The sequence below is a fragment of the Rana temporaria genome, chromosome 4, assembly GCF_905171775.1.
Source record: "Rana temporaria chromosome 4, aRanTem1.1, whole genome shotgun sequence".
NCBI classification, from domain to species: Eukaryota; Metazoa; Chordata; class Amphibia; order Anura; family Ranidae; genus Rana; species Rana temporaria.
In genome coordinates, this window is record NC_053492.1 from 159,979,538 (window position 1) to 160,051,626 (window position 72,089).

Consider the following 72,089-nt stretch of genomic DNA (forward strand, 5'->3'; position numbering starts at 1 on the left):
AGTTCTACTTTAAGTTCAGCTGAGTAGCTCACTAAAGCTTTTACTAGCTTGCAAATATATTTGGTCACACCAGTCCTTTTAGCAAATGTCAGAATTGACAGATTACCAGTCCAGGCCCAGGAACTCTTAACCTACTGCTATGTGAGTGTACAGGTGATATCTTTTCTGACTAAAGTTATACTTTATACATGTACCTGACATATGAAACAAGCTTTTCAATTCATCTCCATTACGTTGGGCCTTTACATAAAGGAAGGGATTGTAAGATGCTTTATAGTATTGGATTCCTTCCTCTGCCTTTAATTGAAACATCTTACCCTCTCTTTTGTACTATTGCTAGCGAACAGTAGCTAAAGGCAGGTTGTAATTACAAGAAACAGTAGATTAAGCAGCTGATTGTGTGGCTCTTGAACAATCTATTTCCTGTACTGGCCATTAAAATCTCAGGATGAACAAAAGCATGATTCATTCCCCATGAATACAAGTCTTGTCTTCTGCATTTCCATAACTTTGTTGTGGCAGAGTCAGAACTCTCTGGGAGTGTGGGGGGCAGACTGTGGAACAGTGGGCACTGGGCACACACATATCTGTTACCTGCGCAACTTCTCCTCTAGTGTTTTAGGAAAAATATTAACTTGCAACTTTTAGATGAAAGGAGGAAATTAAATACTATTTTGCATAACAAGTTACTTGATTGCAAATGGTATTTAGAAGAAACCTAATGACAGTGGTTGAAAATGTTATACAAACCATGCACAAGTACATTGCTATGTTTTAATAATACACTTGGCAGCAGACATGCCTCTGTTATTGAACTTGGGCCCCATCAAAGCGGAATTAAACCCCAAACCAAAAATGTAATCTATTGCAGTTTACCATTCATTAGATGTGTTGGCTGCATTTGTATTCTTTTTTAGGCTTTTTCTCTACAGTTTTTTTCACTGTTTTTATTGAAACAATTGAAGAAATGTAGACCAGTGTTTCTCAACCTTTTTTTCAGTCAAGGCACCCTTTAAATTATGGACACTCCTGAGGCACCCTTCAAAATTATGGACATTCTTGAAGCGCCCCATTCTAAAATATAAAAACTGTTCTAATAGTTTTTCATAATGCAGCAACATGAACACAATGTTAGAGGTAATTTATTCTACCAAAGCAAATACACGTTTGCAGTCATTAGGAGGGTGGCAGCTTGAAGATTGTAATGGTGTACAATGAAAACTTTGTGGCTTTGTGCATTGCCGGGACAAGGTCATCCAGCGCCCAGGACAGAGATGCCAAACTGCTCCCCCCTTTCCCTTAGGGTTAGGGTGCCCCCATCCCTGCAATAAACCATTGCACCAGGGGCAACCGTCCCTCCTGCCCACCCCTTGTCCCGGCCCTGGCTTTGTGTAACTAAAAGGCAGGTTTCATCCACCCATTGGCTTGTATACAGTTGTGGGGATTGTTTTGGGGATTGTTTTGGGGCATTTTGCCAAGGCACCCATGAAGAAGCCTCAAGGCACCCTGGTTGAAGTAGGCTGATGTAGACAATGTACAAAATTGGTACAGGTGCAATTCTATGGGTACTTAAAAACAGGACACACAGATGAGGTGTCTCGCCATCTACAACAAGGTATAAAGATCAGCAGTGACTTTAAGGCCTCTTACAGACGACCAGACATGTCCGATCAAAACGGTCGGCGGACCGTTTTCATCCGACATGTCCGCTGGGATCATTTGGTCTGATGTGTGTACACACCATCAGACCAAATTCCCCGCAGACAGAATACGCGGTGATGTGGCGGCGACGATGACGCCGCGACGTGCGCGCACCAGGAAGTTCAATGCTTCCACGCATGCGTCGAATCACTTCAACGCATGCGTGGGATTTCGGGCCAGCGGACATGTCCGATGAGTCGTACTGACCATCGGACATGTCCGACGAACAGGCTTCCACCGGACAAGTTTCTTAGCATGCTAAGAAACTTTTGTCTGCTGGAAACCTGTCCGCTAAGCCGGGAAACTGTCCGGTCGGCCCTACACGACCGAACATGTCCGCGGAAACTGGTCCGATGGACCAGTTTCAGCGGACATGTTCGGTCGTGTGTACAAGGCCTAAAAGATACAGTAAACATTATCCTCTGTTACCAATGGCAGAGGAGGCAGCCAGTATTGTGGAATATAAAAAAAAACACACACAACTTAAAAGCTGTGTATCAAAAGGTAGAACCAGGTCAAAATCCAGAGAGGTTTACATTGACATCAATGGGAGCGTATGGGGAGCTGCAAAGCCTTGCAAATGATACCTCAGGTAAATTTGACAAGACACAACATTATGCCAATAAAACCATGGGAACAACACTGGGCGCTGCAATGCACACACTTTTGACAGGAGTACATAAAGCATAAAAAAATGAAATGCCTACTTTTGAAGCTAGTGGCTGGTCACATCACCAGTTGAAGATAGAAGAAAGAAAGCCTAAAAAAAACGATTGCAGCCATCTCATGTAAGAATTGGTAATCTGCAATATAAAGTTTTGCTTTTGGGGTTTAAAACTTCTTTTCACCCTCCTTATTACTCATTAGAAATGAAAGTAAAAAGAAAATCTCAAATGTGAGTTGCCCCCAGAAAAATAATAAAGGGGAAATCTTCCAATGGCGACACTAGCTCTGGTAACCTGAGGGGTCCCCAAGGGATTCCCTTAATATGCAGGGATTATCCTCTCACTTCTTCTTTTTGACAGGAATTGAAGGTAAATCTTCCTAATAGACACAGGTGGCCAAAAAAAAAAAAAAAACTGACAGAGATTAGAATGCTCCCTAACTCTATCCAAAGAAGAAAAAAAAGTTTTGCCTATAGTTCTTCTTTTGGTCCTAGATTCTTCAATAGCAGTGATATTTGAATATAATACCTATAGTTGAAAAGAAAAGAAATCTGAACTGTGTGATACATTTAGCCAGTCCTGCTCAAATTTGACAAGTGCGAGTATGGACAGGGCTGTGCTGTCCCGGGAATGTATAGCCAGTGCCTCCCCCACTGCACACAGGCTCACAGCATGGGCATTTTAATAGCAACTGTACAGTTGTCTGGGACCGCTCATCCCCATCCCCCACACAGGCTCACAGCGTGGGCATTTTAATAGCAACTGTACAGTTGTCTGGGGCACTGGTGAGGCTGAACTGATGGGCACTGATGAGGTGACACTAATGGGCACTGATAAGCTGCACTGATATGTGGCACTGATAGGCTGCATTAATGGGTACTGATGAGGCTGCACTGATGGACACCGATCAAGTTGTTGTTAATATTTATTTTTGTAACTTAAAGCGTGGTTCCAACCACAATTAGCATTTTTTAAATGTATGTCCTTTCATCATGCGTTTTTATAATATAAATCCGGTCACTTACTATTTTACAATCCGCCGTTGTCATTTTGCTTGTGGGCATTGTGAAGCCCACAAGCACTTAAATAAAGACACACATTTCCCAGGAGCATTAGAGGGAGATGATGTCAGAATCCTAGGTGATTTCAAAGGCAGATTTCGTGGGACCGCATTGCAACAGGCATTTCCAGATGAGTAAAACATATTTTTTTTCTTTTTTAGGTCTAATGAGCACAATAATGAAAAAAACAAAATGTTGGGATGGAAACTCCACTTTAATTCTACATAAATAATTTAACAGTGTAATTTCATGAGATAATTTATGAGGGTGTGTTTAGGAGCGGAATTAGGGGCGAGGCAGGGTAGGGGTTTGGTGGGGCAACTGGTGGCTAGTAACCTTTAAGGCCTGGCTAGTAGCTCAGGACTTGAAATGTTGAGCTTACTGATTAAGCTATGCATTTTTTATACTATTGTGCGATTGGATTTTAAAACATGACTTGATTTCCATCTAAGATGTGCCCGGGTGACAGATTCCTAGCCCTCATCTTCATCATTAGATGCAACCTGTCAGGAAAGAAATATGGCAACTGCCATTGCTGAGTTACTTTTGAAGATAAAGCCTGAAGATTTGTCATCATAATTCCTATGTCCTTACCTGGTAAGTCACTGACCTAGAACAAGAATAAACAGATCGGGTGTTAGGGCACCTAGTACACTAGTCTATTAACCTCCCGAGATAATCATTTTGCCACAAAAAAAGAGAATAGGGCAGAGTAGTGAGCGGTGAAAAAAAGCTCTATCCTTAAAGGGTCACTAAAGGAATTTTTTTTTAGCTAAATAGCTTCCTTTACCTTACTGCAGTACTGGTTTCATGTCTTCACTGTTCGTTTTTGCTTTGAAGTAGCTGTAATTCTGCTGTGATCTCCACACTTCCTGCTCGTCTGTTTCCTTATAACCACAGTACTGGGAGATTTTCACGGTGGTCTAAGCTGTCATTACTGTGTGTCTAAAACTCCTCAGAACCCATCAGATTCATTTTAAAAACAAAACACTGCCCTGGATTTGTTTGTTTTTGTTCTGTGAGTCTTCCCGACTCACCTCTCACCCGGAACTTCATGTATGTACCTATAAAACCGAACGTGAAACTAGAGGCACATTATATGATAGATTAAATTCAAATTTTAATCATTTTTAAAAGCAATCAGTTAACTTTTATGTCTCTATACCCAATAAACAGTCATTTCAGCAAAACATTTTTTTTCCTTTAGTGACCCTTTAACCATGAAGATCATTATGGTCTGTCTCCACAGAGCCTTCTAACTAGCAATAAAGCATGATACATATTTAGAAGCAGAACTAAGAACTAAATAGTAGACCCAAATACCATATCCTTCTTGTAATGGCTGATGAATGTCCTGATTAAATGGTAGCTTGGCTTCAACTTTGGGGAAAGAAATTTAGGATGAAACCATGCCATATGTATGCCTCAACATAGCCTATTGGACACCTAGGAGGAGGGGAGAAGCTGCACGCTGGAAGCTGCCGATGGAGGAAAGAGCACGGAGCTGGTGCCCTCTACCCACTATCTGCCTAGATGGGGTAAGTGCCAGACCGAACGCCAGACAGTGGGGAGGAAGGTCCTGCTGGTCACTCGGCGGGGTGGGGGGATATAGATACAGTTAAATAAGGGGAAAGGATCCGCGCTTAGGAATACTATTAAGCTGCTGCCTCCCTGACAAGCCTCAAGGAGACCTGGAATTAGCAAAGGAATGGGGTTTAGGGATGTTGGCGCTGCTTAGGTTGGTTGGTGAATATCCACGAGATGTCCTGTGTATTGTAAATTAATTGTAGGGAAACTTCAGAATACTAGGAGAGACCAATGAGGATGAGTCTCCTAGACCTGTGCGTTATTATGGCCAAACGTCCAGGTACTGTCCCCTGTTAATGCTTGTATTCAGCACTGGTGACCCAATGATCTGTTGGTTCTTCCAGTGGGAATATTACATTTATATCCAAAGGGTGGGAAGGTAGCCAATAATATTAAATCTCTGAGCTAGCAACACTATATAATTGATTCCAATGTGTAGCCTCTACTTATGATGTGCGATGAGTGCACAGATCCAAATAATGGGTACAAGATGTGAGACCTCCGCAATTGTTTATAAAATAAAAAGAGATTATTTTTTGTAATAAATGTGTAAGATGGTTAGGTGTTCCCCGTGACACCGTGCGTTAAGTGATATTGCAATACTTCACTGTGGTTTAGATGAATAATCAAAAAATGATAGTAAATGAAAATAATTAAAGATGCATAGTCCAGGACCCTGTGCAGGTAAGCAAGGTACGTTGTGTTATAAAAGCTCCCGTGTGAGTCTGCTCTGACAAAGGGCGTGTATATAAAGGTAGGTATCTGGACAAAATATAATATAGAGTTAAATAACACCAAAAATTGAGACCGACAGTAAAAATCGTCGGGTAATAAACAGAATTATGTGCAAAACATCAAAAAAATTGTTAAATGTATGTGTGAAAAAATGTGTATATCTTATTGATATATATTAACTATATAGTGAAATTCCAAATAATTTTGGAGAGAAGCATCAAAAAATAAATAAGTATAAAAATAAGAAATGATATACACCGTCCAAGCTAGACCATATATGAATGAAAAATAAATAAATAAGTGGAAATAAACATTCTGGGAACCCTCATTGGGTGGTTGCTACAAGTTCTCTTAGTTAGTCAATGTCTCATGAGCTAATCAGAAAAAAGGAAACCAATATGGAAACAATGTAGCACTGATGGCAGAGTATATGTAAGAAAAATAGTGACTTCTTGTGATTTTCTTCCTGATGCTTTTTGGCGTGACTTTTGTGCTCCCCCTGTTGTGTCCCCACTCACCAGATGTTGGCACCCCTCAGGGCAAAAGGCAATGGTGGTGGTACCTCGTCGTCAGTTGATGCGCTGGTTTTTAATTGTATAGCATAGGAGAAATCCTTCTCACCTCTCCAGACGGGGGGGGGGGGTTAAATCCAATCAGCTTCCAGGTGTCCAGAGGATGGCAATCACAAAAGAAAAAAAGAAAGGATCCACATAGTGTGACACCGTAATTTGCTGAAAAAAGACCACTGTCTTTATTTAAAAAATATGTATCTATAAGTATCTTCTCTGCTGATTACAGATGGTTTAAACAAACCAAGCATCAATCCCAAACAGCATGGGTTAACTGCATGTATCAACAGGGCATGGTTTTTGTAACCGGATCCCAACGAAGATAAATTAGAAAAAAAAAAAGAAAAAAAAAAAAAAAAAATTAAAAAAAGGAGGACCGTTCAAGAGACAAAATTACATAAATAAAAAAGGTTAAAAAAATAGGTTAAAAAAATATATATAATGAGCCACAAAGGCACAGTTAGCCCTTTTATCCGTTTATGCTCACGAGCTAAGAGCGATGCCTGTGTCTCACAGTAGCCGCCTTGCAACAGCAAAGGCGTCCGTGGCTTTCCGTACAGGTGATTCGCGGCTCGGAGGATAACGCTGCTGTCAGCTAGGAGGGCGTGCGTACGTGCGTGCTTGTCTAGGTCACCTGACGCGTTTCGTCGTATGACGTTATCAAAGGTGATTCAAGCAACAGACGTACGGTGTTGATTTTTATGCACGGCATTGGATGTGTCCCGCCTTCAAAGGGGATGTTTAGTTCTGGCTGTACAATTACTTGCAGCCCATAAGCCTCCCATCCTTTAACCCTTGGTTGGATCCAATTATAATAAGGGGATTGACACAGCCGGTGCCGGAGATAAGAAATGCTCTACCTGTTGAAAGTTGTAATGGCATAACAAACCACCTCATCTTAACAGCATGGTGGATTGATACTACCGCAATGTAACAGATACATATCGCAAATGCCAGAATATATACATATGCAACAACGTTTGTAAAAAGTTAGAATAGAATCTTTTACCTATTAGATTATTGGTGCTACAGCACTACAATTATGTGTCCTAAGTAATATAATTCATTAAAGTGTAGGATATATACATATGCACAAAAATTAATAAAAAAGTGTAATATATAAATATATATGTATAGATAGAAGTATTGGTAGTGTGTATTCCTTGATTTTAAGACTTTCAAAGAAGATTTTTTGTTATATGATGCAAAAATATTTTCCAATTACAGAACGTGTGAAAGAGTGATTTCTAATTAACTTGTGTGACGAGAGTCAGAGTGTAAAAGAAAGGATACTGTGTCTCGTTTCATATATATAAAATGCTGTGAATCCTTATATACCCACGGAGGGCATAGGTTTGTTATGCCATTACAACTTTCAACAGGTAGAGCATTTCTTATCTCCGGCACCGGCTGTGTCAATCCCCTTATTATAATTGGATCCAACCAAGGGTTAAAGGATGGGAGGCTTATGGGCTGCAAGTAATTGTACAGCCAGAACTAAACATCCCCTTTGAAGGCGGGACACATCCAATGCCGTGCATAAAAATCAACACCGTACGTCTGTTGCTTGAATCACCTTTGATAACGTCATACGACGAAACGCGTCAGGTGACCTAGACAAGCACGCACGTACGCACGCCCTCCTAGCTGACAGCAGCGTTATCCTCCGAGCCGCGAATCACCTGTACGGAAAGCCACGGACGCCTTTGCTGTTGCAAGGCGGCTACTGTGAGACACAGGCATCGCTCTTAGCTCGTGAGCATAAACGGATAAAAGGGCTAACTGTGCCTTTGTGGCTCATTATATATATTTTTTTAACCTTTTTTATTTATGTAATTTTGTCTCTTGAACGGTCCTCCTTTTTTTTACTTTTTTTCTTTTTTATTTTTCTAATTTATCTTCGTTGGGATCCGGTTACAAAAACCATGCCCTGTTGATACATGCAGTTAACCCATGCTGTTTGGGATTGATGCTTGGTTTGTTTAAACCATCTGTAATCAGCAGAGAAGATACTTATAGATACATATTTTTTAAATAAAGACAGTGGTCTTTTTTCAGCAAATTACGGTGTCACACTATGTGGATCCTTTCTTTTTTTCTTTTGTGATTGCCATCCTCTGGACACCTGGAAGCTGATTGGATTTAACCCCCCCCCCGTCTGGAGAGGTGAGAAGGATTTCTCCTATGCTATACAATTAAAAACCAGCGCATCAACTGACGACGAGGTACCACCACCATTGCCTTTTGCCCTGAGGGGTGCCAACATCTGGTGAGTGGGGACACAACAGGGGGAGCACAAAAGTCACGCCAAAAAGCATCAGGAAGAAAATCACAAGAAGTCACTATTTTTCTTACATATACTCTGCCATCAGTGCTACATTGTTTCCATATTGGTTTCCTTTTTTCTGATTAGCTCATGAGACATTGACTAACTAAGAGAACTTGTAGCAACCACCCAATGAGGGTTCCCAGAATGTTTATTTCCACTTATTTATTTATTTTTCATTCATATATGGTCTAGCTTGGACGGTGTATATCATTTCTTATTTTTATACTTATTTATTTTTTGATGCTTCTCTCCAAAATTATTTGGAATTTCACTATATAGTTAATATATATCAATAAGATATACACATTTTTTCACACATACATTTAACAATTTTTTGATGTTTTGCACATAATTCTGTTTATTACCCGACGATTTTTACTGTCGGTCCTCAATTTTTGGTGTTATTTAACTCTATATTATATTTTGTCCAGATACCTACCTTTATATACACGCCCTTTGTCAGAGCAGACTCACACGGGAGCTTTTATAACACAACGTACCTTGCTTACCTGCACAGGGTCCTGGACTATGCATCTTTAATTATTTTCATTTACTATCATTTTTTGATTATTCATCTAAACCACAGTGAAGTATTGCAATATCACTTAACGCACGGTGTCACGGGGAACACCTAACCATCTTACACATTTATTACAAAAAAATAATCTCTTTTTATTTTATAAACAATTGCGGAGGTCTCACATCTTGTACCCATTATTTGGATCTGTGCACTCATCGCACATCATAAGTAGAGGCTACACATTGGAATCAATTATATAGTGTTGCTAGCTCAGAGATTTAATATTATTGGCTACCTTCCCACCCTTTGGATATAAATGTAATATTCCCACTGGAAGAACCAACAGATCATTGGGTCACCAGTGCTGAATACAAGCATTAACAGGGGACAGTACCTGGACGTTTGGCCATAATAACGCACAGGTCTAGGAGACTCATCCTCATTGGTCTCTCCTAGTATTCTGAAGTTTACCTACAATTAATTTACAATACACAGGACATCTCGTGGATATTCACCAACCAACCTAAGCAGCGCCAACATCCCTAAACCCCATTCCATAGATACAGTTAAAGTAAGGGTCCGCTTTTGAGGCTGCAGCATGTGTCTGAGTTGGATATATGAATAGCATTAATAGCATTGTTTAGGGCAGTGGTTCTGAAATTCAATCCTCAAGTACCCACAATGGGATAGATAAAATATCTGTCCAAAATGCCAAGCCATTGACTCTGACTCTGATTTAAAGCACCTGGGCAAGATAAAGGAAAACCTGCAAACATGGCCTGTTGGGGGTACTTGAGGACTAAGGTTGAGCACCAATGGTTTAGGGGATGTTGAAAACTCTGCACACAGGTGAGCATATGTCTAGAGTATCACCAGTATATAATTGATGAAATAACTAAACACCTTTCTGCCTCCATGAGGAAAATCCCTGTAACTCACATAGCTCAGATTAATTAGGATTGTTCATGAGGGGACTAAACTCCAGACGGCCAGTGATGGATAACACTACCTTAGATGCTCGCCATACTCATACTCTCCAAAGCAGAACTGACGTTGGGAAGGAAGGGGGAATATTCGGGAGATCCATCTCCAGATGGGAGCTGGCTGTTATTGTAGGGTTAGACAAAGACACCGACTGAGCTATAGGATGCATAGTTTCACCTTGCCCCCAGCCTGTGAATTTCTATAATTGAGATGCCAAAAAATAAATTTTAGAATGTGGGACCGCAAGCCCTTCCTATTCTTACTATATATACAAGCTAATACATACTAATACAGGCCTTTTTTCATTTTCCATATAAGATCCCAAAACTGTGAGTCAATACGTTTAAACCATTTATTAGAGATCCACATTAGGGAGTTATGGAAGATGTATAACAGCTGTGGGGCCCGAAGCATCTTTATTAGATTTATAAGAATAATGGTAGGTGTAAGGCGCTAAAAACACTAAAAAACTTAAATACAATAAATAATCCTCATCACTAGACCCAATAAATAATTAAGAAAGTTTCGTGGTGAATCCTCCAATGGATGTGAATAAATGTTGTTCCACTCTGGGTCAATCCTGGAATACCATCCGACATCAACAAAAATTTGGAGGGTATTAGTAGTGGTAGATAATAATACGTAACTAATGCTTAGTGAACAGCTGTGCCCAAACCACTGCCACAATGTTGCATCAATACAATCAAAAATGAATACTTGGTAGCATATGTGACATAGATGATAGTGAAAAACAAATCCAGTATAATAAAATCACCAAAAGCAGTAGTCCATTAAAGTGCAGCGTGCCAATGATTAAAGTGCAAAAATTACAAAGTGATCCGAAGTAATTTAAATGACATGCACCAATGAGCATGAAAATGAAATCTATATGTGAAAAAATGTCCAGTGAAAAAACAATATTGAGATGGTAACAATGTCTCAAATAATCCACCAATTGAGGTTAAAGTAAAAACAAGGTGATATTGGTAAAGTGTCCCAGTGCATATAATAATGAAAAATAAACAATCATGAATGAATGTTCAGTGAAAAAAATGTGCTCCAAATCACAGATCCTTATATCCAAAGCGTTCAGTGATCAATGCTGGATGTGCATGCATGCTTATACTTCCACCATCAGGCTTCCCAGAAGTGTCCGACAGACTAGGTGTTCCAGCCCCTTACCTCAGAGCGGCTTGTAATCAAGCCTAAATGGATATCTCACAGGCAGTCTGCTGCTCATCCACTCCCTCAATCCCACGACTCGGTCACAGATGATTGCAGTCTCTCAGAGGAAATATAAAGCAAGGGGAGCCTCCATAGTGTAGCAACATTAAAACATTTTATTTATGAAACAAGTAGTCACTCACATTTCAAGTAGTAAAAAGTCGGCGTGTACGATCTTTGTGTCCCCCGCTCTGCGGCCGCGAGCGGGTGACGTCACCAGCAGCTCCTCCACGTCCTCACGCGTATCGCAACTGTTTCACGTTGCTTACTCATAGGATGGAGAGCGGCTGGCATGGAGGTGACTTATATAGCGCCGGGCGGCACCCTAATACATACAAACTTCAGTAATTTAATAATCCAGTTCCTGATGTGAAGTACAAGGACTTATAAAGTGTTTATATAACTGAAAAGAATTAAAAATTAATAAAATGAATGCTAATATAACCGCGCTCAGAGTGCTCCCTCTGGTGGTCAATACAGAGTATTGCGAGATATATTCAACAAAGGCAGAAGGTAAAAACACCTTCTGATTGAGCTGGAAATTAACAATTCACATCTGTAGCCTCTAATAAAAGCAGAAGAAGAGGAGCAAAGTGTTTGACCAATATGTCCAAATAACTCAATGAACATCCTATCTAATCGAATCCAGGTCAGTCAGAACAATAACCACGCATAATAGTTACTAAAACTAATGCTTGTGGACCAACAATCTAGCACAGTAAAAAGGATAAATAATATACTGATATAGACATATTCCAAATAAAACCAGATATTAAAAGCATGAAGAATGGGGGTCAGAATCTGTAATGCTAAAATGTATGTCAAATACTTCATTAAAATCATTAAAATGATAAAAAGATCTATAAAAAGTGGAGATGGAGATAAAATTCTAATAATTGGATATAAAGCAATTCAAATCAAATTCCACATTATGTCCATGAGGCGTTAAAGTGCATAGTTCGTGTATCCAGCGAGATTCTGCCTGGCTGATTTTTTGCACTTTATTGTCCCCTCTCCAGTGTGGTTTATATTTCTCAATGCCCCATACCATTAATGAGGAGGGGTCTTTATTATGGTAACGTTCATAGTGGCGGGACAAACTGTGTTTGGGGTACCCATTTTTTATGTTTTGTGTATGTTCACGTAATCTTTTCCATAAATTTCTTTTAGTTCTGCCAACATACTGTATTTTGCATGGACATTCAAGGAGGTACACTACCCCTTCCGTATCACAGGAAATAAAATCTTTAATTTTGTATTCTTTACCTGTGACACTGGATTTAAAGCCTTCCTTTTTCTTTTTACTCTCTTTCGTGTGTTTGCATGTATAGCATCTCTTGCAGGGGTAGTATCCTTTTTCATTAAAAAATGAGAAGCTCTTTTTCTCCGGAGGATCCAGTACATTCTTAGCTATCATGTCTCTTAGAGTGGGGGCCCTCCTGTATGTGAATATTGTTTTTTCTGGTAAAATTGATGACAAATGTCGATCAGCTTTCACGATATGCCAATATTTTTTACAAATTGCTTCAAGCTGCTTATGCTGGACACTATAGTCCATTATCAGTGGTACTTTTCCAGCAAAGGCGTTATTCTTTACAGAGTCCTCGATAAGCGTAACTCTGCATAGGGCGGCGACATCTTTAATTTTTTTCTCAATATAGTCCTCTTTATAGCCTTTTTCAACAAATCTTTTGCCGATAAAGTCAGCTTGTTCCAGAAATACCTCAGTCTTTGTGCAATTTCTCCTTAGTCTTAAAAACTGCCCCTTGGGAATGTTCTCCAACCAGGGGGTGTGGTGACAGCTATCCAAGGGTAAGTAGCTATTTCTGTCCACAGTTTTAAAATGCGTTTTGGTTACTAGCTTACTCCCTTCTCTGGCAATTTCCAAGTCCAGAAAGCTAATTTTCTCGTCACTAATCTCCCATTATTTGAGACATTGTTACCATCTCAATATTGTTTTTTCACTGGACATTTTTTCACATATAGATTTCATTTTCATGCTCATTGGTGCATGTCATTTAAATTACTTTGGATCACTTTGTAATTTTTGCACTTTAATCATTGCACGCTGCACTTTAATGGACTACTGCTTTTGGTGATTTTAATTATACTGGATTTGTTTTTCACTATCATCTATGTTCACTATGCTACCAAGTATTCATTTTTGATTGTATTGATGCAACATTGTGCAGTGGTTTGGCACAGCTGTTCACTAATCATTAGTTACGTATTATTATCTACCACTACTAATACCCTCCACATTTTTTGTTGATGTCGGATGGTATTCCAGGATTGACCCAGAGTGGAACACATTTTATTCACATCCATTGGAGGATTCACCACGAAACTTTCTTAATTATTTTATGGGTCTAGTGATGAGGATTATTTATTGTTTTAATTTTTTTAGTGTTTTTAGCGCCATTACACCTACCATTATTCTTATCTATCTTGAGTGTGAGAACACTTTCGTCGTGGCTGCTATTTATTAATTTTAGTTCCTTTTAGTTTAGAAATACCTTGATTAGGTGGATTTGCGCATTGGTTCCCCCTCTTATCATACTTGTTTTTAGATCTACATTACCTGTGCAGCAATCATGGAGGTTTTTAGTTTTCTTGAGGATAGAGAAATCAACCTGGAAAATATTTTTGAGAAACCTGAAGAGAATCCAATAGGGAACATTGAACATTCTTTTAGAAAAATGGGACATCTAATGGAGAAAAAGATCAATGCCTGGTGGGATATTGCTACCCACGAAAAGTATATAAGGATAGATTGATCCCTAGGAGACTCAGGTGGGATGTACCCATCAATGATGGCCTAACAGATAAAGAAGCCACTGATGAGTGGTTCAAGTTTTTTAACGATAAAGGGCTTGAGCTATAGGATTATTGATAAAAAGAAAACAGCGCAAAATCAGAGCAATAGATGCACGCTACTTGAGATAAAAAATAACTTAAAGGGTAGCGAGGAAAAACCAGAGTTTATAGCTCTGTCAAAACAACTGCAGCGCGACATGGAACAAAAAGATAAGGAGACAGTAGCTAGGAAAAAAAGAAAATACCAAAGGGACATGAAAGACTATGAGGACGACCTAGTATTCAAATGGCAAAATAAATTGGATGAATCTGGGACTGTTTCAAATAGAAGCACACCCGAGCAGGATACAGGAGAGAATCCAATAGTAGAAAAGAAACTAATCAGAAGGATAAAACCGTGGAGATAAATCAAGGGACCAACACCCCGAATCAGAAACCCCAAAAAAATGGGAATAATGGTTGGAAACCCTTCTGGAAGAAGAATGGGCAAAATCAAAACGCCTATAATGCCCCAAGACCTTTCCAACATTTACCAAATAGGGGAAGATCACGGACACCTCCGTGGAGAAACCAAATACATCAAGATGGTAATATTATGGAAACCAGAGACGGGAAGGAAATTATTACCAATATGATGACAGAAGAGGGTATGATTATTCATATAATGTACCTGTGCAGAACTATTATGACCAGCTCAGAAGGGATGATGGGGGAGGAGGAAGAACTCCAAGACAGTACGAAAATAGGAGATCACCTAATCGGCATTTCTCCTATGGGAGAGAAAATAGAAATGCTTCCCCCCGGCGTTTTTTAGAGCAGAGACGCCAAGAATCCCCGAGGCGTCACCGAGAGAATGGGGTACAGAGATCCAGGAATTGGAGTCCAGAACCGAGATCATGGGAAATGAGGAAAGGAGATCCCAGGAATCAGGATACCCAGAAGAATCGGGACAGAGAGGAGAAAACGAGGAGAACACACAAAGAACCCAGGAAAATCAATCTGGAAGGCACGGAAACCAAGGAGAGGATGCAGAGCGGGAAAGAAGAAGCAGAAGAAGATGAAACCAATAGGAGAAGGAATTATCAACATCAGCGGAGTAGAACTTACCAAAGAGGAAATTAAAGTACTGGATAAAGGCCTAAAATATGCTCCAAAGAAAAACTTTAATAAGTTCGATGCATATGTGGACATCAACAAATTTGCTAGGAACCTACATATAAGAAGTATATGATGAACAAACCAGGAGATGGGATAACAAGAATAACTACTGAAGAGAATGACATTGTGTATAGTAATCTAAGAAATAAATCGGTGTTCAATCCACCTATTAGTAATGATGGACACATTGAAGCGTTCAGGCGAATGGTACTGAAAGATTTACATGATCTTAAGATAAGAAAATATCTGATCCAGGAGATTTTAAGAATGGGATACGTAAATTAGAAGAAAGGAAAGATGTGGTGGTCAGGCAAGCTGACAAGGGAGGGGCCATTGTCATTCAATCGAAAGTGGCCTACAAGAAGGAAATTGAGCGCCAACTTAATGACACCACCACTTACCTAAAACTTCCAGGAAACCCATTGTACGCTATAAGGAAGATCTAGCAAGCCTGGTCAAAAGGGGTACGAAAAAAGGACTTTTAAACAAAAAGGAAGCAAATATCTACAACCAGTAGGATGTAAAATCCCAGTTCTATATACACTTCCTAAAATTCACAAGTCTAGAGAGGACCCACCGGGTAGGCCGATTGTTAATGGCATAACTCCGTGGGTGCGAGAATAGGTGAATATATAGACTGGTTTCTGCAACCCCTAGTGAAGAAAACGGAATCGTACCTAGGGATACAAAACACCTGATCCAACTCTTGACACTATCTCTGTTGACGGAAGTTCTATTTATATGGCTACAGCTGATGTTTCATCTCTGTACACCATCATCAACCATGAAGAAGCAATCCAAGCCACAATTGGGCGCTAAATGGTCTTAGTGATCTAAAAAATACACAAAAGAGTTTTATACTTAAGTGCTTGGAATATAGTCTTGATCACAATTATTTTTGGTACTGTGATGATTATTTTAAGCAAATTTGCGGATAGCGATGGGAGCCAAGTATGCTCCCAGTGTGGCAAACCTATATATGGCGGAGTGGGAAGCAGAAGTTTTATATAACAGAAAACCACAACAACTACTTTTATATCGGCGTTTTATTGATGATATTTTAATTATTTGGTCAGGAGATAGGGAGAGCCTTTTAGATTTCGGTTTTTATTTGAACTCCAATGACAAAATATTAAATTAACCTGGGAGATTAGTGACGAGAAAATTAGCTTTCTGGACTTGGAAATTGCCAGAGAAGGGAGTAAGCTAGTAACAAAACGCATTTTAAAACTGTGGACAGAAATAGCTACTTACCCTTGGATAGCTGTCACCACACCCCCTGGTTGGAGAACATTCCCAAGGGGCAGTTTTTAAGACTAAGGAGAAATTGCACAAAGACTGAGGTATTTCTGGAACAAGCTGACTTTATGGCAAAAGATTTGTTGAAAAGGGCTATAAAGAGGACTATATTGAGAAAAAAATTAAAGATGTCGCGCAACACTTATTTATATTCAAAATTATAAAAAAACTATAAAGATGGACTATATTAAAAAAAATACCACTGATAATGGACTATAGTGTCCAGCATAAGCAGCTTGAAGCAATTTGTAAAAAATATTGGCATATGTGAAAGCCGATCGACATTTGTCATCAATTTTACCAGAAAAACCAATATTTACATACAGAAGGGCCCCCACTCTAAGAGACATGATAGCTAAGAATGTATTGGATCCTCCGGAGAAAAAGAGCTTCTCATTTTTTAATGAAAAAGGATACTACCCCTGCAAGAGATGTTTTACATGCAAACACACGAAAGAGAGTAAAAAGAAAAAGGAAGGCTTTAAATCCAGTGTCACAGGTAAGAATAAATTAAAGATTTTATTTCCTGTGACACGGAAGGGGTAGTGTACCTCCTTGAATGTCCATGTAAAATACAGTATGTTGGCAGAACTAAAAGAAATTTATGGAAAAGATTACGTGAACATACACAAAACATAAAAAATGGGTACCCCAAACACAGTTTGTCCCGCCACTATGAACGTTACCATAATAAAGACCCCTCCTCATTAATGGTATGGGGCATTGAGAAATATAAACCACACTGGAGAGGGGACAATAAAGTGCAAAAAATCAGCCAGGCAGAATCCGCTGGATACACGAATTATGCACTTTAACCTCATGGACACAATGTGGAATTTGACTTGAATTGTTTTATATCCAATTATTAGAATTTTATCTCCATCTCCATTTTTTAGATCTTTTTATCATTTTAATGATTTTAATGAAGTAGTTGATACATTTTAGCATTACAGATTCTGACCCCCATTTCATTTTTAATATCTGTTTTATTTGGATTGTCTATATCAGTATATTATTTATCCTTTTATGTGCTATTGTTGGTCCACAAGCATTAGTTTTCAGTAACTTTATGCGTGGTTATTGTTCTGACTGACCTGGATTGATTAGATAGGATGTTCATTGATTATTTGGACATATTGGTCAAACACTTTGCTCCTCTTCTTCTGCTTTTATTAGAGGCTACAGATGTGAATTGTTATTTCCAGCTCAATCAGAGGTGTTTTACCTTCTGCCTTTGTTGAATATATCTCGCAATACTCTGTATTGACCACCAGAGGGAGCACTCTGAGCGCGGTTTATTAGCATTCATTTTATTAATTTTTAATTCTTTTCAGTTATATAAACACTTTTAAGTCCTTGTACTTCACATCAGGAACTGGATTATTAAATTACTGAAGTTTGTATGTATTAGGGTGCCGCCCGGCGCTATATAAGTCACCTCCATGCCAGCCGCTCTCCATCCTATGAGTAAGCAACGTGAAACAGTTGCGATACGCGTGAGGACGTGAGGAGCTGCTGGTGACGTCACCCGCTCGCGGCCGCAGAGCGGGGACACAAAGATCGTACACGCCGACTTTTTACTACTTGAAATGTGAGTGACTACTTGTTTCTTAAATAAAATGTTTTAATGTTGCTACACTATGGAGGCTCCCCTTGCTTTATATTTCCTCTGAGAGACTGCAATCATCTGTGACCGAGTCGTGGGATTGAGGGAGTGGATGAGCAGCAGACTGCCTGTGAGATATCCATTTAGGCTTGATTACAAGCCGCTCTGAGGTAAGGGGCTGGAACACCTAGTCTGTCGGACACTTCTGGGAAGCCTGATGGTGGAAGTATAAGCATGCATGCACATCCAGCATTGATCACTGAACGCTGTGGATATAAGGATCTGTGATTTGGAGCACATTTTTTTCACTGAACATTCATTCATGATTGTTTATTTTTCATTATTATATGCACTGGACACTTTACCATTATCACCTTGTTTTTACTTTAACCTCAATTGGTGGATTATTTGAGACATTGTTACCATCTCAATATTGTTTTTTCACTGGACATTTTTTCACATATAGATTTATTTTCATGCTCATTTGCATGTCATTTAAATTACTTCGGATCACTTTGTAATTTTTGCACTTTAATCATTGCACGCTGCACTTTAATGGACTATGCTTTTGGTGATTTTAATTATACTGGATTTGTTTTTCACTATCATCTATGTTCACTATGCTACCAAGTATTCATTTTTGATTGTATTGATGCAACATTGTGCAGTGGTTTGGCACAGCTGTTCACTAATCATTAGTTACGTATTTATTATCTACCTACTAATACCCTCCACATTTTTTGTTGATGTCGGATGGTATTCCAGGATTGACCCAGAGTGGAACACATTTTATTCACATCCATTGGAGGATTCACCACTAAACTTTCTTAATTATTTTATGGGTCTAGTGATGAGGATTATTTATTGTATTTAAGTTTTTTAGTGTTTTTAGCGCCATTACACCTACCATTATTCTTATCTATCTTGAGTGTGAGAACACTTTCCGTCGTGGCTGCTATTTATTAATTTTAGCTTCCTTTTAGTTTAGAAATACCCTTGATTAGGTGGATTTGCGCATTGGTTCCCCCTCTTATCATACTTGTTTATTAGATTTACCCGTCCCGCTACCGATAGGGGTAATTTGCACCAACTTTGGCATTTTAGCCATTACCTATCTAATATAGGATTTTAAGTCAGTCTGAGGTCTGGGGACATCGCCACTCCTAGATATTTAAAGGAAGTGGCAATGGTAATTTGGGTGGCACCTGCAGGAAGAGGTAGTACCAGTGGATCAAAAAGCATAAAAATGAATTTAGACCTATTCATGGTAAATCCAGAGAATTCACCAAATTTTAGTAATAGTTCCCTTTAAAAAGCCATCGGTATCTCCCAGGTATAGTAGTGCATTATCCGTATAAAGGGATACCTTTTCTTCTAAAGGGGGAGCATGCTTAAAATAATTGCAATCTGAGGCAGCAGTTTTTGCTGTCCCTACTCTGGTTGCCACCACTACCACTTTCCCCAGATATCACCCCAGTTTTGCTTTCCCCTTTGGTTTTTAGGATGCTGACTCAGAATCCTAACAATAAATGATGTGTTAGCATAATTGATTGCTAGGGTGCAGATGTCTAGGCTGTACAGACCACCAGGGAATAAAGGAACACTTTTTCAGTAGACACAGGGAATATAGGGTCTTCACAACTAATGGTGGGTTGAGACTACTTATGGAGGTGGAGCTACTCACCACTAACTGTAAGGTGGTTACTGACCACCTGAAATGGGGAGTACTTACAACTAATGTGGAGTTGGGACCACCACTGGTGGAGGTGGGAGCTACTCACCACTAATGCTGTAAGGGTGGTACTGACCACCATTACTGAAAGGGAGTAACTTACAACTAATGCTGGAGTTGGGACTACTGACCACCACTGGTGGAGTGTGGAGCTACTCACCACTAATTGCTGTAAGGGTGGTTACTGACCACCATTACTGAAAGGGGGAGTAACTTACAACTAATGCTGAGTTGGGACTACTGACCACCACTGGTGGAGGTGGAGCTTACTCACCACTAATGCTGTAAGGGTGGTTACTGACCACCATTACTGAAAGGGGAGTAACTTACAACTAATGCTGGAGTTGGGACTATGACCACTCACTGAGAGGAGGGGGAGCTACTCACCACTAATGCTGTAAGGGTGGTTACTGACCACCATTACTGAAAGGGGAGTAACTTACAACTAATGCTGAGTTGGACTACTGAACACCACTGGTGGAGGTGGGAGCTACTCACCACTAATGCTGTAAGGGTGGTTACTGACCAGTGACCACCCTTACTGAAGGGGAGTTACTTACAATTAATGTTGGAGTGGAGGAGCTACTGACCACAAATGCTGTAGGATGGGGAGAAGTTACTTTACTATGCACCAAAATCTGTCAATAGTAAAATTTGGCTTTTTTCCAGCAAATGTTTTTTTCAAGGCAAATCTTTATAGGTAAATGTGCTTTTATTCTCCTGTACTTTTTATATTTTTTTCAGAGATGCAATAAGCTTGGCATAGGCAATGTGGTTATTGCTATAGAGATTTTCTTATGGCCAATTTCAATCCCACAACGAGTTTGACTAAACCATTATAACAAATCTAATGGTGCTGCAATTACAGCCAAATTATGCAGTAGTTCATAAAAAATTAAGACATTCTATTTTAAGAAATCATTAACATGTAAAATGTAGTTAGAAACGGCAACCAAATGAGACGTACACAATGATGTGTGACAGGTAAGATGAGCCTATTGGTGTGTTTAGGTTTAGTCCATTGATCTCTTGTAGTATTTCCCAGTGCAAAGGTTAACCTTAAAATTCCAGCTGGTAATGCAGGAGTAATGAAACAATAGAAGCATAGCGCTTTGCAAATTCTCATAAACATTAAAAGTCTTGTTTTATACTTAGGTTGAGCCAATTTACTTTAGTACACCATCTAAACAGAATGAACGTTATTGCTTTTAAAGAGTAGATAAGCTACACAACTAACATATATTTTTTTTATTGTAATCTACTGGAAAATAGATATTTTTTTATTTTAAGCAGACTACAGTAAAGCAGAGTCTAATGCAAAAAGGTGAAAAAAACAACTTCGCTAAGATACAATGGAGGAAACGAGCAACGTACTGACGTCATCACCCCATCTGCTTGGGCGGAACGAGCGGCGTACTGACGTCATCACCCCCATCTTCTTGGGCGGAACGAGCGGCGTACTGACGTCATCACTCCCATCTTCTTGGGCGGAACGAGCGGCGTACTGACGTCATCACCCCCATCTGCTTGGGCGGAACGAGCGGCGTACTGACGTCATCACCCCATCTGCTTGATGGGCGGAAACGAGCGGCGTACTGACGTCATCTGCTTGATCTTCACATGAACGGGTTTGCCTGTAGCGTCCAGCCGGCGCTACAGGCTTAAGGCTGTTATTTTCTTAACTAACTGCATTTGTTTCCTTACATGGTACAACGAATAATGACAGTGGCGAACTACCGCCATAGCCAACCCAGGCGGCGCTATGGGGCCCGCAGCCGAGTGAGATCAGGGGGGCCCGGTGAAGGAAGAGAGAGGAGAAAAAGAGGCGAGCTGAGGGCCCCATGGCCACTAGGGGCCCCATCAGGGTTGCCAGCCTTGGTAAAAGCAGGACAGTTTGTTGGTATCAGTGTTTTATGACATCTATCACTGAATTGGCACTACGACATCCATTTTGATGTACAAATCTCGAGATTGTAGCTGCCCTGCCTCTTCACTGCCTTCTCTGCCAATGGAGCACAGTGTACACTCCCCCTTCTCCAGCGCGGCTTTTTTGACATACGAGCAGGAGATGCTGACCTGCTGGAGAGATGAGAGGGAGGAGGGGACAGCCTGCAGTGTGGGTGGATTGCTGCCTGAAAAAGGTAAGCTGGCTGAGCTGAGAAGAATTGTATTATCGGTGCTTACCTATCCTGGTGAGGAGGGGGAGGGGGGAGGCTGTGTAGCAGCAGGGTTTACCTCTTGCTGTTAATCGTTTTTCTGTGTGTGAGAAGTGCCATGCTTCTGGGAGAAGGATGTGCTGAACTTCTCCAATCTCTGCTACATCTCCCTACTCATCACCTGCCCACCAATACACAGGCACAGCCCCTCCTCTCCTGTATTACCACATGTGAGCTGCTGGGGCACTACAAGTACCAGCATGGCAGAAGGGGCAGGAGCAGTGTGTTCTATCAGGATGATTTGTGGAAAAAAATGCTGGTGTGTGTATATATCGATAAATATATATCTATAATACACACACCAGCACTTTTTTTCCAAAAATCATCCTGATAGAACACACTGCTCCTGCCCCTTCTGCCATGCTGGTACTTGTAGTGCCCCAGCAGCTCACATGTGGTAATACTGGAGAGGAGGCTGTGCCTGTGTATTGGTGGGCAGGTGATGAGTAGGGAGATGTAGCAGAGATTGGAGAAGTTCAGCACATCCTTCTCCCAGAAGCATGGCACTTCTCACTATATATATAATATATGCGGTCATCCATTAAGGGCACCACCCCCTCTATGTAGAATGTATAGATTCATGCATTGCATGAATCTATCCATGGCCACCCCCAATTCAGGTGTCCATCCCTTTTAGGACGCTGGGTGCCTAATTGCGGGGGGGGGGGGGTTGAAGCATCTGATTAGAGCCCTAGGCTCTAATAGGCTTCACATTAGGGTGGCTTGGAGCACAGAGCACTCAGAGCCCAATCCAGGTGGGTTTAGAAAAGCAAATTGATGTTTGCTTTTCTAACAATGAACCGGCTCTCCGCCAATCAGGAAGTGCGGGTCTGATACCCATCATGTGATTGGCTGAAAGGACAGGCGCTCTATTGGACGCCTAGCAGGAGAAAAGAAAAGAGTGCAGGGAGTAAGCAGCTCGCCGCTGCCCGTCCCACATCTCACCGCCGTCACCCAACTGCCTGACTGCCACCAAGATGGGGCAAGTGTTGGTCAGACAACAGGGGTGGGGGGTGCTGAGGGTCACAGTGGCTGCATTTAATGGCACGGTGGCTGCATCTGTGCCCCCATCAAATGCAGCCAACTGTGCCCCATGTGGGGGGCTGAGGTTCACAATGGCTGCATTTGATGGGGCACAGTTGGCGCATTTGATGGGGCACAGTTGGCGGCATTTGATGGGGCACAGTTGGCGGCATTTTATGGGGCACAGTTGGCTGCATTTGATGGGGCACAGTTGGCTGGCATTTGATGGAACACAGTTGGCTGCATTTGATGGAACACAGTTGGCTGCATTGATGGGGTACAGTTGGCTGCATTTGATGGGGCACAGTTGCTGCATTTGATGGGGCACAGTTGGGCTGCATTTGAGGGGCACAGTTGGCTGCATTTGATGGAGCACAGTTGGCTGCATTTGATGGGGCACAGTTGGCTGCATTTGATGGGGCCATAGTTAGCTGCATTTGATGGAACACAGTTGGCTGCATTTGATGGAGTACAGTTGGCTGCTTTGATGGGGCACAGTGGGCTGCATTTGATGGGGCCACAGTTGGCTGCATTTGATGGGGCACAGTTGGCTGCATTTGATGGGGCACAGTTTGGCTGCATTTGATTGGGCACTGTGGCTGCATTTGATGGGGCACAGTGGCTGCATTTAATGGGGCACAGTGAGGCTGCAATCGTTTGCCCTTGAGAGGCTTCTGGTGAATTTAGTGGTCACCAACTCTAAGCCACTCAGCATGTCACGGAGCTTGGTGCCTCTCCGCATGGGTTTGCCCACATTCATGTTGCATAAAAAAAAAAGATGGTGGCCATCTCTAAGCCTGGGGGCCCCATAATCTCCTATTGCCCGGGGGCCCCATGAGTTGTCAGTCCGCCCCTGGCTGTCCGTATCAGCAGAGAGCGGAATTGCCCGCTGTAATAGCTTTCATTAGAACTTCCAGTGTTCCCGGGGCTCATGTCACATAGCTCCACCTCTTGGTCCGGCACCTTTGATCGACAGAACGCCGGTCCAGTGTCGGACATGTGACGTCATCAAAGGCGTTGGGCTAAGAGGTGGGGCTATGTGACGATGAGCCCCGTGAAGTCGGGAAATTCAAATGAAAGCTATTACAGCGGGCAATCCCGCTCTCTGCTGATCCGGCCGGCTTGCCTCTTCCTCTGCACAGGTGAGGCTGTATTGGGCACAGGCAATGCTGTATTGGGCACAGGTCACGCTATATGGGGCACAGGCAGTTCAGACTGTATTGGGCACAGGCAGGCCAGGCTGTATTGGGCACAGGTCACGCTATATGGGGCACAGGTCACGCTGTATAGGGCACAGGTCACGCTGTATGGGGCACAGGTCACGCTGCATTGACATTAGGGCGGCTCTGGGGGGCCCCATACAACATTTTGCCTATGGGGCCCTGTTGATTTTCTAGTTACGCCCCTGAATAATGAGTATGAAAGCTGTGGAATCTGAGGTCTTCTATACTACGGATTGGTTTGCTATCAGTGGCTCGCTGGATAATACAAATCATGCTGGATTAGGTCCTATGGACCATTGGCTCTGGTAAGCAGTTTTACCTCTTCATGGTGGTGGATATCACTTTGGCTTCAAAATCTCGTCACAGAGTTTAGCTGTTTAACATACACGGGTGTCTTTTGTATTACACATATGGATGGACTCCTTCACTGTTTGTTTTGGACTTTCTTCACATGGTCATTTCAATGCTGACCCCTAGGATTTTCAATTTTGTTTGTTTTTCACATATTTATTAATTTTTGTTTATGGTTTGTTGGTCACTCATGTCAAAGTGTACTTAGAGTGTAATTTATATGTGCACATTGAATGCTCCCTGCTCTGGTACCATTCAAAACAATTCCTTAAGGTCTGTAAAACTTAGCGCAACTATATATATATTCTTTCAGAGTCTAATGCAACCATTTTCAGGTTACGGTTTCAGAAAAAGTATGTATGTGCTTGAATTGACACAAACAAAAATGAATTCTAACTCAAAAAAAAGTAACTTCTATTGCTCTAACTTCTAGAGTTTGCTATGTTTGTTCTTCACGATCCCACTGTATGTAGGAACATAACCACCCTCCTTTGCTTGCTCCAAAGATGGACCTTGGGGCCAATGGTGTATCCTGGCCTAGGCCAACAAGGCCCAGGCTAGGGCAGCCACGTTGCAGGGGGGGCAGATGGAGAGAGTCCCTTCGGCTTGCACTACACTGTTAGTGTAGCGCCAGTCTTATGGGGGTTTACTGGGCTGAGAGGCAAATTAGTCTAGCACCCCCATAAAGTGCCCGCAACTGTGGGGGGGCTGCTTCCAATTTTGACTGTCTATCATCCTGGACCACAAACCTTCCTCACTGTGCTATATGTTTTTCTGCTGCATCATTGGCATGGTTATATCTTCTTAGTCCTCTCCATAAAATTATCAGAAATTTGTGCTTAAAGTAGAACTTTTTCATTTTGGATAGTGTAAGGGAGGGTTATAGCCCCTGTCGGTTTACTTTTACCAACCCTGTCCCATTTCAGAGATTTCCCTTCACCTTCCTGCCCCATAGCCAAACAGGAAGTGAGAGGAAATCTATGCAAATTAAGGGAATCCATTGCCCCCCCTCAGAAACTAGGGTCCCCACTTGAAAATTTCAGGGTGGTCTTAAACAGAAATGGGTGTGGACCTTGACATGAAGGGGTCATATTTAAATTAGGGGGTGCAGGAGTTAAGTCAGGCCTAGGGCAGCACAAAACCTAAATACACTACTTCTTGAGGCTATGGATTTGGGTACTTTTAGTGTCCATAGAGCCAGTGCACACGACCAAAACTAAAGTGCCCTGCTTGCTTCCCTAAAATAAATAAGAAAGAAAAGGAGAGGTTTATGAGTTCAATACAAGGAGGCAGAAAAATACAATAAGAAACAGTTTTATGAAAATAGATTAAAAGACAATTAAAGGGGTTGTTTTTCTTTCTGTAACTCCACACAGTAATGCAAGGCTTTCTCCCTGGTGTGGAGTGTCGTGCCGGCCCCCTCCCTTGGACTTACGGGAGAGTCAGGATCGCCCACTAACACACAGCTCCTTTCTCTATCTGCAAAATAGAGAGTGTCCTGACTCTCCCGTAGTCCAAGGGAGGGGGGCGAGCATGACACTCCACACCAGGGAGAAAGTGTCGCATTACTGTGTGGAGTTACAGACAGAAGAACAGGAAGTGAGGATTTTCAGAAGAAATAAGGACATTTAAAAGCAAAATGGAAGGATGAGGTAAGTGAAGGAGTACCTTTAAAACCCCCTTTAATATGGTTTTAAGAGCTTATGGTTTTTAACCTTATTGCATTCTTTGCATTAAGGTGAAAAACCTTCTGTGCGGAAAGATCCCCCCTGGCCCCCCTAAATTTTTACTTGGGGCCTGATCTCGATTCAGTGCGATTTCTTGAGAGCAGTGGCTCTCAAACGCTCTCTGTCTCCTCACAGGCAAACAGAAGTCGTTGGGGAACCATTGGCTCCTGCTGCTGTCTATCAAATCCGTGACAAGGATTGGTGGGCGGGGCCAAACACAATGTTTGTTTCAATGGGATGCTGGCAACTCAGCTTGGCATAGAGCCTGCATGGAGTCCCCCATAGAAGCTGCTTCCTATAGGGCACTAGCCAAAGAGAAGGAGCCATGACTGCCAGTGGGGGAGGATTGGGGCTTCTCCGTGCCCAGCCATTGCAAAGAGCATGGCAAATATAACATGTTTATATTTAAATAAATGTTTAGAATCATTTTAGCAGATGTGTATTAATTATTTTATTTTTGGAGAATAAGGATACCATTTAGTGCCATATTAAAGTCACCCTGCACATGTGGGGCAAAGCAACAGGTTTATTTAATGCCAGCCCCATCTCCTTCATTTACTTTCCTTCCTATCACTTTTCCACAGCTTCTCCATTCTGTGTTGAGGAGTGAAAACAATTAGCCATGTGTAAGCTAACAGTACTGGTTGACTGAGTTCCAGTCACTAAGTGCAAAGTGCAGTCACATAGGAAGAAGGGGAATAAGTCACAAACTCCCCGATGGTAAACTGGCTACAGGGGCGGGCCTGCCATTTAAAGGCTTCCACGCATACGTCGAAGTCATTCGACGCATGCGAGGGACGGCGGGCGCTGGACATGTACGGTAGGTCTGTACTGACGACCGTACATGTCCGAGCGGGCAGGATTCCAGCGGACGGTTTTTAAAACACGTCCAGGAATATTTGTCCGCTGGGAAAAGGCCCGGCGGGCAAATATTTGCTGGAATTCGGCCGCTCGCGCAAGTTTCAGCATACATGTTTGGTCGTGTGTACGGGGGGCCTAAATCACTCCTGAAGGATTTTAACTCTATAATGACTTCATTCAAGGAAAACAATACTTTTTTTGTCACAGAATACTGGAACACGCATACACACACACACATATAAAAAATATAAAATACATTATATATATATATATATATATATATATATATATATATATATATATATATATATATATATATAATGTATCGAGAAATAAAACAATATAAGAAAGGAAAGCAATATTTGAGTGGTTAGGAGAAAAAAAAAAATCTAAATCCTCCTCGTACAACATGCCACATAGTTTAGACCGATCGCATACCATCTCCATATTGGGAGATTGCAAATAGGACTTGTTACTGTACGTACCTCAGGTTGAGGTGCTTTAGTCATTTTCCATGCTGCCCATCACTACCTCTGGACCCTCCCCGTCACCAAGTTTAAAAGCCCCTCTATATTTTAGGTCATCTTCACTCACAGCAGATCTGCACCCTCCTTATTTTTTTAGGTGGAGTCCATCCATTCTATAGAGCTGGTAACTGACTGAGAAGTTGGCCCAGTTCTCCAGAAACCCAAACCCCCTCCTTTCTACAACAGCTCCTCAGCCACTTGTTTACTTCCCTAACCTCTGCTTTTCTGGTGTGGCTCGAAGTACCGGTAGTATTTCTGAGAAAACAACTTTTGAGGTCCTTTTCCTCAATTTTGCTCCCAAGTCCCTAAATTCGTTTTTTAGGACACTTCATCTACCTCTGACTTTGTCATTGGTGCCAGCATGCACCATAACAGTGGGGTCTTCCCCAGCCCCCTCCCAGTAATCTCTCCACCAGATCCGTGTTGTGCTGAAACCAAGTGCCTAGTAGACAGCATACAGCTTTGCACTTCAGGTCTTTGTGACAGATTGCTCTCTCTGTCCTAAGAATTGAGTCCCCCTTGCTTTTCTCCCACCCTCAATGGAGGAGGTATGCCCCTGGAAGCTAGGGGAGTCACTCAGCTCAGCAGTGCTGGTCCCTGACTGGTTTCACCAATGTCATTTTTTTTTTACTAAAAGCAAATGATTCAGTAGCTTAAACCAGGAAAATTAAAAATATATATTAGGTTGATGGAATGTTAGCTAAAAATTGTAGAGAAAGTAGTGATTACCCTTACTTTACTACTCCGTGTGCTTTTTTTCTGCACAAAATGCATGCACAGTGTTTTCCATGTATTCCAATGGCTCTTGTTCACACCATGCAGTCGGTTTCTGCACGGGAAACTGACTGCATGGTGTGAACTAGAGCCAATAGGCATTGGAATACATGGAAAAACACTGTGCATGCATTTTTAGTGCAGAAAAAATGCACACAAAACTGTACGGAACTGCGTCTGGTGTGAACTGGCCCTAAAAGTGGCACATTGGGACAAAAAAAAAAAGGAGGAAGAAGAGGGGGGTGGGGGGGGGGGGGGGAGGAGATGAACCTGAACCAATCTATAAAACATATAAAAGACAACAAGAAGCTACATGGAGTGCACCATGTATTTTATTTGAAGTATGCAAGACACGTTTCTTATATACTTTTTTTTTTAATTCATAAATTTTGCAATATAAAAAAGTAAAACAATCACACCACACACACACGTACACTTTATTACATATTCTTGTAGATCCTGATGTGCAGCCAACAGGAAATAGTGAAAACTTACAAGTCTCTGCATATTACATTATAATATATTGTGCTCTTTAGAGTAAACACACACACCCGGGATTTGCAATAAGCAAGTGTGTTTAGGAGCCGTGTGGTGTTTTACTGCGTGCTCTCTGCGTCACAGGCTGCTTTCATTGGAATTTATTGCATCTTTTGTGGTTTTTACAGGTTTATTGTTTCCAACAGCTGTATGCTAAACTATATCCATGACTGACCCTTAGGCCTCATACACACGATTGGTTAACCTGGAGGACAACGGTCTAAAGGACCGTTTTCATCGGTCCAAACCGATCGTGTGTAGGCCCCATAGGTTATTTAACCTTAGGTTAAAAAAATGGCAACTTGCTTTAAAATGTAACCGATGGATTGCTAAGCGTTAGTACGCACGTCCATCGGTTAAAAAATCCACGCATGCTCAGAATCAAGTCGGCGCATGCTTGAAGCATTGAACTTTGTTTTTTCAGCATGTCGTCGTGTTTTACGGCACCGCGTTCTGACACAATTTTTAACCGATGGTGTGTACGCACGACGGACCATCAGTCAGCAGACACACACACACACACACAAACAAAATGATGGTATGGATGCAGAATACATAAAAGTTAAGATGTATTGCTAGAAACTGAGAAGTGAGAACTAGTTAATCTTGAAACTGAATGATTCCAGTTTACATAATTTAAGTTGAAATAGTATTATGTTTAAAAGTAATGCAATAGGTCTGAATTATAAAAAAAACAAAAAAAAACAAAACAAAAAACAATACTTAGAGCAAGTCGTCACCATCCAAATCAAAAGACAGACCAATTTCATTTAAATATGCATGGCCCGGTATATGTGCAAAAGCACACACAAAATATATACCTCTTTTTGAAGAAGAAGAAAAAAAAAAAAAAAAAAAAAAGTAGTTTTCCAACATATAGGCCAGCAAACCTACTGCGTTGTATTATACTATGTACATAGGCGGGTATAAGTACTTATAGTGCAGCTGAGATTTGTGTTCACACAGTCCAGAGTAAACAATAGAAAGAGCCACAGCGTCTTGAACTAAGGAGTCCTATGCCACAGCTCAAACACCATGCAAGCCAATTGATGTCCATCAAGTTCGAAGCAAAGAAAGGTGCACATCTTATGAGTATTTTTAAGGAGGCATGTTGAAGTAGGATAGATCATGTCAGCTCATCAAGGCCACAGTACTTTCATGTTGCCCTCCAAAGATCTCAGAGAAAAATTCCATAGCCAGGCGAACATGGATGGGAATGAAGACGTAGGAGCTGTATATTACCATAGCGATGACCATCAGTAAAATGGCGTTGAAGATAGACTTTTCCCAGGGTTCTAGGACATAGCTGCAGGTTATGAGCAGATACTGGTAGTAAAGCCAGGACAGGTAGTCTTTGATATACTTCACATCCATTTTAGTATTACAGCAATAGATTCAACGCTGAAAAATAGAAAGAGACTGTTAGCAAGAAGAATAGGTTATAGAGAAAGCCCAGTATGATTTGCTAGTGAGACAATGGGGTTGATTTAGGGCTGGTTCACACCGACTTCCAGAGCACAAGTCACATGCCACATGCCAAAATGAATGAATCCCTAGGAGAGCCGTCTTAGCTGGTCTGACTTGTGTCGGACCAACTTTAAAAATGCTCCCTGCACTACTTTGGTCCAGCTTGGGCACAATTTCAATGCAAGTCGCATACAAGTCGGATGGTCTTATCTGATCTGACTTGTGCCATACGGCTCTTGAAGGGGAACCCCCATGCCAGAATAAAAAATAAAAATTACCAGACCCTTATCAGACAGATCCCACCCCCAATGTGAATGAGAAGGGGGTACAATCACTTTTTGGTGAATGAGTAGGGGGGGCAGGAATTTGGGGGCACCCCCCTTGTTAAAGGAGGCTTCCAGATCCCAATAAGCCCTCCCACAACCACCTCCCAAGGTTGTCGGGGACAGGCCATTGTCCCCAACATGAAAACAAGGTGATTTGGGGTGGGGGGGGCACAGAGCCCCCCCTGACCCAAAGCACCCACCCTATGTTGAGGGCATATGGCCTGGTATGGTCCAGGAGGGGACTTTCCTGAGCTGCATATTTGGATAAGGGTGTGGATTTTGGTGGGCCCCATGCTTTTTTTTTTTTTTACATTTTGGCGTGGGGGGGGGGGGGGGGGGTCCCCTTAGAATCCATGCCAGATCTGAATGGTCTGGTAGGATCTTGGGGAGGGCACGTATTTTTTTTTTTTTTGGACGTGGGATTCAACTCCAAGATTTCATACCAGACTCAAAAGTCAGATCCCGTTCATTAAAGTTGCAGGGCAAAGTCAGATCAGAAGTCGTGGAACTTCCGTATTGGAATAGTGTGAACATAGCCTTAAATCAAGAAAGTAGGCATTTCACTTTGCATGATTGAGTATTCTTTGAAAAAGTGAAACTTTCAACATATTCCATAAGCTCCTGGAAAAATGTCCTTGCAAAGTGAAAAGCCCATTTGCCGTTATTAATCAGTAATTCGTAATTCAACCTCAATAGATCTAGCACAATAAAAGTACAAATAGAAAACGTTTGCAGGTGTTTTATGATGCATGTTTGCGCAGGAAAATATATGGGAGGTTATATAAAATGTATATATATTAGACCGTGGCTGATTTACTAAACAGTAAAACACCTCCACTTTGCAAAGCAAATAAGGGGAAGCTGTTCTGTCGTCAATCTCCTCTCAAAAAATCAAAAATCAAATCAGTTGAAAAGTTTTCCTAGCATGCGATTGGGTATATTCAATGAACCACTACTTCATTAGTAAATGAGCCCCAGTACGTGAACACTACAAGTACTGCTCTAGCCACTCTTATTCATTTATCCTTATAGCAAATAACCAAATCAATGTATAAATGGAACCTCGGATTGCAAGTAACACGGTTTACGACCGTTTCGCAATACAAGCTACTTAAAAAAAAATTCTGGCCAGAGGTGCAGGGGCATCGAAAACACTCCATTCCCGAGCGTCTCCAAGTGGTCTCCTGCGCCCCAACACCTATGGCCACATGAGGTACTGCATAGACAGGCAGTGGCTGTGGAACAGATTATCTAAGTTTTCATTATTTCCTATGGGGAAACTCGCTTTGATAAATGAGTGGTTTGATTACAAGCATTCTTCTGGAACAAATTATGTTCATAATCCAAGGTTTTAACATTATTGCACAATGCAGGTTACTCCCTTATTAAAAAAAAAGATGTACGAGTAACAACTTTGCCTGATAATTTACCAAATATTATGATTTGTATAACTTGTATTGCAAACTAAAAATATACACTATGGCTAATGACAGGTTCAGCAGGGACCGGCCAAGATTTAATCCATTGATCAACTTGGGTACAACCAGCAAGTCGGATTTCTAGCATGCGATTATTGCAAGTGGCTAAAGCCGTTAGCAGTAATCACTGTGTTTTTCCGGCAGGGGCAGCACCCTGCACCCCCGGGAAGGATTCTGTGTTGTGTTGATGAGGGGGAAACCCCTTGCTGAAAAGACAATCGCATTATCTATGGCTGGCTTTACTCTAAAGCCCTATACACACACTGGACCGTTTTCATCGGATAAACCGATCGTGTGTGGACCCCATCGGTTTGTTTTTCATCTGTGAAAAAAATAAAATTGAACATGTTTTAAAAAGAAAAAAAAAAAAAACAATTGTCAGTGTGGAAGTCCAACGGTCAAAAATCCACGCATCCTCAGAATCAAGTCGACGCATGCTCGGAAGCATTGAACTTAATTTTTCTCAGCATGTTGTGTTTTACGTCCCCACGTTTGGACACGGTCGGATATTTGACCGATGGTGTGTAGGCAAGCCTGAAAGTCAGCTTCATCGGATATCCGACGAAAAAATCCATCGGATTAGATTCCATCAGATATCCGATCGTGTGTACAGGGCTTAACTTTACCTTTGGAATTATCTGAATAGTCTGCAGTGACTAGAGTGACAGAAGGAAGGGTTTATTGCAAGGCTCATTTACATTGTACTAAACAAGTTAAGAATCTTCAATTATCCAACCTTGCAAGCAACCTATTCAAGCATCTGCACACGATTGGAGGTTCAAAGTAAACAGGAATTTGCTTTTCATATCATTGCGAATATTCACACAATTTTTAACAAAAGGTTCTCAGCTCTTTAGTGCTTCTATTTTTGATGCAATTGGAATCACATGACAAGGGAAATCACATTGTTTTCCAATGGTGCCCATTCACATTAATGCAACCGCGTGGTGTGATTTTGTAAAAGAGTCCCAGCTACATGACCTGTCCATGCTTCCAAACTCAAGCTCGAAGGGACTATTATGCAAGTATTCCTATAGTTTATCTGCAGCCGAGTGTTTATCTGAATCCTTGTAAGACAGACACTAGTACCTGTGCTTTTGTTATTTTCTAGTTTTAGCTTAGGGCTCAATAACCAGCATAGACTAGAGTAGGGTTGCCACCCCTACGGGATTCACCCGGACAGTACGGGTTTTGAATCCTGTGTACGGGAAGCAGTCCGCCTGAGCCCCGGACACAGTGCTGAGAAGTCTCCTATTGCTACTCTGTAATAGGGTTCCTCGTGCAGGTGTCTCCCTCCCTGCCTGCACTGCCCGGCGCTCTGGCCGAGTGTCTGGTGCTGTGTAAATTGTGCGGCGACACATTGTAGGAGCGACTGTGTGCTGTGAGGGGGAGAGACGCACCAGTGCCTTCTTCATGCAGACACAGCCTCGGGCTATTCCCCTCTTCAAGCCGAGCATGTGACCTGTCTGGACAGCGGGAGAAACAAACACAGAGCCTGCCGTGCGAGGTAAGGGGACACCGACTGCTGGGTGAGTGCAGAGCTGAGGGTCTTTACCTTCCTGCAGTTCAGTCCACAGGCTCTCCCCAGTGTGGAACTTGTCACGCTGGTCTTTCCAGGGACATGGCTGCTGATTAGTCTAGTTCTCCCTGCAGACCCATCCTGCCATAATCACTTCATTGTCCAGTGATCACTCAGTAGCCTTTATCTAATATCTTCTTTCTTCTGTGGATTGCTTTTATTTTAATTTTTTTGTCAATTAAATAGTCCTCTGCTCTACTGACACCGTCCACTGCCCCACTGACACCGTCCACTGCCCCACTGATTGACAGTGTCCACTTTTAAGGTAAGCTAGGTTCATATTTTAACTGTGACATTTCTTTTATTAATCTAATCATATTTTATGGGCACACCATGCCCCTTTAAGTCCACCCCCCTCTCCACTGTTAACACAATTTGGCCACAGCCACTGTTCACTGCAGCGCGCTATGTGCGCCTCCTTACTACTCTCCTAGGGTGACTCAAAGGTGTCCTAAGTCTCTTACAATCCTATAGCATGTACTACAAAAAAATTGCCGCTAAAGTGTTCGGGTTTGGCTTGATGAAAAGGTGGCAACCCTAGACTAGAGCCAAGCTAGGCATTCAACAGCCACTTCTGGTAGTAAGAGGTCCAGATGCATGCCAGATTAGAAACTGCTAGGGAGGTAGTAAATTGCAGAGTAGATAGGCTGGTTTTAAGTTCCAGCACCACACCACGTTTCTTGCCAGTGAAAAGATGCAGTCTAGGTGCTGCATCATCCTCAGGGGCCCCTGCAACATAACTTTGCTGCAACATTCATCTGGAAGTACCTATTTACCTGGATATATGTGCACAATTCCACCAGGACTCCTATGGGGCTCTTGGATGTATGTACAACGATTGCATTGCATGTACAATTATTTTCTCTTATAAAGATTGTCATTGTTTCTTTACTGATGTGCATCCTTATACTTATTATATATTTAGAATTGTTATTATATGTGGGTTGCAGTAGTCCTGGTTTCCAATTACTTTGATTAGAGTACTGGTTGATTTCCCAGGGGAATCAACTCTGGCAATTTTATCAAACCCGCCCTTTCACTTAGTGAAGGTTCCTGTCCTCCTATTTACCTACAGGTTTAGCACACTATCCTATCCCCCCAAAAAAGGAGCCTACACCTACATCATGCCAGTCACTTCGGCTCTATCAGATAACAATAAAGCTGTGTACAGTTAGAAATACTAGTTGTCCGTTTTTCTCTCTCATGTCAAGCTCCTGGGTGGCCAGCAGCTTCTCTCTCCTCCTGGCAGACAGGAGCATTGGTTAGTCCAGGTGGCTCTGCCCTCCTGATTGGCTTGGTTGCTCTGGTCCTGTATTTGAGCTTTGCAAGGCCAGAGCTCTGGGCTTATGATAGTGTTTCTGCTTCTTGGCTCCCTACCTGTACTACTGCTTGTCCCTGATCAATCTACTCGATTTGGTTTCATGGTTTTTGACCCCTGCTCAGATCACCGAGTACTTTCTTCGGCTTGCATTCTGCCTTGACCTTGGACATGTCTTCTGGATCACACTTTCTGCCAATCCTCACCTTGGACAGTCTCATGATGTTCTCCTGCAGTGCACATGCCCTTCTTGACCAGCCTTGAGACTACAGTACCTCTGTTATTTTTGCTCAATCCCAGTGTTTTGCTAGGAACACTAGCATTGTGTACTAAGAGCTGGGGCAATCATGTAAAGGTAGGCATGCTTGCCCGAAGGCTGATCTCCATCTTTTAGTGCAGTTTAAATATTTAATTTGGATCAAACTGTCCCAAACAAACTATTATCCAGCTGTGTGTGCATGGTATAAAAACTGTATGTATAAGGAAGAAAACACCTGCGCTATGCCAATACTTTTTCTTAACACCAGCAATGTATGTATAATGTGGAGACTGCTGCTGTTCAAAAGTGTGCCCCTTAGGCCTCGTACACACGATGGGTTAAACAGAGGACAACGGTCTGATGGACCGTTTTCATCGGTCAAAACCGATCGTGTGTGGGCCCCATAGGTTATTTAACCATCGGTTAAAAAAAAGCCAACTTGCTTTGAATTTAACCAATGGATTCCTAACCGCTGGGAAAAAAACGATCGTTAGTAGGCACAACCATCGGTTAAAAATCCACGCATGCTCAGAATCAAGTCGACGCATGCTTGGAAGCATTGAACTAAGTTTTTTCAGCACGTGTTTTACGTCACCGCGTTCTGACACGATCGTTTTTTTTAACCGATGGTGTGTAGGCACGACGGACCATCAGTCAGCTTCATCGGTTAACCAATGAAAACAGTCCATCGATCCGTTCTCATCGGATGGACTGATCGTGTGTACGAAGCTTTAGGCTCCTGAACCAACATCCATCCACAGCACTGTATCTCCAAATATCAGTGACGCCGTTCCCCTAAAAACCATCAATAGATATCCTTCTACTCGTAACCATCGGTTTATCCACTGGTGGTCACTACAAAGTAGTGGGAGTTACCACTTTTATTTTCATATTGTATGCAATGTTTTAATATTTGTACAATATCTTCATGTTGGATTTTTTCTATAATATTTATATGTGTAAAATAAAAAAATCTTATATAAATATTTTTTTTTCAAACAAATTCTTTATTGCCTCAAAATCCCCAATTAGAGGTTTTTCACATTTTCTCTGTTTTTTGAGGGATGATGGCAATTACACATCCAAATTTCTGAGTCTATTTTCTTATAAAGGGAAAACACCATAATAACCTTTACCTTTTATTAAAATGTATGCAAGTGCACTCGCTTGCATAAGAATAGATTATGGCATGGAAAACCCAAAAGTGCGGCAGTAACATGTGCTCCACGGGTCAGAAGTGAGGTCATTAGAAAGCCCCGTCCAACGTGTTTTGTCCTGACCAATGGGCATCTTCAGGTATAGATGATGGTGAAGTAATGGCCATTGCTGGATCTGGAGAAAGAGTGGGGAGGATAACAGCAAAAGGACCACAGCTTATATTTAAAGACCTAGGTATATCAATCAGACCCTTTTTGCTGTACGGGGTCCATAATCTCTGGTGGGTGCAAGAGCATCGGGGTCATATAGCACTGCACTTGGCTCTGGTCGAATGAATATTTAAAAGACAGCATTGGTGTATTATATGTTAACATTGTGCACATGGCACAGGAAGATTGTGACTTGTTGACAATAATGCAGGTCTTTCATATATAGTAGCTCACAAACGTGAGTACACCCCTCACATTTTTATAAATATTATGTTTTTTAATGTGACAACACTGAAAAAAATTACACTTTACATTGTAGCAAAGTAGTGAGTTTGTATAACAGTGTAAATTTGCTGTCCCCTCAAAATAACTCAGTTTCAGGGTCTTGGCAATCTTCTTAAAGCCTAGGCCAGTGATAATGAACCTTGGCACCCTGGATGTTTTGGAACTACTGTACATTTCCATCATGGAAAATGTAGTTCCAAAAAAATCTAGGGTGCCAAGATTAGCCATCACTGGCCTAGGCCATCTTTATGTAGAGCAACAATCAGCGGACAGATCCGATCGTGTGTACGAGGCTAGCGGACAGATTTCCAGCGGACAAATGTTTCTTAGCATGCTAAGAAACATGTCCGCTGGGAAGCTGTCCGGCGGACATGTCCGCTGGTTAGTACGTCTAACCAGCGAACAGAAATCCCGCGCATGCGTCAAATTGATTTGACGCATGCGTGGAAGCATTGAACTCACGCGATAGAGAACGTCGGTGTCGTCTACGTCACCGCGTTCTCTGTCCGCACGGATTTCGGTTTGATGGTGTGTACAGCCATCAGACCAAAATCTCCCAGCGGACATGTCCGATGAAAACGGTCCAGCGGACCGTTTTCATCGGACTATCCGCTCGTTTGTACGGGGCCTTAAAGGTAAACTCATTTTTGTTGCCAACAGTTTAGACATTAACACTGTTATACAAGCTGTACACTCTACATTGTAGCAAAGTGTCATTTCTTCAGAGTTGTCACATGAAAAGATAGAATAAAATATTTACAAAAATGTGAGGCGTGTACTCACGTTCGTAAGATACTGTATATATGGTTTATTGATTTTTATATTGGAGGGGAATGTTTTCACTGATATAGGGAGATAAACAGCACTGTTGGTGGATGGGATATAAACTGTATGTAACCCAGGCTACATATAAATATAACATTTCCTCCGATTTGCTGAGATGGAGAGGCGAGATGATTACTTCATGATTTCTGCCTCAGCCATCCGTCCCGCTGCTGGAACACAGTGCTGTATACTGTACATAGCCGAGACTACATACAGTTTATACAACTCGCACCGCAGGCACATCTCGTAGTGAAGGCAATAGTTGGGTCCAGCTTGTTCTAATCAAACGATCAGCTTTAAAAGGGGGGGGGGGGATGCAACATTTTTTTATCTATAACTTCTGATCAAGGCTGAATATATAGCAATATAGCTGAACATCCCATTCTCCAATTCTGATACCGTGAGGTCACTGACATGGAATAAACCATGAAGGATCGCAAAGTTTGTGTGAACTTACAACTCCTGTTCTGTATCTTTGCACCTTAAAGTACCAAAGCCTTTGGAACACCACGACAGCCTGCATTAGCAGCTCAGGTCTAACCATGGCCACACATCCTTATTCAGCACGATCTCTATAAATATAATAAGAGTTAAAAGAAAAAAAACTGTAACAGAGAGTGGGGGGGGGGGGGGGGGGGGTCGGGGGAAAGAAAGAAGGAGACGCCTGTCTTTTCTGATCTTCTTAAGAGGCTACCCCCCCCCCTCCCGACTTGCAAGCATGCAAACAGTTAAGACAGAGTAATTTAGAATGCCTGATCTGCATACTTGTTCTAACTTAGGAAGTCAAAAATATTGAAGCCAATGCATCAGCATGACAGCCGGGAAAAATGTATGCATGTTGGAGGGCAGCATTTATAGATCCTGCATTACTGCCATGACAAGTTCATTCAACTGGAGTTGTGGCTTAGCCAACATTCTGACCAGGTCTACAAAGTATATGAATGGACACATATACAAGATCAAGATCTGGTTGAGTAGGTTGCCATTATTTACCTCTTCTAAGAATGCCAGCCTAGCTATATTGCTTATCTTCTGGATTCAGTACTTTAAATCACTGAACAAAATATGCAGAATACAAGTTCTAACGTCACATATTTGCTGCATGCTTGTTCCAGGGATGTTTTTTTTTATTTTTTAAAAGAACTAAGGACAGAAGCAACCAGTCAATGAGCCTGCAATGTCAGCTTATACCTCTCATAAATTGCATTCATGTAGGTTAACAAAATAGCCAGGCAGCTCTAGTTTTCTGATCTTCCTTATTAAATGACATACCTAATATATGGAACTACTTTGGTTTCTCCTCATTGCTATGATCAACAGACAGCACATATTTTCTAGAAGTCATTTCTGGAGCCATAAAATCCTGAAATATCAGTTTCGGAACCAAAGAATGCATTTCTGAGCCAAATCATTCCAATTCCTACATAGTTGTAATACCGTCTCATAGTCAGACTGATCACGTAGCACACGATTCACATGCATCTTGTGTGTGTTGTTGCATGAAACGAAAAGCCATATCATAGCATCTTTCAACTAACATAAATTGCAGCTGGGTTACCATGTTAATAATATCCTCACTTTAAGTGCAGAATACTAAGATTGATAAACCAAATTGAAAAAGCTTACTATGTTTGAAAAAAGTGTTTTTCATTCTACAAAGTTCCTTTGCTAAAGTATTGGTGGCAATACAAAAAAGCAAAAACAAAACATGCATAGTAAGGTAAAGTGCATAGACATGTTTACACTGCAGTAACCCATATTGTGAAATATACCAAAATAGATACTGTGCTTAGCACTCTAGCTAGCCATAGATATCTGTCCCATCTTTCTGTGACTTGCTCCAGTGGTGGAACCCACCACGGTATTTCCCCGACAGTGGTGCATACACAGGTTCCAATCACCCAAGGTGCCCATTATAGCTTTTATGAAAAGGTAGATATAACACAACACCATGATCTCAAGCAATGTGCAAAATCAGGACCACAGCTTACTTTTATCAAGAGGTTATGCATCGAAGCATGGACACGAGACAATGTTTTATGGTGGTGGCAGGTTTTGCATGGAAATAGCAACATCCTCTGTATTGTGTTGTAACAGTCTACAGGTCATATCAGCTTACCAGCACTTCAGAGATCTAATACAATGGAGGTAGAAAACAATTTGACACGTAATAAAACACTTGCAGGAGAACATACTAAAAAGGCAAAAAATCCTTTGGATGTTGAACTTATCCAACGTGGATCAAAAATGAATACTGGTAAGCATTGTTTAAAGTACAGTATTAGGATTTTCGGTAGCTCATGTGATGATATACTATATAAAGAAGGACTACTCTATTCCTGAAGTTTTTGGAATCAGGTAAACTTTAGTAGAAAAATTGGGTGTTTGTTCAACTTTCTAACATTTACTAAGTGTTCACTAATCCCTGGTGTAAATAGTATGTACTGAACCAAAATTAATCAGAACACAGGATCCTGCCCTACTTTCTAACATCTACCGAGTGCCAATCGATGCTGGGTGTAACTAGTATGTACTGAGCCAAAAGGGTTCAGTACACAAAATCCTGCTCTACTTTCAAACATCTACCAAGTGCCCATCAATGCTGGGTGTAAATATTACTGTATGTACTGAGCCAAATGGATCAATATGTAGAATCCTGCCCAGGAACAATTTGTCATATTTTCACAAAAGATTGTTCAGCATGGCTTAAGGAGGTTTGCAGTTTTATCAGTTAGGGAAATTATCCAGTTATTATAATACATCTTAAAATCAAAAAGTCTCTCCTAGCCAATGTATACAAACAACCATAGACTTCAGAAGTTATTTGCTGTTGAAAAAAACTCTTTCATATTAGCAATTTTTTTTTTTTTTTTTTTTAGACCAATTGTATGTTTTTGTGTAAAAAGTTTTCAGCTCCTAAGAAAATACATTTAAATAATAATAATAATAAAAAAATAAATAAAATTACATGTATCTCACAGCAACTTTGCCCAGCAAATGAAATGGAAATCTGAATAGTTGTAAGCAACCCCTTACAAATGCAATATATGATCAATTAAAGTCATTACAAGCTAAGTGCATGCTTTATAGAAAGGAATTACCTTTTACCAAGCTCCAGCGCAGACTGTAAATGAATACACAGGTAACAGTTTGTAATCCTGACCTCAATACTAGCTACCATAGGTGTTGTCAGCAACATAATGACATATCTGCGAAGGCCATGTGTTACTTGTCTACAGATGCTCCAGAAAAAAAAAGGGAAGGAGAAGAATAAATATCAAGTAAAGTAAACACATCTTGTGTGACTAACCTCAGAACGCAGCTTCGGTGCGTTGACAAGCAGGCACTGGATAGGATTTGATTTAAATGCCTAACATATCAGTGAACTCGCATAACACCACAACTGAACCCACACAAATACCACAACAAACATTAAGCAAGAGTCGCGGCAACCAAGACTTGCTACATACATAAAAACAACCCTATCAGACCACCATCACCAAAAGAAGGGTGGGGAACAGAGAGTGAATACTTTGCATGCCTGAAAACTTGACAGACAAGCTTCTCCACTCAGATCTTGAAAATCTAGTTTTAATTGTTACACTGAAGCTATACATAACTCAAGATTTACATATCAAAACAGAGAACTAAAAATTGATTTCGTAAAACATGTACACACGGCTGGGCCTTGTGCAGTTACACCTAACAATGTTTAATTCATCGAAGGTCAAATTCGATTTCCATTGGGGCATTTTCTCTTCCACTGTTCTGGTGCTGTAAAATAACAGTAGTATGTTTTTTCTGATCAATCACAGCACATAGCTGGTGTATGGTGGGCAGGAGGCATGGGTGACAAACTCAGTCACTGGGAAACGCATATCACATCTTACCAATACCCTGTAGACATAAAAAAAAGTAGTCATTGTCAGAATGCTGCAGCCAGTGTTCAGACTGCTGCACGGCAAGGCTCAACACTGCTGTGCACTTGCTGTAGATACAAGGGGGGGAAAAGCACTCTGAAACGAGGGGGGGGGGGGAAGAAGCGCTCTGAAACAGGGGGGGGGGGGGAAAGCGCTCTGAAACGAGAGGTTGGGGAGAAAGCGCTCTGAAACGAGAGGGGGGGAGAAAGCGCTCTGAAACAGGGGGGGGGGGGGGAAAGCGCTCTGAAACTAAAGGGGGGGGAGAAAGCGCTCTGAAACGAAAGGGGGGGGGAGAAAGCGCTCTGAAACGAAGGGGGGGGGGGAAGTGCTCTGAAACGAGGGGGGGAGCGCTCTGAACCGAGGGGAGGGGGGAGAAAGCGCTCTGAAATGAGAGGGGGGGGGGGGGAAATCGCTCTGAAACGGGGGGGGGGGGGGAGCGCTCTGAAACGGGGGGGGGGGGGGAAGCACTATGAAACAAGGGGGGGGGGGGGGGAAGGCTCTGCTGATTTTATCATCCAATCATATGCAAGCTAAAATGCTGTTTTTTATTTTCCTTGCATGTCCCCCTCAGATCCACAGTGACTGCATTTTCAAGTGCACTTGTAGTGCAAATTGGATATGCCTAGTAAATTAACCCCTTAGCGCAGAGTTTTAGAGTCAGAATTTGCTTGGTCAAGTTTAACCAGCCAAGCACCTAAAATCTGCTGGAAGAGGATGAACAATTGCTAAATAGATTAACCTTCAACTTGCATAACGCTGGTCATGGGTTGATCAAGTTTTTCGATCAGCCAATGAGCTAATAGAATGAATTCTCCCATCCTCACGTATGAGGCAGATGCGAGAATCCTCCCTACTGAGATATTGTATTCCGACAGCCTCTGCTCGCAGAATACACTGATTGATTGAATATTTGCCATCAGTTCTGTTTGAGAGGAGTCAATAATTAGATCGATTCTTCTTAAAAGGAGGAAGTAAAGCCTCCTGAAAAAAATAAATAAACCCTGCAAGACAAAGGCATAATGAGCTATTATGCCATTACTCCTGGAGTGACTTCCGGGTATCGCGGCCCTGGCACTGTCATTGGCTGGAGCCATGATGACATCACTCCCGCACATGAGCCATCCGTGACAGCACGATCACCATCACTAAACAGCACGCTCAGCCCGCCTGCGCCGTAGACATCGATGCATTTTTTTCTGCAAATATTTCTTGTACCATAAGCATTAATCTAGGCTTTCCTGTAGGTAAAAAAGTGGTCTGTTAAGCCCTGTACACACGATCAGTTTGTCCGATGAAAACAGACCGATGGACTGTTTTCATCGGACAAACCGATCGTGTGTGGGCCCCATCAGTGAAAAAAAATAGAACACGTTTTAAATTTTTCCTATGGATAAAAAAACGATAGAAAAAACAATCGTCTGTGTGGAAGTCCATTGGTCCAAAATCCACGCTTTGTGCTCGCAGTTCATCTTTTTTGACTTCCTGTTCCACTTCCTACTTCCACCCAGGGACCAATAAGGCGATACGTCATATTGCCTTTTAACGGCCCCTACCTTTAGGCGATCGCCTGGGACACGTGACACCTGTCCAATCAGGTAGCGCAGCGCCACTCGTGCATGCGCAGTGAGTGCCTGGCCATGAAGCTGAAAGCTGTCACGGCCAGGTGCCCACAGGATGGAGGCACTGGCGGAAACGGGGGGGGGGGGGGGGGGGGAGAGGAGCGGACAGTGGAGCAGGTAAGTGTATGTTTATTAAAAGCCAGCAGCTATGCTTTTTGTAGCGGCTGACTTTTAATAAACATCAAAAAAGGTGGGAACTTCGCTTTAAAGCCAAAACTCTAGCAAACACAGGTTTGTTTCCTTTTGAGATAAAGGGCCAGATCCACATACACTACGCCGCCATACCTTACCTGGCGCATTTTCGAATCCTCAGCGATTTCGTGCGGCATAGTGCATTTCTGGTGGCGGATTTCAAATTGGGCGGGTTGGGGGCGGGTTTCATTTAAATGAAGCGCGTCCCCACGCCGAATGAAATGCGCATTCGTCGTCCAGAAATTTCCAGCCGTGCTTTGCGAGAAAAAAAGTCGCAACAACGTCATTTTTTTAACTTAGACGTGAGTTACGTCCATCCCTATTCACGGACGACTTACGCAAAAAAAAAAAAAAAAAATTCAAATTTCGACGCGGGAACGACGGCCATACTTAACATGGCAATTCTATCTATACGCCGCAAAATACCAGCTTTAACTATACGCCGGAAAAAGCCGACTACAGACGTTAGAAAATGCGACGGCCGCGCGTACGTTCGTGGATCGTCGTAAATCGCTAATTTGCATACCTGACACGGAAAACGCCACCCAGCAGACGCTGAAGTATTGCATCTTAGATCCGAAGGCGTACGAAGACGTACACCTGACGGATCTAACCCAGAAGCCGTCGTATCTTGTTTTGAGGATCCAAAACAAAGATACGACGCAGGAATTTTGAAATTACGCGGCGTATCAATAGATACGCGGGGTAATTTCTTTGTGAATCTGGCCCACTGGCTTTACATAAATGAACAAAAGCGAACCATTTTAATCACCCCTGTCAGTGTTAAATGGTTTATCTCAACTCTCCAAACACTACTTTTTCACAACAACTTGGTCTAATAAAGTTGAAAAATAACAGGATTTATTGGCAGGGTCACCAGGTGGAAATAAATACAGCAACCACATCTAATAAATTGTAAGCTGAAAAAAATAAAAATAAATTATAACTACCACTAACAAGCTTTCAGGGTGCTGTGGAGAATTTGTTTTTATCATGGAGAGGATGAGGAGAGATCATGGAACCTGGACCCACTTTGATGTTGACATGCACTGCTACTAACCTATCATGTTGGTGGCATTTTATCACACTGGCAACATACCGGTAATTCAGTGCTATGAAAACATAAGTCTTGATCTTGTAAGCAGGCACCAGCTTGTTAAAACAAGAATGCAGCAGTGTTCAGCCTCGTACACAAGATATGATTGTTGGCAGGGGATTATCTGTTGACAGACTGGTGTCCTAAAATCTGACCGTTAGTACACTCCTTCTGACGATTGTTGACCAACAAATGTTGGATGGAAGGCTAATACATTTCCGGCGGACAACTTGTCTGATTTTCGTATTGTCAGTAAACAAGTCTGTCACACAAAAGTCGAAAGTACAAACACGCATACTTGGAATCAATGCTCACCAAACACAAAATTAGCAGAATGTGCCCAAAGGGTGGCGCTCAAGAGCTGAAATTCCTCGTAGTACATCACTACTAAGAATGAGCTTGGCCGTGTTTGCAAACACCACATGCAGAGCTCACTATGAAGTCGGCACTGTGCTGCGCTAATTACAGGCTGACAATTGTGTACCGTTAGTATGCAAGACAAGATCCAGGCATACGCCCTTTGGACAAAAATCAGATGCTCGTTTGGCCAACAATCGGATTGTGTGTATGAGGCTTAAGACCCCATTCACACTATTAGATTTTCTGCAGATTTCTCTTTTTCAGATTTACCAAAACGATGTAGTGCAAGGGTCTGCCCAATTGCATACAAATTGAACTTCTTAAGGTTTGACCTCAAATTATATGGTTTTGGTAAATCTGAAGACAAAAATTTGCAGAAAATCTAAAAGTAAGTATGGGGCTTAAGGCTCATATAACACTAAATACCTTAGGCTGCTTCCCCACCTCATTGCCATTATAAATTGTATGTAATCATTGCATGGAATCGTGGTGGGGGGCGATTCACTTTGGCAAATGGGTTGTTCACTTTGCAAGGGACTTTTATCCTAGGGAATGAGATGAAGCTCTGATGACTTCCATCATTTGATCGTGTGCCTGAAGGCTGCAAAAATTACATTTTTCTTGCAAATGAATGGAAATTTCATAAAAAACTAAAAGTTAACACATTCACTAAGCTAAGAAAAATTACCTTGCAAAGTAAAAACTGGCCTATTAGTCTTTAGTAAATGAACCCCTAAATTACCAACTACTGCTTATAGTCTGGTGTTTCAGGAGGACCACTAATGTGTCAAAGGGTCCCAGCAGGGATGGTGCCATGTAATCATTTTTAAAAACAGAGTAAATATTCTGCAAGATAACATTAAGATAACTAAAACACTATATATATATATATATATATAAATAAATAAATAAACTTTTAAATACCAGTCTTGCATGCCTAGCAGAAAACACATGGGCAAGCAAAGTCAGACTAGTCAATACTAAATCTTGCTACAACTACTAAAAACTAAAATTTAGGAAAACTGAAACAACCAATAACAAAAAGAAGTCTACAAAAAAAAAAAAAAATACCTTTCAAAACAATTAGCCAGATAAGAAAACAAAACAAAAAAAAACAAAAACGTATGGGTTGAAAGAACACAAACACTATAAAACAAATAGCTGCACATAAGCATTAAGCAACTGCAAATAAAAATAATAATAATAATAATAATAAAAAAAAAACACTTTATAAAAAGGAAACATGTAGAAATAATTAAAGCAGTAGCAACATTAAAGAGCTTGATCTATTCACTTGCTGCTACGGTATTTTAATGTGTTATCTCCTCCTTTGATCAGATACAGCTATTACTGATAGCATTGTTCCTATGCAACAAAGGCTGCATAGAGAGGCCTCACCTCTGATCTCCCACCAGTATAGCACAGAGCAGATCCACAGGATGATTGCAGGTGCAGCAGACTTGTGAAAAGTAAATGGAACTGAATTGTGCTACTCATGTGTGTATGTGCCCCTCCCAATTTCCTGCTGTTAGGGGAAACAAAAAAAAAGCCTCCCATATAGAATACCTGCATCCAATGATTAAAAAAAAATAACGGAAAGTAACCAATTGTATTTAAATCAATGGCACATCTAGGACGCCCCAACATTAAGAATAGTTCAGACAGTAAAGTGTGATTTTTGGGTATGTCTTACCAGCTGTAATTGTATAGAAGGCTGTGCTAGCTCTCAGACTGGACTGTTCAGTGTACAGGGCTTAAAACTACAGATCTGGCTCTCCTCTCCTATGACAGCAGTATTGCAGATAAGGTAACAGTGCATCATTATCACAGGTATTGCTATCTAGGCCTTTCCAGCTCAGGAGAGAAGGTGTGTGTGCTCAGTCTGCACTTAGCTGCATGTTTAAAAAGGAAACTTTTAACCTAATTTCAAGCATTTTATGCTAGGGATAAGGTTGATTTCACGTTAAATGCCTTTTCATTTACTGTTTTATCTACATGTGCATTCCAATGTACTGGGACTAAGTTACATGATTTCTCGGCTTGATGCTGGCAGAAAGAAAGCAGATCAGGGTTCATACAAAAAGGGACGCTATATAAGAAATCTTGGGGCACTGCCACCCCCCCTCCCCCAAAAATATGATTTAGAAACTTTCGTTGATGATGGAACCTATCACTCATTTCCCTCCTGCGTGGCCATCTCTATCATAGAGCGCTAGTAGGAAGTGATGTCATTTTAGAACAGCGGTCCCCAACCTTTTTTGCATGGGGGATCAGTTTTTTGGAAGGGGGGGGGGGTGTAGTCTCTGGGTTGACAGAAAATTCAGCGGCGGGTGATTTGTCGGGTGAATGGCTGATGTCAGCACTTAAATCATCCCAACACCATGCTTGTTATGGGATGATCAAATCACATTGTTTCTATTGCTACATTGTAATATATAATGAAATAGTTCAACTCACCATAATGCAGAATCAGTGGAAATCCTAAGCTTTTCACTTGCCACCAGATACAGCATGCCACCGTCGCCTGCCACCAGATGCAGCTTGTCACTTGCTATCATTGTCTGCTGCCAGATGCAGTGTGCCACTTGTCATCTGATGCAGTTTGTCGCCTGCCACCAGATGCAGTGTGCCTAGGGTGACCACAGTTCCAAACTGCCATTCAGGGACACCCCTCACCTTCCCCAAAAAAAAGATGAGGGGGGGGGGAATGTAGTCTCAGGGTTGATGGGGAATTTGGCAGTGGGTTATTTGTCAGGTGACTGTGCCACTTGCCATCAGATGCAGTGCCGCTTGCCACCCATAGCCTGCCGCCAGATGCAGTACTGCTGTCACTCCCTTTGCATGAGCCCCTTGCATTACAGGAAAGGAGTGGAGTCGCAATCTGGAAGATCACACCAGTCCCTGCTGCTTGCCGCTAGGTGCCGGAGAAGGAGGAGGTGCCGAGGTGGGTGGGGATAGTAGTGCTGCACTAGGCGCAAGCTTCGCTCCCGGCATCACTGTCTGAAAGTAAATTGTCACTGGTTGCAAGATGCCAGGCAGCTTCAGCCCTAGCAACCAGTTCCGGAAATGTAGTTATTAGTTGGTAGGGGGTAACTGTGTCCTCTATTTCATTCCGGGACACTGTATTGTCCCGGAATGAAGGTGCCCGGGACCAGGGACAGACATGTCAATTGCGGGACAGTCCCGGGCAATCCGGGACACGTGGGCACCCTAAGTGTGCCCCTTGCCACCCGTACCCTTCTACAAGATGCTGTGTGCCAATTGCCACCCAAAGAGGGGTGCAGGGTTCTATGGGTGGGGCAGGGTTCTGTAGAGTAGAGGGATGATGAGTGCAGGTTAGATGATGGGAGGTACCGGAAGAAGAGAGGGCTCCCACACAGGGTTCAATGGAGGAGTAGAGGGCAGAGGACAGTGTCAGAGGGGACCCTGGACATTACACAACCTGGAACGGTCGGAGGGACCTGGATCAGAGCTGGGGGAGAGGGAGGGAGCAGCTGAGAGTGAGCGAGCACCGAGAAGGTGGGACCCGAGCAGGGGTCAAGTCCTGGGGAAAAAAGTGTGGGAACTCCCACCCAAGATCCACTCCCCCACCAAAAAAAAAAAAAATGATGGGGGGTGGGTGGTATGTAGATGAGAGGGGTGCAGAGTGTATGGGGTGGGTAGTATCAAATACACCACTGGCCACTGATGCATTAGTGACCAGTGGCTGGTAATTAACCCCTTTGTGCTGCATTAGTGACATCAGTGTCGGTGTTTATGAACCCTCTCATGCTGCACCAAATAGGGGTAATAAACACTGGTGTCACTAATGCAGCACAAAGGGGTTAATAAACTACCACTGGTCACCAATGCATCATTGGAAGTACATTAACCCCCTCATTGCTGAATACCATTAAAAATGTCAGACAGTTAACACAGCTAAGCCACTGTGATACAACACTGCCTTAAGTAGGTTAGGTTTTTAGCCTCTGCAAACTTACTTGCTTACGCCCCCCCTTCAGTACAGATCCCCCCCCATTTAGTACAGACCCCCCCCCTTCAGTACAGATCCCCCCCTTCAGTACAGATCCCCCCCTTCAGTACAGATTCCCCCCCACAGTACAGATCCCCCCTTCAGTACAGATCCCCCCATTCAGTACAGATTCCTCCCTCTTCAGTACAGACCCCCCCATTCAGTACAGATCACCCCCTTCAGTACAGACCCCCCCCCCATTTAGTACTGATTCCTGCCCCTTCAGTACAGATCCCCCCCACAGTACAGATTCCCCCCCCTTCAGTACAGATTCCCCCCTTCAGTACAGATCCCCCCATTCAGTACCATAATGTACCTGTACCTCCTGACATGCACAGACATACACAGGGGACTGGCCGGGTCCCCTATGTAGACATACTGGAGGAGGGGGAGGTGGGCCGCTTCACTCTGCTCGTGCAAAAACTGATCAGAGCCGCGACCACGGAGAGCAGGGCAGGATCTGACGGGTCACGGGTGTCACTCAAGTGCGGCCCGCACCCCCGCAAAGCCACTACCTCATATTCCTCTCTCCGTGAGTCTTCTGGAATTGCACGCCGCTGCCTAATCCCGCCCGCTGTCTCTGAACCCACCCGCTCAGCCTCGCTAACTCATCAGTGGGGGGGGACGCCTGCTGCTCCGCTGCCTAAACCTACCTGCAGTCTCCGCAGAAGGGGGAGGGGGAGCGCCGGCCTGACAATCCCCCCGCTCCCCACTTAGTACCCACTGCATTCCCTCCTATTCTCTGCTCGAGTCCTGCAAAGGAAATAACGTTCCGGCTGTAAAAAAGAGTGCAGGGACGCCATTCCCACGCGTTCCCGCAGGACTCGAGCCCTGGACCCGAGGACAGGGAAGCATGGGAGGGACTCGGGGACACAGACGGTAGGCAGCGCCCCGCCCCCATTTCAGTCACGAGAGACGAGTAGTGCAACCGATCACTGTGATCAGCCTTACACTGCACGTCTGACAGGGAGCCAGTAACGGCCCCTATCCCCGACCTACACCTCCATCCACTACTACTAACCCACTGCCTGCCCCGCTCCCTCAACCAATCACCCTCTACTACCTTGAGCCAGGGCAAAGACGACCCTGCCTATCAGCAGAGCAGGGGGCGGGAGGAGCTGTTATGACTCCCCCAATCCCACTGTCTGTGCAGATCTTGCTCTGCTGATAGGATAAAATCGTTGGTGGGGTGGGAGAGCCGGAAGAGAAGACAAACAGTTATGGTCACAGAATCATGAACGGCTGCATCGGCCGTGTCAATTTCATTCCGGGACACCTTATTGTCCCGGAATGAAGGTGCACGGGACACAGGACAGAGCTCCAAGATGCGGGACTTTCCTGGGCAATCCGGGACACGTGGTCACCCTACACAGGGGTGTATTGTCTGTGCCTAGGGTACCCATGTGTTACTACATTTCAGATGTGGTTAAAGGGGATGGGTTGTAAAGGAATTTTTTTTCTTCATAATAAGCATCCTTTACCTGCAGACATTGCTCTTTTCACTTCCTCATTGTTCGTTTTTGCTCAGAAGTTGCTCTATTTCTTCTCTGTTCTGTTCACTTCCTGCTTGTCTGATTGTTACTCACCACCATGAAGGGAGGCTTTACTGCGGTGGTCAGTAACGTGCTCGCCCCCTCTTGGGAACTACATCTGTGCGGCAGGATGCTCTCTACATGTTAGAGACTTCAAGGAGGTGTGAATTACTGGGCGTGCCCAGGGCCGGCCCTATGATGGGACCGGGTGGTACCATGGGTACCAGGCGGCACTCTTAGGGGAGCGGCATACGCCCGCCCACCAGCCCGCTCTGCTGCCTGTGAGGAGCGCGGCGCCGGGCTGCCAGCGTGCTCCCCTCCCTCCTCCTCCTCCTCTCCTTTCCGTAGGCGGCTCTCTCCTCCGGTCACCGTAGCCACTGGAGTTCCCTGTCGATGTCCATCCTCCCTCCTCCTGTCAGAGGAGGAGAGCGGAACACCCGAAGATCGGAGCGGCTGTCTCAGAGAGACCAGCAGGCAGCCACGCAGTGATGCGGGGGGGGCGGTCCGTGCAGTGCCGTGCGGTGCCGTGCCTGAAGTGTTCCAGTTCTCCTCTTTGTGTCCAACTCCTGACTGCTGCCCAAGCCTGACATGACATGCTCTTTTCTCCACTGTCCTGTCCTCTCCAGCCGCCGCCTGGGTGTTTTTAGTTAGCCTGATGGCGGGGGTGGTTTGTCCAAGGGGGGTGTCTGTACTAATTGAGGGGGGTGGTTTGTCGAGGGGGTTCTGTACTAATGCAGGGGGGTGGTTTGTTGGGGGGTGTCTGTACTAATGATGGAGGGGGGTGCTTTTCCTAGGGGGGTCTGCACTAATGGAGGGGGGTGGTTGGTGGGGGGTCTGTACTAATGGAGGGGGGTGGTTTGTCCTGAGGGGGTATGTACTAATGGAGGGGGCTTTGTTCTGGGGGGGTCTGTACTAAAGGAGGGGGGGTCTGTACTAATGGAGGGGGACTTTGTACTTGGGGGGTCTGTACTAAAGGAGGGGGGTTTGTTCTTGGGGGTCTGTACTAATGAAGGGGGGTGGTTTGTCCGGGGGGGCTGTACTAATGGAGGGGGATTTGTTCTGGGGGGGTCTGTACTAATGAAGGGGGGTGATTTGTTCTGGGGGGTCTGTACTAATGGAGGGGGGTGATTTGTTCTGGGGGGTCTGTACTAATGAAGGGGGGGGGGGGGATTTGTCCTGGGGGAGTGTGTACTAATGGAGAGGGGTGGTTTGTCCTGGGGGAGTGTGTACTAATGGAGAGGGGGTCGTTTGTCCTGGGGGAGTGTGTACTAATGGAGAGGGGGTGGTTTGTCCTGGGGGAGTGTGTACTAATGGAGGGGGGTGATTTGTTCTGGGGGGGTCTGTACTAATGAAGGGGGGGTGATTTGTCCTGGGGGAGTGTGTACTAATGGAGAGGGGTGGTTTGTCCTGGGGGAGTGTGTACTAATGGAGGGGGGTGATTTGTTCTGGGGGGGTCTGTACTAATGAACGGGGGGGGGTGATTTTTCCTGGGGGAATGTGTACTAATGGAGAGGGAGTGGTTTGTCCTGGGGGAGTGTGTACTAATGGAGGGGGGTTGGTTTGTTCTGGGGGGGGGCTGTACTAATGGAGGGGGGGGTGGTTTGTTCTGGGATCTGCACTAATGGAGGGGTGGTGGTTTGTCCTGGTGGTCTGTACTAATGGAGGGGGGTTTGTTCTGACGTGGCACGTGACAATCCGCAGCATGTGGCAGGTGACTTGGCAAATGACAACCCGCAACGTGTGGCCGGTGACGTAAGTGACTATCCCCAACATGTGGCAAGTGACAATCCGCAATGTGTGGCAGGTGACAACACGCATCTGGTGGTGGAGTCTGAAGCAAAACTGTAAGTACAAACACACATCACAAGTTGTATGAGACATGAGAGCCTGAGAGACTTGCCTTGCCCAGCCATGATCATTCACTTAAGGACCGGAAGGATTTGCCCACTTAATGACCGGGCCATTTTTTGCAATACGGCACTGTGTCGCTTAAACTGACTATTGCGCGGTTGTGCGTCATTGTACCCAAATAAAATTGATGTCCTTTTTTCCCCACAAATAGAGCTTTCTTTTGGTGATATTTGATCACATCTGCGGTTTTTATTTTTTGTGCTATAAACAACAAAAAAACGACAATTAAAAAAAAAATATATTAACTTTTTGCTATAATAAATATCCCCAGCATTTCATTCTTGGTCCCAGGCAGCACAATGTCTTGGGCCGGCACTGAGTAGCAACACCCTTTAACAATCAGTAGTATGCTCTTTAGATCATGTCATACTATACTGTTCTATGTCTTTATTTTTCACAACACCAAGATTGAAGCTAGCAAACAAAAGCTTATCTCTGCATGTTAGGGCAGAGGACCAGTTGATTTACCATATTTGTTTTTAAGTGTGATTATACCAAATGTACATAGAAACCAGATTAATAGCACTGCTGATAATAATGAAGGAATAATAAAAAAAATAAACCTTTTAAAAGACAATTAATGGTGCAACGGGTGTTAAATTACTCTTGAGGGTTGGGGACCTCTTATACTATCGCTCCTTAGCGAGGACTTGATGTTGGTCTACCACACATGGTTTATTGTAACAACTGCCCACTTATTGTCATGATTAGCAGTTTATTTCCTGAGTACTGTAACTGTAGTAGAGTTCCCTTTTACCCACTCTCCCCAGTGGCAGATGCAAGGCGGCCTGACAACTTAAACTTCCTTACCTTCTAGCCTAGTCCACATTGGTGGACATTGTCTGTAGAGCCATTCAAGTGGTTGCCACATTCACAGCCACCTGGATCAAGTTACTAAAGTCTTCTGCAGCTGTACCTGTATGGAGCCTGCTGTGGCATTCTCGTCCTCAAATAACTAACTGGGCTATTCTCTACAGCTAGTCCCATGATAAATGAGCACCCCTACAAGTATTTTCTATAAAGTGGATAAAGATGATAAAACCCATACCTTTGCTTCAAGTGGATGTAAACCCAATTCATGAAATTTAAGCTGGGCACATATATCTGCAGTATTTTGTTATCTCTCTTCAAAGAGCTAAGTCCCATAGCTCTCTCCTGAACCGATCCTCTGTTATCAGCCTGACAAGTTCTCGGACACATCATAAAAAATCAGCCTGAAATTTCTGTCTGGGGAGGTTGCTATAAATAGATTAGCAGGCAGCTGGCCCTGTTAAAAAACAGGTGTGTGCCTTTCCTCCAATCAGCAATTTTAGCTATCTTGGCTGTATGCCCAGACATCATACTCTGTGATAAACAGGAAGAGAACATTTTCTAAGGCCCCTTTCACACGGAGTGGACCGTTTTTGTGTCCGATCCGCGTGTGTCCGTCGGCTCAGCAGGGATCCCCGCTGAGCTGTCGGCGGACAGGGCGGTCCCCGCACACAGTGCAGAGACCGCCCTGTCTCTCCTCCGCTCTCCCCTATGGGAAATCGGATGCAGACGGACCGTCTGTCCATCTGCATCCGATCCGTTCCGTCGGACAGAAGAAAAATAGGGTTTTCTTCCGTCCGCAAAAGCAGATCCTGACGGACGCGGATGGTCCCATAGGGATGTATTACAAGTCCGTAAACGGACTTGTAATAAACGGACGAACGGAGCGGACGTGTGAAAGGACCCTAACACAGTCTGAACTTTCTAAATAGTATATAAAGCTGAAGACCGCAGATATACGGGTAAAACCTATGTAGGGAGATTTGGTAATGACAATGGTCCCAAAAATGTGTCCGATGTGTCCGCAATAATGTCACAGTCATGATAAAAATCATCGCAGATCGCCGCCATTACCAGTAAAAAAAAAAAAAATATTAATAAAAATGCTACACAATCCCCTATTTTGTAGACACTATAACTTTTGCGCAAACCAATCAAACGCTTATTGTTTTTTTTTTTTACCAAAAATTTGTAGAAGAATACAAAAACACTGAGGAAAAAAAAAATGTACCGTATTTATCGGCGTATACGAGTTTATAGGGCAAAATCGTGGGTGCGCGATATACGCCGATACCCGCTTCCCGCGCCGAGTTTGAACTACTGTGCCTGCATATACCGAGCGCAGTACACTCGTGTATAATCGGGCAGGCTCGGTTCCTCTCGCAGTCACGTCCTGGACGTACAGGACGCACAGGACGTGACCGCGAGAGGAGCCGAGCCTGCCCGACTATACACGAGTGTACTGCGCTCGGTATATGCCGGCGCAGTAGTTCAAACTCAGTGTGGGAAGCGGGGATCGAGCGGGGAGGACACCGCAGAAGGACGCCGGACCCGACGAGGAGGACACCACCGAAGCCGCAGGCGGACGCCGGACCCGACGAGGCCGCCGATGGTTGCCGCGCAAGACACCAAAACTGTAAGTACTAAAATGCGTTTTTTTACAGGAATGCGGGTCCACTTTAGGGGTGCACGCTATACGCCGGAGCGCGCAATACCCCGATAAATACGGTATATCTTTTTGGGGGATATTTATTATCGCAAAAAGTTAAAAATATTGCATTTATTTTTTCAAAATGATCGCTCTATTTTTGTTTATAGCGCAAAAAATAAAAAACGCAGAGGTGACCAAATATGACCATAAGAAAGCTCTATTTGTGGGGAAAAATAGGACGTCAATTTTGTTTGGGAGCCACTTTGCACGACCGTGCAATTGTCAGTTAAAGCGACGCAGTGCCGAATCGTAAAAAGTGGCCCGGTCATTTAGCAACAAAATGGTCCGGGACTGAAGTGGTTAATGTTCCGTTCTAAATATACACAATTTAGATGTTAGTTGTTGCATGTATCTTAAGAAGATGTAAACGCTAATCAAGTGACATTTAGTTTGCTGAAGCAAAGAGTATCATAAACAATTGTCATTTTGTAAAATAAAACCTCTATGTTTAACCTTTTTGTATCCTTTGTTTTCTCCCTGCTGCTGATCTTTTCCAGCCACTTCCTGTATACATGCTGTGACAGTATGGTTCCCTGTCATGGTGTATGTTGTCACCCAGGATCCTCAGCTAGGCGCGGTAAGGGGCTTCAGGATTCTTGTTTTATTTGGAGGAAACTGTGTCTTCAGTTTCCTCCGTGGTAGATAACATCCGGTTTGGGACCCAGAGATTTTGTAGTTGCATAGTTGGTGAGATTGAAAAAAGACACAAGTCCATCAAGTCCAACCTGTGTGTGTGCTTTTATTTTAATAGTACATTGTATATCCTTGTATGTTGTGGTTGTTTAGGTGCCCATCTAATAGTTTTTTTTTTTAATTATCGATGCTCCTGGCTGAAACCACTGCTTACTAACGTGCATACTAACGGTAATTGTTTTTCCCATCGGTTAGGAATCCATAGGTTAATTTTAAAGCAAGTTGGATTTTTTTTACCTATGGTTAAATAACCTATGGGGCCTACACACGATCGGTTTGGACCGATGAAAACGGTCCATCAGACCGTTGTCCTCTGGTTAACCTATCGTGTGTACGAGGTCTTACAGTAAAGATCCCTCTACGCAGTTTAAAGCGGAGTTCCACCCAAAAATTTAACTTCAGCTTTGCACCCACTTCCGGTCATAGACTCCCGTGGGTGTCGAGCCACTGAGCACCCCCCCCCCCCCCCCCGCTGTCTTCTGGGAAACACTGTTCCCAGGAGAGAGCGGGAACCAGTTACGATGCGCCGCGTGAATCGCGCATGCGCAGTAGGGAACCGGGCAGTGAAGCAGTAAATCCAAATTAGTACATTGATATCCACAAAAGGTATTAAGTAACAACAAATGTATTAGATGGAACACAAGCAGCAGATCTTCTTATAGAACTACAAGTGATACAATAGCTACTTATGCGTTTGTAGGCTTCAATGCAGGAGATAGGGATTCCGTGGTGTAACGTGTTCAGCAAGGAAGGCCTCAAGGTTGTCCCCAGCAATGGCTCTGTGTTGCAGTAGATGCATAGATGCAACAGCACTAAAGGAGTAGTAGTAGCGTGGAGCGGTATTGCAGCATGGGGAGCGATGCAGTCCAGAGATTACTGGTAGCTATTTGGTTGTAGCCTAGCTGGCTACGGCCAACAATAATAGAACAAGTTTTGGATGAAGTCTGAATGCCTTTATAGGCAGATAACCAGGTGCAATGCATTGCAGCAATTCAAATGACCTCCGTGGATAGCGCTTGGCGATGACATCATCGTGCGAGCAGCGGATGCGTTCCAGCACGGAACGCACTACGGCGCTGAGAGCGCCAGGCATTACAGAAAGTAACAGGCGAGCGGAATGCCTGTTACAGTACCCCCCTCTTAAAAGATACCCTCCTGGGTATCTCAAGTGGAGGCCCATCAAGGCAAGGGGTTTTCAGCAGTAACATTTTTTTTATATAATTTCTGTAAAAAAAATTGCGAACCCCAAAAAAAGTTTATATCGCCCTTTTGGAAATATAAACAAGGGTCAAGAAAAGAAATGGTCTATTCAAAGACACAATTTTCTGGAGCTTGGCATAGAGGAATGAGCTCTGAATCTTGCAAGTAGTCATCCGACATTTTTCCGATGTTGCAATAGTTCAACTGAGCAAATATTTATGTCTTTTAGACACACCAGTACGTAGATGTCCAGAAGCTCTTTTAGGGAATCATTATTCAGAAGGCTTTGAAGGACTTCTGGAGCATTGCACGATCCCAATGTCCATTCCTTCCTCAAAAGGAGACAGGCTCAGTTCTTGAGGTGTAGGGACAGGTGCTGTGGAACTTGATGAAGATTCAGGTCATCTCTCTCTTAACCCACAATCTATTGTGATAGCACGTTTTATGGCATCATTGAGAGATTGGGGGAGATCTGCTCTAGCCAACTCATCCTTGAGTGGTTCGGAAAGACCGAGGCAAAAATGGTTACAGAGTGTAATATCATTCCACTCAGTCTCAATGGCCCACCTCTGAAATTGCGCTATGAAGTCCTCAACAGGTCCTGTACCTTGTTTGAGATTCCATATAGCATTTTCAGCAGTGAGTTGCTTATTGAAGTCATCAAAAAGCAAGGACATAGTTGCGAAAAACTGTGGACATGAATTTAGGATGGGATCCTCTTTTTCTAGGTAAGTATTTGCCCAAGCACGCGGTTCACTGCGTAAATAGGATATAAGGGTAAGCATATAAGGGTAAGCATATCTATTTTTGATCATTAAAGGGGTTGTAAGGCTTCGATTAATATATAAAAAATAAATAAAATAACAAACATGTCATACTTACCTCAATTGTGCAGTTCGTTTTGCACAGAGTGACCCCGAACACTGACTTCTGGGGTCCCTCTGCGGCTTTCGCTGCTCCTCCCCGCATCAGATAACCCCCTAGGAGAAGTGCTTTGCGGGCAGCCATAGCTGCCAAATGTATGACTCGGCCCGCCCCCCGACACCTGCGTCATTGGATTTGATTGACAGCAGCAGGAGCCAATGGCTGTACTTCTACCAATCTATGCAATCAAAAGCTGGGACCCCATGAAGAGAGGGACAACGCATCCCTTCTGAGGCAAATTTGGGGCTCAGGTAAGTAAAACGGGGTGGCTGGGGGGGCGGTGACTGGCAGGTGTTTTTTCACCTTAATGCATAGGATGCAAAATTGCTCTTGACAAGATTCTTTGATAAAACGACTGAAGTTATTTTGCCACTATGTGCTTTTGCCAGGGCTGGTGCAAATATTTTTAACACCCTAGGCGAAACCTCAATTTGGCGCCCCCCCCCCCATTAGCTCTGCCCCTGACTCCACTGATTTTTGCGGCACCTCTTCACCTTTTTCTTCAGCCGTGATCCACAGGCACGCACCTGCGCCTCTGGACCCGGCCTGTAGACAAATAGTGGCGGCGCCAGCTGTGGTCCGCAGGTATATGAATGAATGAATGAATGAAAAACTTATATAGCGTGGCACATGCGAACTGAATCGCCTCTGGACAGTCTCGGGGAGTATATAAACAGGCTAACTGTGTAACTGCCAGTCCTTATGAGCAGACAGATAAACTGACAATGCCTAAAATAATAATGCACATTTTTTTTTACCTGCAAAAAGGTCTGCATTTATAATTTTTTTTACAAAGATGAATTTGAACCTCTACACTTCAAATCCCCCCCCCCCCTAATTCCTGAATTTGTAGGCCTCAAATCACCACAATTCTTCCACCTTTTTCCCTCTGACCCCCCCCACAAGCACATCAGTTAACCTCTGTACCCCCCCCCCCCCACACACCCACACATATCTGTACCCCCCCACACGCACATCGGTTCCTCTCTGCACCCCCCACCTCTTTCCCCCACTGTACATAATGCAATATAAACTTGACAGTAGAAAACGTTTTTTTTAATATTCAGGTTACTGGGTGCAGCACTGCGTGAGCTGCTTGTTTTTCCACTACCTGTGCGAATGCCTTGGTTGCCTCAGTGCGAAGAGAGCAGCGCTGCTGCCTGTCCTCTAACAAAAGATCACAGACGGTGCAGGAGGAAGAGGGTGGGGAAATCGCGACAAACCCGAATTTAAAGTACATGCAGCCGGTTCCATGTATCCTGCAGGCACTTCAGTCCTGGCTGGTGCTGCTCTGTGTCCCGGCCCCTCCTCTTCTTACTGCCACTGCTAGGGTGGCACTGCAGGCTAGGGGTAGAGTGAAGTTCTGGCAGGGGAGTCCATGAAGCTTGCAGTGAGAGACCTGTCCTGGAGAGCGCAGAAAAGAAGGGTGACAGAATGGGGATGGAGAGGATGTTCTGTTTGTGCGGGGATCACAGGCGCATTTTCTGGTTGGAAAAACCCCCCAGAACTAGTGGTTTTTAAGAGGAGTTTTTCAGCTGTAAAAACATTCTAACTATGATGAAGCTTAAAGAAACTCCACTTCTGTTGAGAAAAAAACACCCCCCTCTGGGTGATCTATGTACAATGTAAAGATTATAACAACCTTTTTTGTTGCAGATTCCTACCTTTTCTTATTCTAAAGAAATCCATGTGTGTTTATTTGGGAGTGGTTTCTTAATTATCAATCAGCTGTGCACCTGCAGAGCACCAATGAGGAAAGCTGCTGGGCCTGCATCCCTTTTTAGATGTGTTCCTATTGGGAGTATCTCACCAAAAATGACATTTTTGTTCCAGGTGACGCTCGAAATCTGACTTGCATCTTAGTGCAGACTTCTGGGAAAATTATGTTTCTGGGTTACACATTCTGAGCCAGATTCAGGTAGACTTACGATGGGCGTATCAGTAGATACGCCGTCGTAAGTCCGAATCCCCGCCGTCGTATATTTAAGCGTATTCTCAAACTGAGATACGCTTATATATTGCTAAGATACGACCGGCGTAAGTCTCCTACGCCGTTGTATCTTAACTGCATATTTACGCTGGCCGCTAGGGGTGTGTACGCTGATTTACGCCTAGAATATGTAAATCAGCTAGATACGCCTATTCACGAACGTACGCCTGGCCGTCGCAGTAAAGATACGCCGTTTACGTAGGGGGTTTTCAGGCGTAAAGATAAACCACCAAAAAGATGGCGCAGCCAATGTTAAGTATGGACGTCGGAACCGCGTCAAATTTTTCAAGTTTTATGTCGTTTGCGTAACTCGTCCGTGAATGGGGCTGGCCGTAGGTTACGTTCACGTCGAAAGCATTGACTATTTGCCAACGTGATTTGGAGCATGCGCACTGGAATACGTCCACGGACGGCGCATGCGCCGTTCGATCGAAAGGTCATTTACGTGGGGTCACACTTAATATACATAAAACACGCCCACAGCTTCAACATTTGAATTAGACGGGCTTACACCGGCCCTAACTTCGGGCGCAAAATCTTTGAGAATACCATACGCTACGCCTCTCAAAGTTACGACGGCGTAGCGTATAGGAGATACGCTACGCCCGCCTAAAGGTATGTGAATCTAGCCCTCTGTGTTCAGAACATTTCCATGTAGCCATATTGAATTGCATTTTCAGAAAATTACAGAGCTGCTGATTGGAAAGGTAATTTTTAAAACATTCAATTACAATATTAATTGTGTCGCAATTGTATACGCTATATTATTTTTTCTTTATTTACAATTTTTTTCCCCATAAAAGTGGAGTTACCCTTTACACATGCACACTGGACGTTTTTACAGCTGCTGTTTTTGGCTTCAGACTTTTTTTCCTGCAGTCAGTAAACTCCCTAGTATGTTATCCTATGTGTCCATGCACACAAAGGCTGTTATCAGCATTTTTTGGCAGGGGTGTTTTCTGTCTGGAAAAAAATTGTGGGTTTTAAGAGGAGTTTTTCAGCTGTAAAACTCTGATAAAAGCTTACAAATGCTGAAAAATGCTACTGGAAAAACACTACTGCAAAAATGCTGCAAAACTCACTCTACAGCTTTCTATAGCTAACGCTACTGGTGTTTTTATTACCTCCAGTGTGCACTTGAATATTTTAAATTAACAGTTACTTACTTTTGCTACATTTGATATTTCTTTCTCCAAGATCCATTAAAAAACATCAAAGGAAAGAAAAACATAAAAAAAGTTAGTGTGGAATAAAAAAAAAAAAAAAAAAACATTAAACAACTTTAGCCCAATGTAAAGAATAATGTTCCTTTACCATACTGAGTAATCATGTAATGAAATTGAAAACTACTGCATGGACACTAAGGGCCACACTATAGTGTCAAAGAGATGCGGGTTGAGAACCAGAGCTTTAATGGGTAAAGGGTGAAAAGTCTGTGAAAGTCTCTCTAGCAGAGTGTACAGTGAACACTCTGGTCGTAAAGTCTCACAAAGTAGAAATACAATTGTCATTGTGTAGCGCTCCTCTTACCTTAACTATGGGTAGTACTGTAGCTGTGGCTACCTTAACTATGGGTAGTACTGTAGCTGTGGCTGGCTTCTATGTCCTCTGTGGCTGGCTCTTGTGGGTGGGTGCCTGGCTGGCACCCTGGTGTGGGTGGGTCTCCATGGGTAGCTGGCTGGCACCTTGGCCCTGCTGTGGGTGGGTCACCTGCTGGTGTGTCCTCTCCTCTTCCACCATTTCGGGCACTGTTTGCCAAGGCGAGGGAGGGACTCAGAGGGAGGCAGAGGCCTTCAATGCAGCCTCACCAGTGCCCCTCAATGCAGCTTCACCTGTGCCATTCAGCACAGCCTCACCAGTGCCCTTCAGTGTAGCCTCACCATTCCCCTTCAGTGTAGCCTTACCATTCCCCCTCAATGCAGCCTCACCAGTGCCCATCAGCACAGCTTCACCAGTGCCCCTCAATGCAACCTCACCAGTGCCTCTCAATACACCCTCACCAGTGCCCCTCAATGCACCCTCACCAGTGCCCCTCAGTGCTCCCTCACTATAGTGCCCAGTAATGCAGCCTCACCAGTGCCCGTTAATGCAGACTCACCAGTGCATGGGAATTAGAGAGGAAAGCTGCCGAACTACCCAGAGTGGGCATTTCCCGCTATAACACCTGGCGGCTACTGTTACACAAAGTCCCGCCTCCTGGACCAGCTCCTTTTGATAGACGTTACATGTCCTGGCATTGGACCAGTGTGACATCTATCAAAAGAGCCGATCTGGCGGTCGCCAGGTTAGTGGAAGATCCCCGCTCTGTGTGGACTGGCACTGCTGCCCTCCCCTTACCCTTTGAAGCAGCGCTGGGGCCCAGGCGGACCCCAAAAAGATGATCAACATTGGCCTGCATGCGCAAGTTTATTTTGTCCCTGGACCCCGGACTGTCCCTGAGAGTTTCAGCAGGTGGCGCTGGCGGGCCACTGGACCATGGCCGAAGTGCCCAAACAGTCAGTCTGCCCCTGGCAATTAGGCTGTCCAATTTGAAAGGGAAGTTGCAATTTGCATGGAATTTTACCCAGAGCTTAGTGAATGTGCAGAATATCTACTGACTTCCATTATCCAATCATATGCAAGCAAAATGCTGTTTATTTCCCTTGCATGCGATTGGATATTTCACGACATTCACTAAGCTCTGGGGAAAATTCCAATGCAAAGTTCAGCTTCTCTTGCCAAGAGAACAGCTTTCCTTTTAGCAGATAAACCTTTCTGTGTCTTATTGTTAAATGGATAAGCAGATGCTCAAATTGGAAAGCACCTCATCCCATGAAAAGTATAAATAAATTAAGGGGAATTGGGTACCTAGGGACCCTGGGACTATAAGACGGTGCAAATAGATTGTGAAGGACACAATAGTTTGAAAAAATAGAAAAGATTTTTAATAAGTTTTATCATACAAAATAAATAAATACAAGACCAGCTGAAGTCGAAAAACATAGAAACTTCAGTTCCGTGTAACAACTTGTTGCAGTTTTAGTTCGCTCAACAGTGTCTTGTGTGTCTTTCTGTGTCTTGTAAAGCAACTTTGCAGGGATCAGGGCAGGAATTTGCAGGGATCATGCCAAATGTTGTCTTTTAAAGCCTGTATGGATCCAAGATTGTAAACTCTTTTTTTCTTCTAATAACAAACATGGTATACTTACCTGCGGTGTGCAGTGGTTTTGCACAGAGCAGCCCCGATCCTCCTCTTTTCTGGTCCCCCGCTGACACTCCTGGCTCTTCCACCAATGAGTGCCCAGCAGTGCCGGCCCAAGACATTGTGCTGCCTAGGACCAAGAATGAAATGCTGCCCCCCCCCAGAAAAAAAATCACGCCAACCAAAAGGCCCCCACATTCATTATTTTATATCATGATAACTAAAGGGGACCCGTCATGGCTCTATACATGTATAAAGGAGTATAACAAGGACCGGTCATTACTCTTTACATGTAAAGGAATATCAAGAGGACCTGTCATGGCTCTATAAATGTATATAGGACTATAAAGAGTACTTGACATGGCTCTATACATGTATAAAGGAGTATAACGAGGGCCTGTCATTGCTCTATAGATGTATAAAGAGGACCTGTCATGGCTCTATACATGTATATAAAGGACCTGTCGAGACTCTTTACATGTAAAGGAATATAAAGAGGACCTGCCATGGCTCTATAAATGTATATTGGAGTATAAAGAGGACCTGTCATGGCTCTATACATGTATAAAGGAGTATAACGAGGGCCTGTCATGGCTCTATAGATGTATAAAGAGGGCCTGCCATGGCTCTATACATGCATATAGGCGTATAAAAGGACCTGCCATGGCTCTATACATGTATCCAGGAGTATAAAGGGACCTGTGAATTGCCGGCGGCCACAATGTCTTTTGCGCAAACTAATCAATGTACGCTAATTGTGTTTTTATTTATTTTTTGGTACCAAAAATATGTAGAAGAATACATATTGGCCTAAACTGAAGAAAATTGTTTATTTTTCTAAATTTTGGGAAAAATTTTTATAGCAAAAAGTTAAAAAATATATATATTTATAGCACAAAAAATAAAAACCGCAGAGGTTATCAAATATCACCAAAAGAAAGCTCTATTTGTGGGAAAAAAAGGACATCAATTTTATTTGGGTGGTGGAACGGGCTGGCGGGCATCAGTATGCTGCCCCCCTAAAAGTGCTGCCTGGTACCCATGGTACCAACCGGTCCCATCATAGGGCCGGCCCTGGTGCCCAGCATAGCAAGCTGCTTGCTATGGGAGCTTTAGGGCAGTCCAGTGACTCACCTCCCGCTCTCTTCTGACTGGCTGTGATTGACAACAGCAGTAGCTGATGGATCCCGCTGCTGTTTTGGGCCTATTTGCTGAATCAAAATTGTGATCTGGTAAGTTCAAGGAGAAGCTGGGATGGGGATCTGCACCAAGAAAAAAAAAACGGACGTGGGTGTGAGACTACTACTAATTATACACCATAATATAAATTTCAAAAAACAGTCCAGCATGAATGTGCATGTGCATAGACAATAAAAAATGATGATGAGGTTCTTCAATGCAGTTTATCTCCGATACCGTGCCTCATATAGTGCAATATGCTTATATCAAAGTGCTCCACCCGAAGTGATATATTTATATGTGCTCACCAGATGTCATTGGTGCTGTTGGAGAGCCCCCCCTATGGGGACCTACAGTGGCCATCCTATGTTAATGCATAAGAAGAAAAAAACTACACTTGGTGTCAACACAATCACCTAAAAGTATTTTTACAGCTGCAATCAAAAACACCAAAACGATTGACAATGGATTTCTCATAGTTCACCTGACGCTTTTCAGAGTTTCTTTGTCTCCTTCTTCAGGGGTGTCAATCATGAAATTGAGGAAGTGAAAGTTGAGCGAGATCGTGTGTCCAAAAATGCCCATTTGCAATCATTAATCTTCAAAGCAAGTGAAGGTATCGCATCAAAATGAACACTGGTGGCTAGATTCAAAGAGATGGCCGCCACTTTGCGGCGGCGTAGCTTAGCATGTTTAGGCTACGCCGCCGTAAGTTAGCGAGGCAAGTACTTGATTCTCAAAGTACTTGCCTGCTAAGTTACGGCGGCGTAGCCTAAAGCGGGCGGGTGTAAGGGCGCCTAATTCAAATTTGTCTGAGGGGGCGTGTTTTATGATAATGAGGCTTGACCCGGCGTGATTGACGGATTGTTTTCCTTGAACTGCGCATGCGCCGGGCGCCTACATTTCCCAGTGTGCATTGCGGCTAAGTCCGCCGCACGGGCCTATTGATTTCGACATGGACGTAAACAACGTAAATCCCTATTCACGGACGACTTACGCAAACGACGTAAAATTTTCGAATTTCGAAGCTGGAACGGCGGCCATACTTTAACATTACTATTCCATCTATTAGATGGAATAACTTTAGGCCTGATAATGCGTTACGGAAACGGCGTAAATGTACTGTGGCATCCGGGCGTACGTTCGTGAATAGGCGTATCTACTGATTTACATATTCTACGCCGACCGCAATGGAAGCGCCACCTAGCGGCCAGCCTCAATATTGCAACCTAAGATAGGACGGCGCAAGCCGTCGTATCTTAGATATGTTTAAGCGTATCTCTGTTTGAGAATACACTTAAACATAGGTCGGCGCAGATTCTGAGTTAGGTCGGCATATCTACTGATATGCCGACCTAACTCTTACTGAATCTAGCTATGGGTGTAGCCAGGTAAACCCAGGGGGGCAGATTCATCAAAGAGATACGACGGCGGATCTCCTGATCCGCCGTCGTACCTCTGAGTCCAGCTGGTCGGATCTATGAGGCTGATTCATAGAATCAGATTCCGCATAGATCTCCCTTAGATCCGACTGGTGTAAGTGACTTACACCAGTCGAATCTTAGGCTGCAATCTACCGCTGGCCGCTAGGTGTCGTCGCTTTTTTTTACGCGTTGGATATGCAAATGAGGAGAACCGCCGATTCAAGTCCGTACACCCGCCCGTCGCTTTTTTTTAACGTCGTTTGCGTTCGGCTTTTTCCGGCGGATAGCTACCCCTGCTATATGAGGGGTAGCTAATATTAAGTATGGCCGTCGTTCCCGCGCCAAGATTCAAATTTTTACGTTGTTTGCGTAAGTCGATCGGGAATACGGATGGCCGCAATTGACGTAGCCGCTGCAAACAATTACGTCCTAGCGACGTCATTTGGAGCATGCGCACTGCGAAATTTCGCCGGCGGCGCATGCGCAGTTAAATCGGCGCGGGAATTTGTACACTCCCCCTAGCCGCGGAATTTGCATTCCGCCGGGGGAGTTACGATCCGACGGTGCAATTTTCGAGGTGAGTGCTTTGTGAATACTGCACTAGCCTCGCTAAATTGCACCGGCGGATCGTAAAACACGTAGATCGTGCGGATCTAAAGATCCGCTGATCTACATGAATCTGGCCCAGGGAGAGTAAGCGCCTGACAATACTGAAGCTGAAAAGGGTGCAACCCTGTCAATATGGATAATTAAGGGTGTTCTTAATTAAGTCAGCTTGTAGTAATTGTTTTATATCTTTAAAGTGAATAGGTAATGCTGCGCTGTAAAAATAAAATAGAGTGGATAAAACCTAAAGTAGGGAGGAAGTGCTATATCAAGTGTAAGATAAACATGAAAAACATAAAAACATCAGTGAATGAGAATAAATATCTCTGCTAATAAATAACAATATAAATGACATCAAATCCAAGGATGTAATAAATACAAAGTGCTGGAAAAGGAAAGGGTTCTGTTTCCTTTAAAATTGATGAGGGTGTCCCCTTACCTTTCTGCTGTAAGGTAACATCATGTGTAAAATCTGTCTGAGCAGATACAGCAAAGAACCTCCAGCCGTCTCCCAATGTGATGTGACCCAATAAGGTACAGCCTCTATAAAAGTAGCATGTAATTAGGCATAAAAACAAACGAGTGGCGAACTCACAGGCGTCACCTCCGGTAACTTTATTGTAACTATACATTTAAAGTGGAGTTCCACCCATAAATATAACATTACATCAGTAGTTTTAAAAAAATGTCATTAGTCCTTTACGAATTTTTTTTTTTTTTTTTACATGCCTTCAAAGTGTTGTTGCTAGGCAGAATAGTTAATCTTCCCACTTCCTGCACCTAGGTGCTTAATGCACCGCACAGACTCCTGGGAATGTAGTGGGTGTAACTTTCCAGGAGTTTGTGCACTCCCCAGTCTCAAAGAATCATGTGACTTGGACAGCACAGGTGCTGAAACCTGATCTGACACTGCTTGTGCATCTGCAAGGCTGAAATCCAGGAAGTCATACAGTCTGGCTTCATGATGCCCACACTTAAGATGGCCCCAGTCAATTTCTATTTTATAAAGTGTCTAAATGCTGTAACAACCTAACAAAATGGACCTTAGTTTACAGACTAACTTTACTAGAATACATTAAGCTTGTGTATTACAGGGGTATTTATATATAAAAAGTGAAATTGTGGCCGGAACTCCGCTTTAAAAGGTATAAATTGTACACAGTTATTATGGGTGTATAGAGACAATAACACAATTATATGTCCTACCTGATGGTAAACAAAATAGTTGTTGTTGAGAGGTAGGTATGACACGCTATAGAGTAGATGTCAACTTTTTAAGTTGTCTATTCTTTACATGATACTCAGACTATTCAACTCTTTAAATATGCTAGATCAATATACAGGTACAATAGTATAAAACATATTCTCTGTTTTGAACATTTTCATGTTTTGCTGTCATAGACAAATCACAGCAGATTTATTTTTTGTACACTTATCAAAAACACTTTTTAATTTAGATCCATTAAAAACATTTTGTTTTTGTTTATGTTTAGGAGTTGCAGCATACTTATTTATGGGGTACCTAGGAATACTAGAAGTTCATTCACTACTTAAAACTATTGTTATTTATAAAGCTGGGTATACACATTGACACAAATCCTCTCACCCGTTAGGCCCCGTACACACGACCGGTTTTCTCGGCAGAATCCAGCAAGAAACTCGATGGGAGACGTATTCTGCCGAGAAAACCGGTCGTGTGTACACTTTTCGCCGAGAAACCCATCGGGAAACTCATCGAGCCAAATAGAGAGCATGTTCTTTATTTCCTCGTTGGGCAATGGGAAAATTTGGCTCGACGAGTTTTCTGACAGCCGAACAAGGAACTCGACGAGCAAAACGATGTGTTTTGCCCGTCGAGTTTCTCGGTCGTGTGTACGGGGCCTTACAATACAATGATCGGCGCTGCAAGTGCTAATTGGATGCTGGTTTCCACCATGATCAGACGCTTGTCATTAGACCGGCTTCTGTTGAACAGAAAACGGCATATATGGACCAACAGTTGTTTGGTTCCTGCTGAACCAGCCACATTTTGGCACATGTACATCCTGCTTGTTTAATTTTTTACTTTATCTATGAGTTATCAATGTCTTGTTGAGAGACAAATTTACCTCCTAGGCTCACACAGCATCAGATTTTTCTCTAGGATTTCTTCATATCAATCTACCGTTCAAGCCTTCCAGGACATTCTACAAAAGAAACGTTCTCGCAGCATGTTTATACCTTCACCAAGCTTCAGTGGGGATGGTGTATTCATTATCATGTGCATTGTTTGAATAATCAGGGTTGCCAGCCTCAGTAAAACCAGGGACAGTATGTACAAATCTGTGTGTTTTTTTAAATCCCAAGATTATAGCTGCCCCGCCTCTCCAGTACCCTTTCAGTGTGTGTATGTGTATTCTGTGTGTATGTATATTCTGTGGCCCCCTAATCTATTGCCTGGGGGCCCCATAATCTCCTATTGCCCAGGGACCCCATAATCTCCTATTTCCTGGGGGCCCCATAATCTCCTATTGCCCAGGGGCCCCATGTGTTGTCAGTCCGCCCAGAGGCGTTGCTAGGGGGGTGCGGGGGGTGTGGTCCGCACCGGGTGACACACCCGCTAGAGGGGTGACACCATCCCGTTTTTATTTTTTTTAGCTGACATGCCCAGCCTGCCCTGTGCAATCCCAGCCTGCCCTGTGCCACTCCAGCCTGCCCTGTGCCACCCCAGCCTGCCCTGTACCACCCCAGCCTGCCCTGTACCACCCCAAACTTTCCCATGCCACCCCAACTTGCCCTGTGCCACCCTAACTTGCCCTGTACCACCCCAATCTGCCCTATGCCACCATAACTTGCCCTATACCACCCCAACCTGCCCAATGCCACCCTAACTTGCCCTGTACCACCCCAACCTTTCCCATGCCATCCCAACTTGCCCTATGCCACCCTAACTTGCACTATACCACCGAACCTGCCCTGTACCACCCTAACTTGCCCTATACCACCCCAACCTGCCCTATGCAACCCTAACTTGCCCTATACCACCTTAACCTGTCATATACCACCCCACTACACCAACCTGCCACTATACCACTCTATACTACCCTAACCTGCCACTATACTGCCCTATACTATCATTTACAGGGGCTGGTTTGGGGTGCGCCCCGTGCCCGTGCGCTGCTTGCTTGGTGCTGGGCAGCCTAGACAGAGGGGGGGGTGACACCATGTTTTACCGCACCGGGTGACACCAACCCTAGTGACGCCACTGAGTCCGCCCCTGGTTGGTAGGACACTATATCGCTTTATGCACAAATATCCTGAAAGCAAAAAACTCAGTACCAACATATGAAAGATTTGTTAAAACCACATTTTTATTTCATAATACAGTACACTGTATAAATTAAAATACTGTTTTTTAAATAGAATATTAATAGAATATATTAATAGAATATTAAAATAAATACTTGTGATGGAATATAGTTTATTAACCACTTGCCGCCCGCCAATGACAAATTGACGTCGGCAAAGTGGTTTCAATATCCTGAGTGGACGTCATATGACGTCCTCAGGATATTGAGCCTCTGTGCGCCCCCGGGGTCCCGCATTGCGGCGATCATTGTTGCAGGGTGTCAGTCTGACACCCCGCAACACCGATCTAGATAAAGAGTCTCTCACAGAGACTCTTTACCACGTGATCAGCCGTGTCCAATCACGGCTGATCACGATGTAAACAGGAAAAGCCTGTAATCGTCTTTTTCCTCAGATGCGAGTAGAGGAGAGCCGATTGGCTGCTCCTGTGACAGGGGGGGTTTGTGCTGATCGATTATCAGCACAGCCCCCCCCCCCCGAGGATGCCCACTGGACCACCAGGGATGCCCACTGGACCACCAGGGATGCAAAAAAAACACAAGTAAGCCACCCTAGACCACCAGGGATGACAATGACACAAAAAATGGATGCCAATCAGTGCCCGCAATGGATGCCAATCAGTGCCCACAATGGGCATCACTGATTGGCAGGCATTGTTTGGCACTGACTGGCATCCATTAGTACAACACATACGATAGTGCCACCTATCAGTGCCCATCTATGCCCATCCGTGCCACCTATGCGTGCCCATCCATGCCGCCTATCAGTGCCCATCCATGCCGCCTATCAGTGCCCATCCATGCCGCCTATCAGTGCCCATCCGTGCTGCCTATCAGTGCCCATCCGTGCCGCCTATCTGTGCCCATCCATGCCGCCTATCTGTGCCCATCCATGCCACCTATCCGTGCCGCCTATCAGTGCCCATCCGTGCCGCCCATCAGTGCCGCATATTAGTGCCCATCAATGCCACCACATCAGTGCCACCTCAGCGGTGCCCATCAGTGCCACCTTATCAGTGCCCATCAGTGCAGTACCATCAGTGCCCATCAGTGAAGGAGAAAACATACTTATTTACAATGTTTTCTAACAGAAACAAAAACAAACGTTTTTTTTTCAAAATTTTCGGTAATTTTTTTTTTTTTTTGCAGAAAATAAAAATCCCAGAGGTGAGCAAATACCACCAAAAGAAAGCTCTATTTGTGCGTACAAAATGATAAAAATGTAGTTTGTGTACAGTGTAGCATGACTGCGCAATTGTCATTCAAAGTGCAACAGCGCTGAAAGCTAAAAATTGGTCTGGGCGGGAAGGTGTATATGGTACTATATACGCAATGTTGTATTGCAGAGTATACAGTATGATGAAGGTAATTCAACGTGTTTCTCAAACAGTTAGGTCTAATTCATTAGGATATTATAAAGGTATATATCAGTACGTTTTCAAAATTGTAGCGGCCTGAACTGTTAAAGTGGTATTAAACTCAAAACCGAAAATGTATTATTTTGCAGCTTACCAATCATTAGAATTGGTGGCTGCATCAGTTTTCTTTTCTTTGTCTTTTTCCCTCTGTTTTCACCCGGTGATCTGGCCAGTAACCTCTGTATTAGTGAGACACAACTCTCGAAAAATGCACACAGGAGGCACAGCAGACAGCATCCATGTAGACTGATACATTCTGCTAGAGAGCTTGTGCTTTGGAAATACAACAGATTTGCAGGCTGTTCACCAGATGATAATAGAAGAAGTAAAGCCTAAAAAAAAAAAAAAAAAATCATATCATCACATCTAGGAATTCGTAATCTGCAATATAATACATGTTTGCTTTTTGGGCTTAATACTGCTTTAAATACTCCCTCAGACTGGTACATGGGAAATTGAAGATAAATCCAATTACCAAACTTTCCATGGACCACACCCACTTATAAAGGACAGTTGTCATATGGCAATGTGTGTTATTTTCCTCAATAGGGTGTGTCTCCTTAAAATACCTAATATAAGACTGGCTGTATAAATATGTCATATGAGAAAATCAATATTCCAAAATAGCTTCTACAACTATTTAGGGAGAAAGGATATCCCTCACAGCAAAATGTTTGGCTGATGCCAAAAGCAATAGTCCAGTCTAGTGGGAAAAAGGCTACATTTTGTTCTCCTCAGACCACAGAACCCTCTTTCTTCTAACTACAGATTCCCCCACCCCATTCAAGGGGGTGAATACTCCATAGAGGCACTGTATATGGCTGTGCCTTAACA

The 72,089-nt window shown here is 43.4% G+C and overlaps 1 protein-coding gene across 9 annotated transcripts; it reads right to left on the reverse strand.

The window, feature by feature from the left end:
* Nucleotides 1–30,070: 30,070 nt before the first annotated feature.
* Nucleotides 30,071–53,849, reverse strand: SPTSSB (serine palmitoyltransferase small subunit B). 9 transcript variants are annotated; one of them, XM_040349287.1, is made up of 4 exons: nt 41,232–41,375; nt 40,122–40,264; nt 36,790–36,985; nt 30,071–30,627 (listed from the first exon to the last, which is right to left on the reverse strand). In XM_040349287.1, exon 4 carries the CDS (start codon nt 30,598–30,600, stop codon nt 30,358–30,360), a length of 243 nt encoding a protein of 80 aa, XP_040205221.1. In that variant the 5' UTR covers nt 30,601–30,627; nt 36,790–36,985; nt 40,122–40,264; nt 41,232–41,375; the 3' UTR covers nt 30,071–30,357. The 9 variants fall into 9 exon arrangements, with proteins under 9 accessions (XP_040205221.1, XP_040205217.1, XP_040205218.1 ...); XM_040349283.1 differs by lacking the exons at nt 36,790–36,985; nt 41,232–41,375 and adding an exon at nt 53,821–53,849; XM_040349284.1 differs by lacking the exons at nt 36,790–36,985; nt 41,232–41,375 and adding an exon at nt 41,441–41,622.
* Between the last annotated feature and the right edge of the window lie 18,240 nt (nt 53,850–72,089).

Excerpts from the sequence above, each read along its gene's own strand:
- SPTSSB (XM_040349290.1), bottom strand. The coding sequence starts at position 30,600 with ATGGATGTGAAGTATATCAAAGACTACCTGTCCTGGCTTTACTACCAG.